The following is a 72,089-nucleotide window of genomic DNA, read 5'->3' on the forward strand; positions in this document are numbered from 1 at the left end:
CTGCCTGCAGAGAGTACGAACATCATATTTCAGTGCAGTTATTGAATTACTCATAAAGATGCCTATATTTCATTTGCAATCTGTCGTTGGCGATATTATTGCTAACTGCTCGCGTACGATGCATTCTCCTGAAATAGATAGGCCATACATTTTTTCAGGCTGTAGAGAGCAGCACTAGCATGTATTATAAACCTGAGAGTAACTTATGCATACTATGCCTTAAACAGTTTTTTGACAAGTTTTCACTATGGCATTGATGCATCAAGGCGTTTTGGTTACAGATGGTCTAACGCGAAACGAAATTTCGTTACCTATCTGCCTCTCTGTCTATCGAATATGCAAGAATGATGGAGGCAGAAACCACAATTTAGATTTTCCTTTTCGCGGTAGGCCCCGTGTGCGTTAGTAAGGCCCTCTACGCAGAGTTTTGCGTAATATTCCCTATTTTATGCCTATTATTACTGTAACTACTGAAATAATACAATAATACTCTTCGTATGTTTTATTGTTCTTAAATTAATGATTAAGACGTGGAACGCATAATTTCATCAGGGGGAAGGGGAAGCCTATGTGCCACTCTTTCGCACAAAGAAAGATCGCGCAGTGATAGAGACGCGAATAGATGAACTAATGAAGTGGTTCGCGGTTATAGCCCTTACTGTATTGTAGTATCCTAAGTGTCAGGATGTCAGGACCATGATAGCTATTTATAACGATATAAATAGCTATCATGGTCCTGACATCCTGACGCTTACTCCCAGTTTTAGTACCTTTTTTGTATTATTTGGTACATGACATCAAAAAAATTTACCTCGCTAAAAATCGAGAAATATTGAAAATAATGTGGTCAAAAAAGTTACAGTTAGAATAAACTTTGTATGTGCACAGTGGTGCAGCCACTCAATGTGAACCGGGCCTTCAATATAGTTCAACAGTTAATATTTTTGGCTAAAACAGTTATGTATTTTAGAGAAGTGGAAATCTTGAGCGTTTCGGGGGTTTGAAGACACGAGGGTTAAACAATTTTTTCTAACGACTGAAACACAACATTTTTCTAGTACATATGGTACTACTTTACCGCACTAGGGCGTTAATTAGCACTTTACGCGCCTATGTCGAAAATTTAAATTGCCATATGTACTGTAAAACGTTGTATATGTGCGAATAGATAATTGGCAACTCGTTTCGATTTAAAACACTCCTATCGATCGTGTTTTAATTTACTGCCACTGGTTGTGAATAATTGAACTCGTTATGAATTAATGTATAATTACCACACCAACGCCAAAAAATATTTGAACTTCAAAATCATCACAAGTCGTCGTCGTCGTTAATTTTACATTCCTAGGTGATAAAATATTTCAAAATTTGAATGATTAAATTACTTTGCATTTCTTGTGAATAAAATGTAAGTAACTTTCCCATCCGTTTTTAAAGAATAACGGCAATACATGCGAAAGACCGACTATGACTGTTAACCACCGAATCCCAGCGCTCAAAATGTATTCCACTGATGTCATGCTTAAAACAATCCAACATTTTGAGAATAATATGGTTAGTTATAATTTTTTACCCCTCTCATTTCTTGAAAATATAAGTAATTATGTTGAAACTCAGTAAGAGTTGCTGGAGAGATGCTATCTAGCAACCCTTACTGGACTCGTACTCCCTAACTATAGAGCTATTTTTTAATAAGTAAAAAGAAATGCAAAAAAGCAGTTACTTCTTTTACAGTCAAAATATCCATTAACTTTATAACTTTTTAATATTTTGTGTTCTACGTTGTATCGATATATGTGTACCCGAAGTCGATAAATGAGAACTCTCTATGACAGTTCAAGAATGCCACAATAATTCCGGTCTCTGTTAATAATAGTTTGCCACCTTATTGACGTGCATTTTTATATATCAAACAAAAAATAAATAAAAAATATTGAATGTGGATACATTCATCCTCCTTAGACGTGGCTGCTACAGTCTTCACGATTTTATTTGCCGTGTGATCATCGCTTTCCAGTTGCAGCTTGGTGCCATCGAGGAATGTCCATAAGTATATGAAAAAAGAAAAATGTTTATAATACCATTCATTGTATCACAATATCGACTAAGTACTACTAGAGGGCACCTTTAACCTTATTTTGGCAATGTTAAATATCCTTACAATTGTCTATTAATGATAGTTTTCAGTAAGTAGCTCATAATTGGGTAGTTTTTCCACTTGTATCCCCCTGCAAAGAAACTTGTTTGCAGGCCCGCCTGGTCAGTTATCTGTGTAGCTTACTGTTAGGGTATATACCTATAGCTTGAACCTTTAAAAAAATTAAAACATTTATAACAGGAGATACGATAAATACACCAATTATTTTACACTATTGAAAACTGCAACTAATTCGTTCGATACGTTTTGGAGATATTTGGGTACATTCATTGGTAAGTTCAAACATGCCTCCCATTACCCTACACCCTAAATTCATCCAACGAAATAAAATGTTCCGTAGGGTATACATGGTGGCCTATTTAGATCGTTCAGTATGGGAAAGTTTGAAACTATAACACATACGAAGATCTGTTCCTAGGAATCATGCCACACCTGCTTTGTATCTACTGTTTTATTTTTGAAGATTCTATACCTATGTTATAATTATCACCTACTAAATTTTTGAAATTAACAAAACTAAAGCTATTTTAGTCTAACAAGCATATTGTTATACTTTCTCTTTCACATATGTAAACTATTGAATGAAAAACAATAGCCTATAGGTAAGCCCATATAATATACCTAAGCCCTAACTCGTAAAATACTTGTCAAGGAGAAGTTATATTCTAATCTTCATGAACACGTTCCATTTCACCAAATAGCACTGTTTAAATGCAAATATAAAAAGATACTATATGTAAAATATTTGAAGAGTTTCATCCATTATTCCTGGGATCCATTATCAGAAATAGATCTTGACTAAAATGAAGCTTAAAAAATAACTTGCAGAACAATCGTAACGAAGAAGATATCGCCAAACGTGAAATACGCGTAGTTGAGGTGTTCCGTCTGGTCTACATCAGCAGTTCCACTTAATTAAATGTCACTCACTTTTTTAATATAAATGCTTGATTTGTTGATACAACAACAAATATATACAGGATGTTTATTTAGTCACCTGCAAATAATTTACGAGGTGAATAATAGGTCATACATTCCTTTGTACATCTCTACAAATCTTATGATATGAGCTCTGTTCATGGGTTCTGCTCGTTTGCCTCCTATATTTAAAAAAAAAATACTTCTACTTAACATAACGCCATTCCTTTGTACATCTCTATAAATCTTCTGATACGAGCTCTGTTCATGGGCTCTGATCTTATGCCTCCTATATTTAAAAAAATACTTCTACTTAACATAGCGCCATTTCTATATACAAATCTACAAATCTTAAGATACGACCTCTGTTCATGGGCTCTGCTCGTTTGTCTCCTGTATTTAAAAAAAATACTTCTACTTAACATAATGCCATTCCTTTGTACATCTCTACAAATCTTATGATATGAGCTCTGTTCATGGGTTCTGCTCGTTTGCCTCCTATATTAAAAAAAATACTTCTACTTAACATAACGCCATTCCTTTGTACATCTCTATAAATCTTCTGATACGAGCTCTGTTCGTGGGCTCTGCTCGTTTGCCTCCTATATAAAAAAAAATTCTACTTAACATAGTGCCATTTCTTTGTACATATCTACTTATCCTATGATACAACCTCTGTTTATGGGCTCTGCTCATTTGCCTCCTATATTTAAAAAAATACTTCTACTTAATATAGCGCCATTTCTATGTACATATCTACAAATCTTATGATACGACCTCTGTTCATGGGCTCTGCTCGTTTGCCTCCTGTATTTAAAAAAATACTTCTACTTAACATAACGCCATTCCTTTGTACATCTCTACAAATCTTATGATATGAGCTCTGTTCATGGGTTCTGCTCGTTTGCCTCCTATATTAAAAAAATACTTCTACTTAACATAACGCCATTCCTTTGTACATCTCTATAAATCTTCTGATACGAGCTCTGTTCGTGGGCTCTGCTCGTTTGCCTCCTATATTAAAAAAAATAAATTCTACTTAACATAGTGCCATTTCTTTGTACATATCTACTTATCCTATGATACAACCTCTGTTCATGGGCTCTGCTCATTTGCCTCCTATATTTAAAAAAATACTTCTACTTAACATAGCGCCATTTCTATGTACATATCTACAAATCTTATGATACGACCTCTGTTCATGGGCTCTGCTCGTTTGCCTCCTGTATTTAAAAAAATACTTCTACTTAACATAACGCCATTCCTTTGTACATATCTACAAATCTTATGATACGACCTCTGTTCATGGGCTCTGCTCGTTTGCCTCCTGTATTTAAAAAAATACTTCGACTTAACATAGCGCCATTTGTATGTACATATCTACAAATCTTATGATACGAACTCTGTTCGTGGGCACTGCTCGTTTGCCTCATATATAAAAAAAAAATCTACTTAACATAGTGCCATTTCTTTGTACATATCTACTTATCCTATGATACAACCTCTGTTCATGGGCTCTGCTCATTTGCCTCCTATATTTAAAAAAATACTTCTACTTAACATAGCGCCATTTCTATGTACATATCTACAAATCTTATGATACGACCTCTGTTCATGGGCTCTGCTCGTTTGCCTCCTGTATTTAAAAAAATACTTCTACTTAACATAGCGCCATTTGTATGTACATATCTACAAATCTTATGATACGACCTCTGTTCATGGGCTCTGCTCGTTTGCCTCCTGTATTTAAAAAAATACTTCTACTTAACATAACGCCATTCCTTTGTACATCTCTACAAATCTTATGATATGAGCTCTGTTCATGGGTTCTGCTCGTTTGCCTCCTATATTTAAAAAAATACTTCTACTTAACATAACGCCATTCCTTTGTACATCTCTATAAATCTTCTGATACGAGCTCTGTTCGTGGGCACTGCTCGTTTGCCTCATATATAAAAAAAAAAACTACTTAACATAGTCCCATTTCTTTGTACATATCTACTTATCCTATGATACAACCTCTGTTCATGGGCTCTGCTCATTTACCTCCTATATTTAAAAAAATACTTCTACTTAACATAGCGCCATTTGTATGTACATATCTACAAATCTTATGATACGAACTCTGTTCATGAGTTCTGCTCGTTTAGCTCCTACTTAAAAAAAATCGATTCTACTTAACATAGCGCTGTTTCTTTGTACATATCTACCAATTCTATGATAAGAGTATGAACTCTGTTCATGGGCTCTGCACGTTTGCCTACTATATAAAAAAAATCTAAATATCATACCGCTGTTTCTTTGTACATATATATCTACTTATCCTATGATAGGTACGACCTCTGTTCATGGGCTTTCCTCATTTGCCTCCTATATTTAAATAATACCGGACAAATGCGAACCGGACTCGCCCATCTAGGGTACCGTAGTTTTTAGTATTTGTTGTTATTGCGGCAACAGTAATACATCATCTGTGAAAATATCAACTAACTATCATGGTTTACGAGATACAGCCTGGTGACAGACGGATAGACGTACTGACAGCGGAGTCTTAGTAATAGGCTCCCGTTTTACCCTTTGGGTACTGAACCCTAAAAAGGAACTTTTACTTATCATAGCGCTCTTTTTGGATATACTGTATCGTAATATTGAATTTACTGCTCTTCTGACCTATTTCGGTACCTTTTATGTACTTAGTACTTACCTACATACATATTAAGGTTATACAACTATTATTTCTAGAATTAAAAAATCAATACAAACAAACCTACGTAATATACACGTATTTTAAAAACATAATCCTCGAAACTCGAAAGCTCCTCTTTTTGTAAATGCAATGCAAACAAAACGCATTAAACATAATCATGACGTCACGATCAAGTATCATTTAATAAGGGGCGTTTCGTGCGTAGATAACGATTGTCAGATTTGACTCTCATTTCTAACTTTTGTATTGCTTCAATGTTATGGGTCCCATAAAGACATGTTTCTTTTATAAAAACTTATTATCTAGCCTAGCCTTTTGGCAGTATTTTCTCGAGCTTTACGCAGTTGATTGAGGAAGCTGCCATACAAGACAAAAGCATTTTCAAAGCGACTTTCTCTTAGAACACCCCATCTATCCGTCTATCTATCATAATTTATTTCAGGCAACTAGCGGCCCATAGATAAATACCTTAAGATTAGCATACACATTATAAAAATATATTTTAAAACTAAATACTACAAATCACATTATTTTACTGCGGCATGAAACTATTTATCATTTGAGACTGTCTACCCATTGTTTTTGTATATGACAGCTACACATCCTTTCAGCAATGGCTTTTAGGAACTGCAAACTAATAATCTATGGCCCGCTGATTTTACCAGTGCAATCAGTCAACTTCGGGCAGCTTGTGGCATGCAGTTGGGGAGTAACGATCTCACGTACCCGAGTGTTCCTAGGGAGTTCTGTCATTCGAAGGAGGGTGGGTGGTACAGGATTATCTGCTTCTGGGTTGCCTTGGCCGGCCGGCCAGAGTGGAGTCGTTAGAGCTATAAGTTCCAAGGGTGGAAGTGCAAGACGCGAGTTGGCACAGTGGCTGTTACAGCCACTGGGTTGAAAGCGGTGCACGCCTCTCGATACCCCTGAGCCGCTCACACCAGTGTTACTCTTGAGCCATCCCAGATGTCGCTTTTTGTGTCGTCTGCCGGAAATAAAATTGTATACCGTTTTATTAGGCAGGCGTCTGGTTTTTTATCCCCTAACTCAGTATTTAGCCCATCGCTTTCACACAATAACCTTGTTTATTTTAGATTCCAACAACTCTCAATAGTCCTTACACCCTGTCGGGCCTGCCTCTGCGTGCGTCCTATGACATGAGCAAGGGCAGCATCAGCTCGGTGTACATCTTACATTTCATGAACGTGTCAAAAGGGCCTCTACGTTAGGTTAGGGCTCAGCGCACGCTTCTCAAAGGTCCGGAATACCATTGTTCCGTGATGGGAAAGACATACAAATTAAAATAATAATAATCGTTAATGCAATGCAGTGCTCTATTTGTCAAAGAAAATAAAATTGTTTCACACTCACAAAACTATCATTCTTATTTTTGCTTATTTTTTCATACATTAAGTATCTTTCTGTAAATAAGATCACTATTTTCTCTCTTGTCAGATTTATTTTACTATTTGAATAACATGACAGCGTCAAATGTCGTAAAAAGTATACAAGTAAAAAGGTTTAAGAAAAGAGTCCGCAACATATTATTTATTAGACCTATTAGCAAAGAATATCCTATTAGTACGGTCGCGGAAATTGATTCTTTAGCAACTTGCGGTTCAAGTAAATTTGGCTGAACATACTTATGGTAAGAGCTGTCCATTGTAACGTGACACGTTAACTGCTAAAGAATCAATTTCCTCGACTGTACTTACAAGCTAAGCCTAAAGTGCCATGGCAATTAATGCAAGCTTACGAATAAATACAAAAACCGGATAAGGGCGAGTCGGACTCGCCCAACGTGATTCCGTACTTTTTAGTATTTGTTTTTTTATATACTACGTTGGTGGCAAACAAGCATACGGCCCACCTGATGGTAAGCAGTCTCCATAGCCTATGTACGCCTGCAACTCCAGAGGAATTATATGCGCGTTGCCGAGCCTAACAACCCTCCTTCCCCTCGTTGAGCTCTGGCAACCTTACTCACCGGCAGGAACACAATACTATGTTGTTATAGTGGCAACAGAAATACGTCATCTTTGAAAATTTCAACTGTCTATCACGGTTCATGAGATACAGCCTGGTGACAGACGAACGGACGGACGGACGGACAGACAGCGGAGTCTTAGTAATAGGGTCCCGTTTGGGTACGGAACCCTAAAGATGAAAACTGCTGCCATGTTACTATACATTTAAGAAACACAGGAAATCTGGAATTGACATATTGAAAAAATTATATTGTTATCTTCTTCTGCACGACTTTTTAGTATGAGGAAGCTACTTAGGTACGTAAGGCTACCCCCGATTCATTTGTTATGAGGGGACCCTCGGCCTTAGAGCACGTATAGCACAAGGGCTACGCCCGACTTTCTCAATATGAGGCCGCCGCTGTAGCCCGACGTCAGAGCGTTCATATCATTTCGGGCTAGCATGACGGGCTACGCAAGACTCCTTTGCCATCTCACTTACTTAAAAAAAAATCTTAAATTTAATACTCTTTTACTTGAATAACCTTTTCACTTTTAGTTACATGTATGGCGTGCCTAAAAATTATATTTTTATACATTTGAACTTCTAAACTAAGTAGTAGCTTACCATCAGGCGGGCCACCAACGTAGTATAAAAAATACCTACTTTCCACTTTTCTCTTTTAGTTATCTTATAGTTTTTGAGTAAAATAGCTGTGACATACGGACAGACAGATAGACAGACAGATGGACATGACGAAACTGTAAGGGTTTTTGCCATTTTGGCTACGGAACCATAAAATGCACACTGTAAATTTCAACTACCTAACCCACTCGTATTATAGATCAAAAATTCCTTTTTCGCAAGAAGTAAGTAAGCCAGTAAGTAGTTTATTTTTTGTACTTGTTAGACAATTCTATCTTAGTGTACCGAACTTAACAGTTATTTTTTTTACTTTGAGAGCGCACCACCGACATTCTTAGTGGTGTACGCGTATTTCTCTGTAGCTGAATGTTTGTAGATGATTATCTTATATCGATACTTTAAAATGTTGTGTTATTCCTACAGCCATTTTAAATATCTTCTCTTTTAAACTTAAGTTTTTCATGCATTCCTGAAACGGAACAAGTCTATGATAGGATTGATGGGAGAAAATAATGCAAAAACGCGGCATTAAGCAAAATGATCATTTGTGATTCAGGGTTAATATCTATCGGGTATCACTGAACCCCAACGGATATATTTTTGCAATACAACACAAATGCACACCTCAATAGAAGAAAATAATACTGAAAAACAATAGGCCTGTCTACTCGCTAAGAAGCACTTAGGGCAGCTTGTGATGAGTCAATCTCTAAGTAATCTGCCTAGTTACCTACCTCAAAATGAGACCGCTTTTCCATACAAACGTAGTCCCCATTACGGATAATATTTTTACAGTACATATGTTGCTACTTTACCGCACTAGTGCGAAAATTAGCATATTACGTTACTGTGTCGAACATTTAAAGAGCCATGTACTGTAAAACGTTGTACGATACATGTGCGAATAAGTAATTCGCAACTCGTGTCGATTTAAAACACTCCCTTCGGTCGTGTTTTAATTTATCGCCACTGGTTTCGAATTTCCTATTTTTCGCACTTGTATCGTAATGTACTATTACAAAATTGGATGTAGAACGAAGGGAATATCAATATCCAGAGAGGAAAATGGGGACTATGTTTGTATGGAGAACCGGTCATCCCTTTTCCTTTTAATAGTTTAATATGCTTCGGCACATGATTATTTGAGACAATATAATATACGCATTGTATTTCCATTACCTTAAGCAGAGAACACGGTGGCTTCGAAAGAGTCTCGGGTCATGTGGAAATAAAGCTCTTCACATAATGTTGTGTAATTCTCCTTTTTCCGAAAGTGTCCGCGAAATGTCCAAATGCACAATTGCCCAGAGTATGCAGTATTCTCTTCATCAGCTATTATGGCAGCCAGGACCAATATTTTGATTTTATTATTTATTTCTATATCGAGTTGCTTCCCATCGAACCAATTTTTTCAATATGATTGACATTTGTGACATTTGTCATGAACAGTCCGTTGCTTGGACGGCTCGGTGAGCTCGGACAACCCGGCCCGGCCTGTCTCGCGCTCGGAGACTCAACGATAGTGTCAACGCATAGAGATACTATAATATAGAGATGGTGGCCCGGTCGCCCCGGCCCCGGAACGGTCCGGCGACGGTGGCGCTCCTGAAAGTCCGTGTGACGGCTCGCTCCGGTCCGCCCCGGCCCGGCCCTGGCACTGTGTAGCGTGAGTCATCCTTAAGTCTGTGCCTTTAATGCCTAACCTGTGAAAGAATGACAAAATTGAGAACGAATTTTTGAAATATCACTGAATTTAATAATAATTTCGCTTAAAATTAAACTTTTTCTTCGCAAGTGTGATGAAAATCATTGTGTAACTCGTTTGCAAAATTTCACTCCCCCCCCCCCCCGTTGCACAAATGAATCGGGTATAAAATTAATCAAATTAAATCTTTATAAACATACACAAACAAAATAATTTATTTATATATTGTATTTTAAAAGTAAAACTGACACCTACCAACTTGGTTCCTAAGTTAGTGGCATAAAAAAAAATCTATAACTCCCGAGGGAATTATAGCTTTTTTTTCACAATCCATAAGTCCCCCGGGATCAGTATAGGCCTTTGTCCTTCAGTACACCCTGTATACCTGCATGAAATAAGATCTTTTTCGAGCAAATGTGATTCAAATGTAAATTTTTAATGTGTACAAGACAAATAAGAAACAATTTTGGTAAACTTAACCCCGCTGGGGATGAAAGTTTTTTCGTAAAATAAATTTTATTTTAAGCCAACAATTTGAAACTTCGTGAAAAGATATTTTATTAAAATACAAGAAAAGTAATTACAGCGTTTTTGGAAATTCATCCTCCAAAGTGGTTAAAAGGGAGTTAAAAGATTGTTTTAAAAACAATATTTTTTAATAGAGTTGCTCAAAACGTGCTACTTTACTTAACTATTTAGCGTAAGCAAAAATGGTTTTTGTGAACTAGTGTTTTTTATTTTTGCAACTCTTTTAAATTTATTTCTGACCGTAATCCATACGACCACACCAAAGAGATTGGATGACCAAACACTTTATATATATATTTATTTCACTATTACACGTTTATTATGACCAAAAATATTATTACTACACCATATACATTAAATATTTATTTGTTTTTGTATAAATAAAATGTTATATATTACGATATTTCTCTAAAACATTTTTTTATTACTGGCTGAATGAAACTATCATTGCCACGTTGACTGTGGTGAACAGAAAAAAAGAAAGATTAAAAAGTAAAACCGGCGCCCGCTATTTTCAGTATTTTCACTTCATTTAAAATTTAGTTGTATCAAAATAATTCAACTTAAATTGCAACTGTGAGAGTGTTTTTGTATGAAATGAATTGTTGGGATTATTTTTTGCAATGAAAATCATCGCTGTACGTAGTATATAGTGCTGAATTAACAATATCATTAAAGTCCAAGGGAAAATTTGTTGCTGTAAGGTCTGTAAGTGTAATACTTATGTAACCAATATTTGTTTTATTGCAATTTTTTCGCAAATGCATTAAAAAACGTCGTTTAATGTACGTGAGTAAGTGTCACTATTTACTTGTCCCGTCTCTTTAATTCGCCAATGGCTCATAAAAGAGATGTCGGGAGTCGTAAATAATGACACACTTGCATTTAAATGTACTATATTTTAGTGAGGGACATGAAACTTCGTAAAAATTTACTATATCTGAAAAGCAGAAAAGTGATTCCAGCGGTTTTTTTTTATATTCATTTCCTAAAGCGGTTAAACATGGGTTGAAAGTTTGTATCGAGATCAAATGTTTTTAATACTCAGGACAAAACTTTGTTTACGGAGCACGGAGCACTTATGGGTACACTTCGGTCTAGCAAATCGGTTAAATTTATAGGTCTTTAAGAGGGACTTGGGACTCCGTAGGAAGACATTGTGACAGACGAATAATACGTAGTATCTACATATGAACCCAACTGCTATTTTTTGCTGCACAACGTTCATGAAGAAATAAAAACAACCATTATCAAAATTCACGCGAAAGAAGTCGTGAGCAACAACTTGTAATATATAATTATATATATCATTTCATAGCTGAAACTTTCCCGGCTTTTTATTTCACATTCAAATTGTCTTGCATTTTAATGTAGTGCATTAAAATACCCTTGTTGTTTAAAAAACAGTATCTTAGATGAATATACTTAGTTTGCGAATATCTAATAATACCTAAACGAAACTTTACGTCAAAGGGTATATCTAATAAAATATTATTTCAACAGAATATAAAGGTGTTTCACCTTATAATGAATCATTCGCTTTATACTTAAAATAAAGTAAATTCTCTTTGAGCTGTGGAATGGAACCTTAGAAACGGAAACATGAAACAACAAAGACTTATTTATGTTTGTCGAAATTGTTTTCGATTTTCTGCTTTTAATCGTTTGACCCGTTATATGTCAATCAGTTTAAAATACTTTAATTATTACAGTAATTCGGGAGGTGAGCTGCGAGTGTGAGAGGTGACTTATTACCATGACCAATGACCATAGTAACTCTCTCTTAAAGCATTTTAGGAATTGCAAAAAATTGAGGAGTTGTCTTATACACGTATTCATCTATGTACCTATTCATTAATTACGAATTGCAGTTTCCCGGCCTCATCAATAATAACAATAATGACTGTACAGCTAATCTAACGATCAATAGAAACGTTTATGTATTGCTCTCTATTGATATTAAAATAGCATTTGTACTCGTATACATATAAAAAATTTACTAATAAAAATAAATAAGCGTAGCTATTCTTGAGAGGTTTCTATGCTCCAGAGATCCGCCATTTGACGCGCGTGGGCGATTGGGTGTCTTCCAAAGCCGTGGATATACATATTGTACCCATAGACTACCATCCATGAACTCCGTTTTATATAGCGTATAAGAAGACCGCGTTTAAGAGGCGATGTCATCACGCATTCGTATAGAATAGTGTAGAATAATTTATGTTTTAGTTCAATATTATGAAATAAATAAACCTAAATCGTTGTGTACACAGCGGCGCTAAGAGGCTCGCGTGTCGCGTCTTAATTGTTTGCGAGACACGGTAAACAACATTTTAAGAATATTCACTCCTAAAAAACACTTTTTTCAATATTCATAAAAAAAAAAGAAATAAAAAAAATAACCTTCTTCTTATTATTTAAAGGTTGATACGACACGAAATGCATTTCACGCGCAGCAAAAAGCGCAAGCCATCGGATCGTATCAAAACCAAGCTAGATTATAAAATTTAAATACTGGTCCTGGTTGTAAATGCAAACGCAGCTGAAATTTGTGATCGTGCTCTCGTGCCAGATTAGTAAAGTAACGCCAATGTGTAACAAATGTTATGTATAAATTATGCTCCATCTTGTAAGTAGGTATGTGATCTGCGACTGTACCTCTATCTATAACTGCGTTACAGTGTATCTACTAAATGTTTTAGCTGTAATGAAGCAATTAATCACCTCCGCGCGTTGGTAATACATCAAAGTGCTGTTGTTATCTGCGCACTCAATTAGTTTTTATTTGGAAGGATTGGTACTGCAATAGGTTGTAAGCGTGTGATTAAAGGAATATTTTTTACAGATATTTGGGTATTAGGGTTTGATCTAACATTTTTAACATAAATTAAAAGTAAACTTTCGATTTTCTAGTTGAACACTATCTTATATATAAATAAGACTACTAAATAAGACTGTAAATAAACAAATATCTGTACATTATTATAAGAGTTTTACTTCTTATTAATATATGCATGACCTTTTATAGACACATTAAGTTAGATGGGTGATATTTTTAGAAAAGGTGAAGCTAAAATACTTTTACACGTAGCACATTAAGCAAATGTTTGACATTTTAAGTTCAACGTAGAGGTAACAAACATTTCAGATTTGGTAAGCAATCGCTATACAGTATATACCTACACTTTATACCTTATTCAAAAAGCTTGTATGTTGTAGGTAATAACAATTTCAACATACACCCGAATATAAAATATTGTGTGTGTGAATATAAAAGGTGTTGCCCACGACTTCGTTCGCGTGGATTTTTATATTGGTTCATTTTTGGTACAAGCTTTTATCGCTGACTGTATTTTTCTTTCTACAGGCAACTAATACTCATCGAGACACTTCTAAAAACCCCAAACACAATTAGGTTGCATTTTTTTATCACAGAGTTCCTATGGCCTCCTCCTGTCTCTATCATCACGTCTACTCTATGGTACGATAATATTGCATTGTCACCCGACTTACATATATGTATGCAAATATTCATCTTCATCGGTAACCGGGAAGTGGTTCAAATTTAACTTGCAAGATTTGACCCGTACATACATAGGTACACTGCAAGTTAATAAAAAGCTTGTAAAAACATGTTCTCGATACAAACTTTCAACCTCAAGCTTACACGCTTATGGGAAAATTTGCCTTTTTACGAAGTTTCAAGTTTCTTATTTGAAAAAATATTTTTCAACCCATTGTTAGTGCCCAAAGAGAACGAACTTTCAATAACCCTGAAATTACTTTTCTTATTTTTAATATTGTGTTTTTCTACGTAGTTGCCAGCCCCTGCCTCATAAAAGATTGTGCTCGGCCCCTTTTCAACACTTTAGGAGATGAATTGTCAAAAACGCGGAAGTCAGTTAGCTTGTATTTTAATAAAATATTGTACAAAATTTCAGGTTCCTAGCTTAACATAATAAAATTTGTACCCGGATCGCTTTGTTTGACATAATTATTGAAAGTCATAATGTAATGATAGTCATACAATCATTAGTCATAACTCTGAAACCGTTAACTTTTCAGGAATTTCCTTAGGTTATCCTATAGAAAAGTTAGGTTTGTTTTATGGCAATCCTGAAAAGATACGCGTGTTTGAGAAAAACCTAATTATGGCTAACGAAAATGCTGACAAATAATACATTATGACTTAAAACTTTATGGGAAACAATAGAGACCTAATTGTACCACATACAAAAAATTAACTCTGACGGACGATCAGGTATATTGAACTCGTTGTTAGCCATAGTGAGCGGAGTAGGTGCGAGCAAGATGAAACATTCAATTTTTTTTCGTTTATAATAAAAACAACACCACGCCAAATACTGGTTTTATACCTGCAGTCCTACCACCGGTCGTGCACGAACGTCAGGCCAGACTCAGTAGAAGCGCGCCAACGCACCGCGGCCCTTACGTTTCGTAATCAATAGACGGGTCCACACTGAGCGAGGAAATTTCCTCGCGCGTATGCTCGCTCTGTGTGGACCTGCCTATGTCTCGTGCTAATGACTTCCTGACAAACCCCTTTTTAACCCCCTACGGGATGAGTTATTCAAATCGCTTTTTATTTCTCTTATAAACTATGCAACTTAATGTGCAAAATTTCAACTTCCTAGCTTTTGTAGTTTCAGCGCTGCGTTGATGGTCGTGGGGGAGATATCGCATGGCCGCCGCGTTCCCCGGACTTGACCCTACTACATTATTATTTGAGGGGTAGCCTGAAACAGCGAGTGTACGTAGACGTACCCGAGACAATGGAACAGCTGATAGAGAGGATTGCATTGATTGAATGATTGGATTGGAGGAAGATGTAACGCAATAAGAGAAGACCAGGAGACGAGACTTGCTACGCAGCACCTTGCAGTCCGAGCACCTGCTGTAAAGTTTTTATTGAATTCTAATTCATGAATTTGTCTTGTTTTTTCACTTTAAAGTAACACCCGCCAATATTAAAAAAGTGAACGAATATTCCCATTAAATTCTGATAATTTAAGGGAATTAAAGTAAAAAAGTAAGTAAGTAAGTAAGTAAAAGTGCGCCCGAATTATTATTTGAAAATGACTTGACCCGGACCCTCATTAAACGAGGGTCTTGTATGGACTTGTGTAACTAGTGAAATGCTCTAGTTTGCTCTATGATTATGATGTACCTACATTTTTAGAGAATATTCATTTGAAAATAAATAAAACTAACTAAATTAAATAATACTATTATGAAATGAAATAGTGTGAGACATCAGGCTGTTAAGTCATTTAATAAACTGCAAGCATTTAAATCTATTTCAAAGTATATACTCTACTATCTTAAGGCAAAAATTAAATGCTGTTTGTAAAGAGGTTGCTTTTATAGCTTGGATGAGTTATTTAATACTGATTTAGTTTAGTTACCCCCTTATTCATAAACGTATTCTAAAGCTACGATGCCGCTGATCATCGTTTGTCCCTATCCATCATACCAATACGTCGGAAAGAGACAAATGATGATCAGCAGCATCGTAACTTTAGTATACGTTCATGAATAAGGGGGTTAATGTATAAGTAGTTCATAGATGCCTATTTGATCTCATTATGTATATAGATTTTCTAAACACGATGGCTTTACTTTAATAGTTATACATTTGAAAACAAGCAGAAAGTTTCATAACAACAAATTAATCAAAATTTGAAAACAAGAAGACAGGAACGTAGTTTTAGGATGACTCATGCTAGACTGGACCGGTGCCGGGCCGGAGCTTCCGACCTTCGTTTTCTATGGAAGCACCACGTGATCACCGATCAGCCATCATAGAAAATGACGTGTCGGACGCCTCGGCTCGGGCCCAGCCCGGTCTAGCGTAAGTCATCTTTTATGTAGGTAATCGTTCAACTATAGTCCGTTTTTTTAACATTAGAAAGAAACTAAGCGATTTTGACGTGACTTATTAAAAAACACGTTTGAAAAATAAATATAATATAAATCATTTACGTTATTTTGCTTTCATAAATAATAGTTATTGATTTTTGAAAAAACCTTTTCAATAAAAATACATTTCAAGATTGTTTACCTATTTTCTAGTGCTAAAAATACGAACTATAGCTAGCCTTAAGAGGGGATGAACGCAAAATTATTTTATATTAAGTAAATTGTTGCTCGCTTTAATTCAGGTGGGGTCTATCAGAAAGCTTGTCTCCATTTGTGAAGCTTATGCGGCGGAACATGGGCTGCGGTATAACTCAGGCAAGAGTGAAGTACTTTTCTTTAAGTGTGATAAAGCCAGACCCGCGCGTGTTTTGCCTTTTATGCTGAACGGGTTAGAGCTTAAGGTGGTGACAAAGTTTAACTACTTAGGTCACATAGTCACTGATGAGCTGAATGACGACAATGATATAGAAAAAGAGCACAGGGCACTGGCGGTTAGAGGAAATATGATTGCTCGCAGATTTGCTCGATGCTCCGGACAGGTAAAGATAACGCTTTTTAATGCTTACTGCCAGTCGTTTTATGCCAGCAGTCTGTGGGTGTCATATACTCGGAAGGCCGTCAATGCGTTGCGAGTCCAGTATAATAACATCTTTAGGATGCTGATGCGGTTGCCCCGATTTTGCAGTGCGTCAGGAATGTTTGCTGAAGCGCGCACGGATGGTTTTGAAGCAATCATTCGTAAAAAAGTTGACTCATTGCTCTATCGCGCCCGTAGCAGCTGCAACGGCATCCTAAAGGTGTTAACCTGTAAATTTGACTGCCCTATTTACAATAAATGGAGGACAATAATGCTTGGGCTCTAATAATTATTGATAAGTAATCTTATGTAATGCTAATTGTGTAATCTTAATATATATATAAAATGCTAATGTGCGTAAGTAAAGACACGGTTTTCTCTATCACCACTATTTCCAATCAACTTCCTGTTGGGGTGGTAAATACCCCTTGGTCTCCCGGTGGGAGTAAGGGAGTTTGGTCGCGGTGGGTGGAAGTGGGTGGTTGTGGGTGGCTAAAATGTGAAAAAATATATATCTGTCCTTTTCTAACTCATGGGAACTTTTGGAAAGTTCTAAAAATTTCTGGAATTTCTGGAATAATCTAGAAAACTCCAGAATGTGTACAACTGTAACAATCGATCTAGAATGTTCCAGAAAGTTCTAGAAATTTCTGGAATGATCTAGAAAGTTCCAAAATTGTGTGCGACTGCTAAAATCGACCTAGAATGTTCCAGAAAGGTTTAAAAATTTCTAGAATGATCTAGAAAGTTCCCAAATTGTGTGTGACTGTAACAATCGATCTAGAATGTTCCAGAAAGTTCTAAAAATTTCTAGAATGATCTAAAAAGTTCCAAAATTGTGTGTGACTGCTAAAATCGATCTAGAATGTTCCAGAAAGTTCTAAAAATTTCTAGAATGATCTAGAAAGTTCCCAAATTGTGTGTGACTGCTAAAATCGATCTAGAATGTTCCAAAAAGTTCTAAAAATTTCTAGAATGATCTAAAAAGTTCCAAAATTATGTGTGACTGCTAAAATCGATCTAGAATGTTCCAGAAAGTTCTAAAAATTTCTAGAATGATCTAAAAAGTTCCAAAATTGTGTGTGACTGCTAAAATCGATCTAGAATGTTCCAGAAAGTTCTAAAAATTTCTGGAATGATCTAAAAAGTTCCAAAATTGTGTGTGACTGCTAGAATCGATCTAGAATGTTCCAGAAAGTTCTAAAAATTTCTGGAATGATCTAGAAAGTTCTAGAAATGTTTGGAAAGATCTAGAAAGATTCAAAATTGTTTGCAAGTGTAAAAATCGATATGGAATGCTCTAGATAGTTCTAGAAATGACTAGAATAATCTAGAAGCTTCTAGAAAGTTCCGAAATGTGTGCAACTATTGAAATTAATCCTGACGATCCAGATCGTAATTAAGTACCTCGGAATGTTCTAGAGTTTTCTCATACTAGAAATTTCGATTTCCAACGGTATATAAACCGAAAATCAGTGACTTTTTGTCAGTTGAACCGTGTTTACAGTCGCGAAAAGATCAATTGAAGCCAAGAGTGAACAGTGATTACATAAATTGAAGTGATTTGAACAAATGAAAAAGTAAAAACTATTTGACTATTCTAGAGTGTTCTGATACTAGAAATTTCGATTTCCAACGGTATATAAACCGAAAATCAGTGACTTTTTGTCAGTTGAACCGTGTTTACAGTCGCGAAAAGATCAATTGAAGCCAAGAGTGAACAGTGATAACATAAATTGAAGTGATTTGAACAAATGAAAAAGTAAAAACTATTTGACTATTCTAGAGTGTTCTGATACTAGAAATTTCGATTTCCAACGGTATATAAACCGAAAATCAGTGACTTTTTGTCAGTTGAACCGTGTTTACAGTCGCGAAAAGATCAATTGAAGCCAAGAGTGAACAGTGATTACATAAATTGAAGTGATTTGAACAAATGAAAAAGTAAAAACTATTTGACTATTCTAGAGTGTTCTGATACTAGAAATTTCGATTTTCAACGGTATATAAACCGAAAGTGAGTAACTTTTCGTTAGTTTTATCATTGTAACAACCAAGATATTCGTTTTGATTAATTTTATTACTTTTTTTATATTTACAATGCCAAGGCGAAAAAAAGTATTTACAAAACCCAAAGTGGTTTCAAAAAGAAGAAAAATAGCACGTCAAAATGAAACAGAAGAACAAAAAGAAAAACGTGTTTTAAACATTCGTAAAGGAGTAAAAAGAATTAGAGAAAATTTAACCGAAGAGGAAAGAGCAGTATTAATGAAGAAACCAGATGTCGAGTAAGATCACTCAGAAATCGTCAATCTGCTGATCAACGTGAACTGGAAAATACCAAAAAAAAAGAAAGAATGGCTACTTTACGCCAACGACGAGCTGCTTCATGTAAAGTTGGAAGTTTAGAACTTCAGGCTTTCCATTATGATTGCAAAAAACAATACAGTGAACATCCAAATATTGTCATCGGAAAAATGGATACGATATGCGAGTATTGTCATGCCCGGAAATTTAAAGGCGAAACTGCTGGTATATGCTGCTCGAGTGGTAAAGTCAATTTACCAGCACTAGATGTACCACCACCTCAATTACTCGCATATATGACTGGAGAAACACCAGATTCCAATCATTTTCTACAAAATATACGTCGATACAACTGTTGTTTTCAAATGACTTCATTTGGAGCTTCATTAATATGTCAGGAAGAAAATTTCAGCCCGGTTTTTAAGGTTCAAGGCCAAATTTATCACCGATTAGGCTCTCTTTTGCCGATGTCTAATGAATCTCCAAAATTTCTTCAAATATACTTTGTTGGTAACGATGAACTTGAAACAGACCAACGTTGCTCTAACTTTCAGGGACTGCAACGAGATATTATTCAAAAATTACAACGTCTACTTCATAATCATAATCAACTAATCAATGTGTTCAAGACTTCTCTAGACCAAATGGCTGCAGATAATTATAAGATCGTCATTCGAGCAGATAAAAGACCAGCCGGTCAACACGAACGAAGGTTTAATGCACCTCAAACGAACGAAGTTGCCGTAGTCATTGTTGATAACGAATGTAGTCGTCGTGATATTATTATTCAACGTCGAAGTAATAAATTGCAACGTATTGCTGAAACACATCGTAGTTATGATGCGCTACAATATCCGCTAATTTTTTGGCAAGGTGAGGATGGTTATCATTTCAATATTCAACAAATCAATCCAGCTACAGGTGTCGAAACTAACAAAAAAGTATCAGCTATGCAATTCTATGCTTATCGAATTATGACTAGAAATGGTGAATATAACCATATTTTAAACTGTCGGCAGCTATTTCAGCAGTTTATTGTAGACATGTATGCTAAAATTGAAACGGAAAGATTAGATTTTATTCGCCATAATCAACGAAAGTTGCGTTCGGATGAATACATCCATTTGAAAGATGCAATGATAAATGATGGAAACGTCGATAACATGGGAAAATTGGTCATCTTGCCATCGACATTCACTGGAAGTCCACGTCACATGCATGAATATGCTCAAGATGCAATAACTTATGTTAGGAAACACGGCAGACCAGATTTATTTATAACATTCACATGTAATTCTTCATGGATGGAAATCAAAGAAGAATTACAATATGGTCAGACGGCCAGCGATCGACATGATATTGTTGCCCGAGTTTTCCGTCAAAAACAAATTAAATTTATAGACGCCATTGTGAAAAATCAAATATTTGGTGTTGTTATCTGCTGGATGTTTTCAATTGAATGGCAGAAACGAGGATTGCCACATTCACACAACTTAATTTGGCTCCAAAATAAAATTCAACCGAATCAAATAGATGATATCATCAAAGCTGAATTTCCAAACCCGGAAGAAGATTCTGATCTTTATAGTATAATCGTAAAAAACATGGTTCATGGCCCGTGTGGTGAGCTAAATAGAAATTCTCCGTGTATGAAAGATGGAAAATGTACGAAACGTTATCCAAAGCCATTTTTGAACGAAACAGTTACAGGCGAAGACGGATATCCTAAATATAGACGTCGATCACCAGAACAAGGCGGATTTACAGCTAAAATTAAAATACGAGGTAATGCAGAAATTCAAGTTAATAATCAATGGGTAGTACCATATAATCCACTTTTATCTAAAATGTTCAATGCCCATATCAATGTTGAATACTGCAGTTCTGTTAAATCTATAAAATATGTATGCAAATATATTAACAAAGGCAGTGATATGGCTGTTTTTACGTTAACCAATGAAAACCAGCATGATGAAATAGTACAGTATCAAATGGGTCGTTACATTAATACCAACGAAGCAATTTGGCGAATTTTAAGTTTTCCAATACACGATCGAGATCCACCGGTTCAACATTTATCCGTCCACCTAGAAAATGGACAACGTGTGTTTTTTACAACAGAAACAGCACAAAAAGTTGCGACGGAACCACCAACTCGAACAACTTTAACAGCATTTTTTGAATTATGCCAGAAAGACCAATTTGCTAAGACTTTACTTTACTCAGAAGTACCCAGCTATTATACATGGGATACAACAAGTAAACAATTTAATCCTCGAAAACGTGGAATGCAAGTAGAAGGACATGATGGAGTGTTCAAGAGTAACACAATAGGACGAGTCTACACAGTGCATCCAAAAAACGCTGAATGTTTCTATCTACGCTTATTACTTCACACTATTCGTGGTCCAACGTGTTTTGAAGACCTAAAAACTGTCAATGGTTACATTTGTGAGACATATCGTGAAGCATGTCAAAGATTGGGTCTACTAGAAAACGATAATCATTGGGAGTTAGCTATGAATGAAGCAGCCCAAACGGCAACAGCAAGTCAAATTCGTGAGCTATTTGCAATCATATTAACTACATGTAATCCTTCTAATCCAAATCGACTATGGCTTAAATATCGAGAATATATGAGCGATGACATCTTGGCTGATTTACGACAGCAAAATCCGGACTTAGAAATTAATTTTAATGAAGAAATTTTTAACAAAGCTTTGATATTGATAGAAGATAAATGTTTAGCAATTTCTAACCAAACGTTAATACAACTAGGTGTTCAATCTCCTAAACGAAATCATTTGGATGTTATGAACAGTGAATTTTTAAGAGAAACAAATTATAATATCGACGAATTGAGGCTTTACATCCAACACAACAAACCCTTATTAATTGAGAGTCAAAAACAAGCTTACGACATAATAATGGATTATTATAAAAATCAGCGAAGTGGTATAATATTTTTAGACGCACCTGGTGGCACCGGGAAAACATTTTTGATAAATTTAATTCTAGCTGAAATCCGTGCAAATAAAGAAATCGTTCTCGCCCTAGCATCATCTGGAATAGCGGCAACACTTATGGATGGTGGACGAACGGCACATTCTGGTTTAAAATTACCATTAGATGTAGCTAACTACGAATTCCCGGTATGTGACATCACAAAATCATCGGCACGTGGACAAATATTAAAACAGTGCAAAGCCATTATATGGGATGAAAGCACAATGGCTCATAGAAAATCCCTAGAAGCACTAAACAGAACACTTCAAGATTTACGCGACAACACGAATATAATGGGAGGTGTATTGTTAATACTATCAGGCGATTTCCGTCAAACGCTACCTGTCATTCCGAAATCAACGCCGGCAGATGAAATTAACGCTTGCCTGAAGAAGTCGTTCATATGGGAACAGGTAAAAATAATTAAATTAACAACAAATATGAGACCACAGATTTCAGGAGATGAAAAGGCCCAAGAATTTGCTGAAAAACTTTTACAAATAGGAGAGGGCACTTATCCAATAGACGAAAATACTGGCCAAATCACACTAACTAATGAGTTATGTAATGCTGTTGAAACACCGGAACAACTTATAAATGAAGTGTATCCAAGTATTGCTGAAAATTATACTAATTCAGAATGGTTACGGGAGCGCATTATTCTAGCCACGAAAAACGACATTGTCAATAGCATCAACAACATCATCCAGGAAATGATTCCGGGAGAAGAGAAAATCTACAACTCAATCGATACAATGACTGATGAACAAGAAAGCGTAAATTTTCCTTCTGAATTTTTGAATTCACTAAATGTTCCAGGAATGCCATTGCACTGCCTTAAATTGAAAGTTGGTTCACCAATTATTCTATTACGAAATCTGAACTCGCCAAAATTGTGTAATGGTACGAGACTCTGTATTAAACAGCTACAAAATAACATCATCGAAGCCAGTATAATGACTGGTAAAGAAAAAGGACAAATAGTATTTATACCACGAATACCTTTAATATCAAATGGATTGCCCTTTACGTTTAAACGTTTACAATTCCCGGTGAAGTTGGCTTACAGTATGACCATCAACAAAGCACAGGGCCAAACATTCAAATACTGTGGCGTTGACTTAAAGGAACCATGCTTTGCACATGGTCAATTATACGTTGCATGCTCACGAGCAGGATCACCTCGAAATTTGTTCATCTACAGCCCGGGCAATAAAACAATAAATGTAGTCTATAAGCAAGTATTATAGAAAAATTAAACAAAATGTAAATGTATAATATAACGTGTAATATGTTAATGTATTTATCATATATGTAGTATGTAGAATATCATATGTAAATAATTGTGTGAATAAAACATAAATTTTCCATTTACTAAGGTGTTTTTTATTCTAACTTATGATTATTTCAATTAGTTAATTAATTAAATATACTTTCTATACACCGCATATTTAATGGTCGACTAAGTCTTTCAATATCTAAGATAGAAATCTATATTATCTACGTTAAAAAATGCATCCTCAAATATTTTTTATACCATTAAACATGCGATTTATTTTAACCCGAGCAACGCCGGGTTTTGCAGCTAGTTTAATTCTAATTTTCATTATTTTTATTGTTATTTAATGTTCATTGTATAATTTAATTTTACTTGTTTTTATTTTAAATGTATGTAACAATTTTATGGGCTCTTGGCCTAAACGTTTTTATTATTATTATTATTTAATTGAGATAAAATGTCACTAAAATATCACATGGAAACTAGTTTTTATTTAATGTTATGTGTTATGTCAAGTCAGCTCGATAGAAAAAAAAAACACAAAATACGTCTAATTTTCATTACAAGTTGTACACCATTACATTTTATTTAGTCCTGAGTCATGGGTGTTTTCTATGTATTTAAGTAATAAAGTAAAAATAATTAATTTAAGTATTCAATCTTTTTAATTTAAGATTAGTAGTTAGTTTGTAAAAATGCATTTTTTTTAATGAAATAAACAGATTTTTTTTTATTAATTTATATATTACATTTATCGTTGTTTGAGTACCCGCAACACAAGCCTTCTTGAGCTTACTGTGGGGCTTAGTCAATTTGAGTAAGAATGTCGAATAATATATTTATTTATTTATATTTATTTACACCCCTTATTAAATATTTGTTGGCACAGTACATGTATTATATTTTGTAATGAAAAATACCGAAGGGGTTCGTAACAGGGCACCACACTGTAATACAGTGTAATACTTAAGTGCAACTTGCAAATTATGTGTCCTGGCTAAGAAGGGGATTATGTAATGATTTACGAGCGTACCTGCGTACAAATTAATTTATTTACTTATTTTCATGCATACCTAACTACGTGAGTTCATTCTTATGGCAGGTGTTGCGGCCCTAAAAGGTGAAAAAATTTAACTATATCAAATGTTATCATTAATTGTCTTAAATATTTGTAAGAGTGACTTTTATTTCATTTTATTGTTTGTCTATCTACTTATATTTTGAATTCAAATAGTGAGTCACGAAAAATGAGTATTTTATTGTAAAAAAAGCAACTGAATATGGAAATGAATCTGCAGGGGAACACCCACATTTGAGCCATAATGAAAAATGTCGCTTGACATAATTCCGCACAATGGGTTAGTCAGCGTTTCCCTGCCCACGCATTGCTGGAACGTTGCCGAAACTATACACCAAAATTATGCGAAACATTGTTTGATCGACTCCGATTTCGTGTCGTCATCACTACAGTACATAAAAAACTAGTACCTATCATCGAAAAACATTTTCGATATAAACTTTGTGCGCCGACTTGATTTTTCTTTAAACACTCATCAAGTTGCCCGATTCTAATGAGCCCAAAGCCAATTGGGTTGCGTTGTTTTATTTTAGAATGTCTGTAGTAGGTAAGTAATATTGTGCATCATACAGTTAAAAATACACAGAAGATGAATTACAGTGAAAGGCTAAGTAACAACAGGCGGTCTTATCGCTAAGAAGCGATCTCTTCCAGACAACCTATAGCTACTGCCTTTATGATCATATCAGCTTGATGGTACTTATCACTTTGTAATGTCACAAAATCACCTACATACACCTAGATGTCCTACTTGCATAAGTATGATAAATTCCAGCGTAATCGGAAACCACGAAACGGGATCTCACATTCAAGTATTGGTGCCGGTAAGAGCAGAACAGAGTTTCTAATTAAATTAATCTCCCAAGCATAGGTGCATCGTATTATAACTAAGTTGAAGTATCAAACAATAAAAGCCAATACACAAGGAAAATGCCGTGGAAACCCTCACCCTTCGAATACTGATAGCTAATGCATGCCGACCGTCAAAGTTGTAATAGCTTCGATAAAGTTACAATACATTTACAAGCAATTCGCGGGCTGAATGTGAATCAAATATGAATATAAACTCCCAGGATTTGAGCAAATTGCTAATACATTTTTTTGTTACACAAAACTAAAGTATTTTGAATCTCATGGAATTATTTTTTTGTACAATCATAAAATATATATAATAGTAGGTACCTACATTCTAAAGTCGAAGAGTTCTTTATGCCCAAAAGTGGCTTATGTTACCTACACACACAACGTTTTGTGTCACAGCTGGGAAATAGAAATGAAAATACATGTCAATCACAATAAAATGGACAGATTTGGTGTTGTGTTGTAGCTATTTTCTTACTTTTTGACGTGAAGAGTGAAAAAATTATGTAACTTATTTCTTGTACGTATAGTCATAATTGGGATTAGTTTCAAAACATTTCAAACAGCTAACTCAAATTCTAAAGCTACTCATAATTGAATTATATGACTTGAATTATTGTCCTATGCCCCCTAGATGGGGCAGAGGGCGTCCACAGTGTGCCTTAATTTAATTACATAAGCACAAATAAATGAATTGAATTAAATAAGAATGATTAAATAAAGACTTATTAATAGCTTGATTTACAAACCAATCGAAATAATAACCTTGTGTCAACTATATGACTCGGTGTAGTGCATACTTAACTAAAAATATTGGATACTCCTGTAGGGCTAAGATGATCGGCTTTTTATCATTTGTCACCATAACTGTCACTTTCTAACAAGTATGTAAGTGCGAAAGTGACGCATGCCATGACAAGTGATAATAATGCGACCATGATACCGCGGCTGGTATACTTATACTTATTGCGTGCAAGTCTCATAAAAATTAATTATTCAAAACCCGTTAATTTAAAATTTAAAGACCCGTAATTTTGGTCTAAGAACATATTATTATATTAGGTTATAATAATTCATTAAATGTAAATTTAAACATAAACTCAATTACGGAGAGCCAAATTATGTAAAAGGAAGAATCAGAGAGAGCTCTTTTATCTTAAAAGTAGACTTAATTTAAAAACCGCGTCCCGTTTTAATTCACATCTGAGAGAGTTCATACGCGATGAAGTTGGTGGAAATGTGCTTGATATGGGGAATGTAATTCTGTAATCTCCTGTTTAAATTGTGTCACCTGCGGCGTGCCTGCCGCTAATCAACCTCAGAAACGGCAAACGAACTTTAATAATTTGATGTTAATTTGACAATATTCACAGCATACACGATGAAATGTAATCGGTGATTAGGAACCAATTTTTCTACTTTAGTCATTGATGGTGATCTTTAACTAAGGGACCAACCCCGATATCGCGAAAAAAAATTGACTCTCTCATAGAAAATATCAACATCGGACTAGCTGAAATGTACCGCCAATTTTTGGTGATTTCGGGGTTGGTTACATAGTTAAATGTAATCGCCATCGATGACGGTATAATAATTTATTAACTATGTTGGGTACGGTGATAGTTGTACGTGATTGATTGATTGATCGGTGATTTATAACCTTAACATGCAAAATTATATTGAGGTGACAGCTGTCACTATACCCAAGCTAAGTGAAAAATACTAGTAAGCTGGACAGCGAGTACTGACAAATTCATATTTAAAGGGATTTTTTTAAGTTTAAGTTCGGGTTCGGGGTCATAACGGTGTTATGCAAAATTGCTTACAAGTTCGCTTGACGTTTGTGTCATTTTCAATAAAAAGGTACCAAATTGCTGGTTACTGTTTTGAGATATTGCAGATTTTATAAAACAATGCAAAATTGATGAATTTTGTTTAAGTTAAATACTCGTATCAGTATCAAGTCTTGTCGTGTAGGCCGCTATATATATATATATATATATTTGATATTATACAATAAAGTTTAAGAAATAAATATTGAGATGGATGTTGTATCCTGCTGTATCACGTTATTACGTGGTAAACGCCATCGTTGGTAACGCGTTTGAAGCGCAAACGGCATACCCTTACAACACGTGTCTATGAGCTATAAATTGTATCCAGGACATAATATATATATATGTATATTATAAATCTATATATGTCATATTACTCATTACTCATATTACTCGTATTACACACACCACTTGCGGACATACTAAATGTAACACGAAAATTGAAAATATGAAAAAACTTTCTATTTCATTATAAACTGAATAGACTAACATAATATTGATAAAAATGCTTTTAATTAGGGAGAGAAATATTTATTCCGTAGCCTTCTCACTGCAAGTAATAATATATGGTATTCTTACATTTTTTAAAGAGAGACATGGTTTTTTCGACTTAATGCCTCTAAATGTCATCTACCAGTCAACCAAAGGGCCAAACAGAGCCTTTCTAAGTTGGATGCAGTGAGAGACTTACCTGCAGGTTGTGGTAGAACCAGAGTGAGCCAGTGACGGAGATGGCGAACCAGAGGAATAACGTGAACACAGAGATGCTGCTCAGATGCAGAGCATTGAGCACGGTTGAGAGCACCACGGCCAACGCGTGGCACAGCACGATCGGCAGCGCGCACCGGTCGATGATGTCCCACGGCACCTCCTGTAATATCAAATACGTTTATGACCATGAAAATAACTTAATAAGGCTCCGACTACTAAAACATTTCTAAGGACCCGAATACCGCATTATAGCAAGGTTGAAAACGCTTATGCTGGCGTATGGCCAGTGGCCAGTGTGTATACACTAGACCATGCCTGCGCAGTTTTATCAACTGCACCGGTAAACGGAGCGTGTGTAGCATTCGACTACGCAGTTTTCTATACAGTGACACCTGTGCAGTTGAACTGTACAGGCAAAACTGCGCAGGCATGCCCTACCCTAGTGTGTATGGCCAGCTTTAGGGCAACTGACGCGTGACGTAAGGCTTTCTCTGCTCAGAGTTAAGCAAATTAGCTCCAAAACTTATTGTTTCATGTCTGGTCACCTTTTGTCTTTAGAAAAGTATTTTAATTGGTTACTTTTTTGTTGACAACACATAGTTTTACTATGTTCTACGAGTATGTATGTAGATAAAAACAATTCCGTTACTTAGACATGTACGGAAAAACAACGCACAGAATTAAAAGTATTAGTAGTAGTACGCAAAGAATTAAATAATTAAAAGTAGGATCTTGAAGTTTAGAATACACATTCTTCAAATAATATAAATCTCGGCTAAGAAATAATTATTTGGAATTCAACCCCGAAGTATAACAATAAACGAATGTACAATATTCTAATAAATACTTAGTTTAAGAATTAAATCTAATATTTGCATGCTGTTTGTAAACGGTTGAATAAACAGAACCTTTATGTATATATGTAACAACTGTTATCTGACCCTACGAGTGTTCACGTAAATAAATAATTTCTGATTTATGGAGGCAATCAAAGTGGCATTGCAAGTTTAGAACGACCTTCTCGCGGATAAAGTGCGTGCAGATGCTAGTAGATTTTACAAGTTCCATTAAACTTGCAATGCGTATGTGAGTATGTACAGTCAAGGTAAAAGATATCTTTATATTATTACATTTAAATAAGTTTACACACAGCGTGACAAAACACGCTTACAACGCACATGGCAGTTTTATCTTTACGATAAAGTTATATTTGCAATCTTTCTTCTATAGAAAAGTTATCGTACATTGTGATAAATATCTGGGACACGGCAGTGCCCCCGCCTAGTCGAGCAAAAGAGCGGCACGGCCGTACCATCCTTCTCGAAGCATTTCAGGACATTTTCGACCCCCTATAAATTCGTTGTGGATAATACTAGAAGCCTGAATTACCTATCAGTAACCAAGCAGGCATTGTATAAACAAAGTATATTTCAAATCTCATTCAATTTGAACCAGTAGTTTGAGAATTATATTTAGTCAAAGTTTCTTAATTTTTTCAGTCACTGACTGACCGATCATCAAAACTCTAAGGCACTTCTAGCAGACATAGAAGCTTCAAACTTAGAATACAATTAGTGTTTAGTGTATAAATCAAGGAAAAACTCAATTATTTTGCAATTTCGGTCCAGTTTTCTAGAACACAAACTGCATATATAACCTTGTAATCCCATATAAATGAATAGGATTACAAAGCTACATTTGCAGTGAATGAATCAGTGTACCTGTATACCTTTATGTATAATATAATGGAATTCAAGAAGTACAGTACAGAAGGTACCGGAAAAGAAAAAAACGTAGGGCTATCTACAAAAATTAATGTTGTTTCAGGTTGTTTCACAAAAGCTGGCAGTGGCACGAATGGAACGAATGAGAGAATGAAAATATCTATGTATGTGAGAAATTAACCAACAAAATGGCGGCTCTGATTTCATACCTACTGATACAGTCATGTGTCACTCATACAATCAACGTTTCGTTCATTCCATTCATGCAAGCTTTTGTGAAACAGCCTGTATGTTGAGGTCAAATATTGCAAACTAAATTAGACCTGCTTACCGTGATTCGATTGACCGGAAACTTGACATACATAATATGTAAGTTGGGTGAAAATGCAATATTATGGTACCATCTAGCTGATCTGATGATGGACAGGAGACAGGGAGGTGGCCATAGGAACTCTGTGATAAGACGACGCAACCTAATTTTATTTTATTTGACTTTTTAAGATTAAAATTGTCTCGATGAGTATTAGTTGCCTGTTCAAATAGTTAAAAATAGTCAGGGATAAAAGCTTGTACCAAAAATTAAATCTGTGGCAAAAAAACTAGCGCACTAAACTAGAGCAGGTAGAAGTTTTGTGTATAAAATTCTACTCGCTCTAATTTCTTTGTATTACAATTTTTAGGAACAAAAACTAGTTACTTGAATGTCAAATTTCATGTTATTTCCAAATGTCGTTTCAGAATAAGAGCGTAACTTCGATTGTATTGCGGAGGCTAGGTTTGTGTGACTCTTAAGCCGTACTCCCATCAGTAGTTAATGTATTTTTCTACTCGTCGACTGTAATAGTTGAATTACGATTTCGTATACCTAACTATAATAGCGTACTTTTGCATGTATGAGCTCCCAACTCAACTATACGATTCATTTCGATACGCTGTAGTCAACTATAAAAAACTTGACCAATCACGTGCCGCCGCGCTCCCATATAAAATACTAAAGGGGCGCGCGCAAGAGGATTCGCGGGGTTATGTCTTTTGTACCACATTTTTTTCTATGAATTATTTAGGTTTTATAGTAAAAAAAAAGTTTTATTTTAGGTGACTCTTAGAAAAAATATGGTATACAATAGTGATATAATCAAGCTTTTAAATCTCGTACAAACCTCTATATTATGTCACGATTCCCACGATTTTTATAAAATACTATATTTTTCTACCAATAAGTGTCTTTTAATCACCAAATACAATTAAATACTTATGCGATATTAGTTAGGAACCTATAGATCGTGCAATTCACAACGAGGCACGTTGACTCGTAATGCCATGTTATTAAAGGTTAGATTTGACAAATCTGCACGTCATCGTGGCCGACACCAAATATACAACTGAATCACTCCTTCCTGGGCTCGAGCAATATTAAATTTTCAAAGCAGGAAAATTTAATATTGCGCACAGTATTAATAAGATTATAAGACAAATAAATTAAAAATAACTTTTTCTGGATGTCTTTGAAGGTCAATTATTTCTAGAGTCCTGTTTTTATTTCCACGAAATATTTAGACGTACTGAGCTGAGAACTTTCTCTTAGAAATGAAACATTAGAATACAAATCTATTTTTGTCATACGATTTGTGGGACTTAGTCATTTTTTGCTAATAAATATAAGCTATTCGCTTATAAAATATGGCTTACTTCATCTCATGTCCTTTGTACTTCTATCAGTTTTAAATTAGCCCAAAGGCCTAAGCTATACGTGAAATACTTTTTTGTCGAGGATTTCCTTTGGTCAACTTCTGAATGCAGCATCAGATCACGACATATATGTATACGGTGCTCCATGAAGAAGATCCTCGAAAACAGGACCGAAACATGTCGAGAGTTTTTTCAACCTAATAGTCATGTAAGTTACCCAGGTACTAGGTACGGAAGTTAGCAAATTTTAGCTCAATCAGACACTTGAAATGGTTCATAAGATTCGCATTAAATAAATATAGGTATAAACAGTACACAAATAAACGGATTGAAGCCTAGTAAACGCGTATAAAAATCACTCCTACTCATAAAAACATGGGAACAAAGTCTTCGAGAAATAGAAACGCAATCCTACCACTTCTAAAACAGTACATACCTACTACTCCCACTCAACGAAATTATGCGACTTTCATTTGATTAAAAGTTCTTTGGAGCTTTACCTACTATAGCCCCTTTAATCTTCAATAGATAATAACGAATGCAAAGATATTCAGAAAATAACAGTTTTTTTATATACTTAAAGGTGGCGACTGACTTGTAACATTTCGGTGTAATGTAACGTGATACAACCCGAGCATTACAACAGTCAGTGCAGCGAGCCGAGCCGCTCGACGCGAGCACCGCGTGCTCCACTCGGCTGTCGGTTTTTACGCGAATCCCTTTGAGTGTTACAAAGGTGGCGACTGACTTGTAACGATCGCCGTGAACGATACATTACAAGCAAATGTTACAAGTCAGTCGCCACCTTTAGAACTAATTCAACGAAAGCTCATTTACATAAAACTATATTCACTAATGCCGAACGGATTGCGAATCAAAAAAGCCTTTGAGAAAAGTATTTAATCAGAGATTTTAATACGTATGTAATGTATGTATGCAATAATAGTTTCAAACAAGTAAATATAAATAGTGTATATAAAACCCACAACACAACGCTTATTTAGCTTAATGCGGGACTTGGTAAATTTGTGTAATAATGTCATTTATTTTTGTATATATTTTAATTTTATACGGAATTTCTTAAACTGGAACTGACTTTTCGAGTGCAATAACATTTTAGATTTCTCAAAAATAATTATTTGGAAAAGGACCATGATAAGCACGACCACGTTGTTCTTAGTCTTCGTTTTGAACAGTGAAACAGAACGATACGTTTTTAACAGGTTTCTAGAAAGGTTAAGATCACTATTTTATCAATACGATTTGCTATTTGTGCGTTTCTTTAAAAAAAAATGCCACTTTCTTTAATTGTGTATTTTTTTAATAAATGTTACGTTTTTTCTACTCAGAATCCCTAGCTCTTCGATTTTAATGAGATAAAAAATGCCGCAGTGTTATTTTCCTACTGTGTTACCATTTCCCCATATTCTTTTTATGGTGGTAACAAATAAGAAAGTTTGAAAAATGTATGGAAATTTAGGGACAACTTTTTCTCCTATAAGGATGTAAAGGGCTCGCGATCCTGACTAGAAATAACACAAAAGTGGCAAAAAAAGAAACGCACGTTAATTAGTTTCAAGTCGGTGAACATCGAGAGGAAACCGGACTTAACTCAATAAGGCCTAGTTTCCACAGTGAGTTAATGGGTCAGATGCTAGTTGCTTTCATCATAAACTAGTACGAGTACCTGCGCTATTTGATTTAATTGGGTTGCTAAGCGAAACCCAGTTTCTTTATTTAGGTTCAGGAAAGTGCTAAAATAAGCACACAGACGTACCTTAGCTTAGTGCCAGTGTCCGGATAATTTTCTAGCTCAACTTCTTTTGTCTTTCCACTCTTCCCAAGTAAATTCACAAACAAATTACTAACTACATAGCCTTGCGCTGAAGGTCACTGACACTTCCTACTTTGCGAGTGCTTTAATTACTTCCAAACTTCGTGTGGCACTTCGGCATGGGACAAGTTCGTGAGATTGGACGATTGTGTCGATGAAGTTACTGCGCGGCAAATCTTGCTGAATAAACTCGAATAAACTTCACTCGAGTCGAGGGAAGCGTTTATCACGTCATAATTACCATACTTAGGCACATTCGACATTAACGCAAAGGCACTGAATTATGCTTTAGGCTTCTTTTTTATACGACTTCAAACTTGAAGAGGCAAGTTGATAAACATTGTATGTAAAATTTGAGCTCCGGGGAGGGAAGCTGCCCCACTCTGCTTCTACCTGCCTACGCCCGCTAAATACTGCCTACTTTAGCTTTCGTTGTAACTGTCGTCGGATGCAATTTAACTCAGAAAATCAACTCTATTTGAGGTGTGCTGGCATCTTCCTACTTCTACGTACCTGGGATTGAGACTGAGAGCCTTTGATGAGTGAGCCACGGCGCACCGAGGGCCGGCGGTGCATAGACGGCGCCGTGAGCGACGCGCGCCTCGTCACGTCACCCGCCACCATGCTGCTGGCTCTACCACGTCACTCTGCAAATAAAGAGGAAAATATAATAAATATACATTACTTCTTCATGGTGTCAACAGCCTTTTTTAAGGATCATAATTTCAATAGGACTACGTTAAAGAAATATATAGAGCGCTCAAATAGATTGATGCTAAATGGTAAAAAGAAGTGACGTCACGGGATTGCAACAGGCCTACTAACGGTATGGAATTAACATAAACATGCATGTGTTTTTGTCTATATTTATAGAAGAGAGATATTAGGTAGAAAAAATATTTTACAAGCACTTAACTGTAGGGGCAAGTTTTTTTTTTGTTTTAATATCCATTTGTAATGTGTGACATTCGAGCTAGATTTGTCAGTATAAGTATACCTATTAAAAAGATGAACAGTTGTGTCAAGATCCTAAGAAATTAGGGCGTTGTTATTTCTGACCGATATTTACCCGCCCTTCACCTAAATATTGCGTCTCATGTACCTAATGGTTATTATGGTTTAATGTGCCCTGCGTATTAGTACAATATTCATAATAAATTTTCTTGACAGCTTAAATATTCTTTCATTTTAGTTTGTATAAAATGCTTTTAAATATATTATGTCAACTACTCTACTTTGTATATTTCTGAGTAACCACTCTGCTATATATAAAAACACTCTGCGCATCGTGTTTTTATTGACTTTCGTTGACAATTGGCCCAAACCTCCCTTACTGCACAATGATCTATTACATTATTCCACAATTCCGCTCGTCTCTGGAGAGACGTCTGCGATGGATATAGGAATGCGACGTTGCTTTGTTGTAGTTTCAAATAAAGCTCTGCAGTTATTAAGCGGTTTTTTGATCTTGCAAAGAAACTTCATTGCTTGATAAAGCTTTATATTCAAGTGAACGATATTTATTTCGGCTGGAGTTTCCTTTATTATGTACAGATTTATTTTTAGGTGAATCCGAAAGAAAATATAATGGTCTTCAAAAAGGCTATAAGAAAGATGGTTAATTTATATTTCATTTTCAAGAATGTAGTAAGAGAACAAAGAATGAGGTAAATATTAGTACCTCCGTTATTTTATCGAGTGAGTAAATAAATCTTGAGAACAAAACATTTTATATTGAATAAATATAGTAGCTAACTAGAATGAATATAAGACAGGATAATTAATTAAAAATATATTGTTGGGATAATGTTAAGAGTACTGTCTGTTAGCATGAAACAAATAAAATAAAAACATATCTATTTATCACTGAAAAATCACTCTTTCTCACTCTCAGCGTAGCGTTGCATCCTCAGCTACTCTGCTTCGGAGCTCAGCATTCTACCGAAGTATTTTTTAGATATTTGTGTGCATAATTTTTTGCCTTTTTTCAGTTTTTATATCGAAAACGGTACGTCCGACGGAAATCTTGTACTAATTATTATGAAAATTGATACCTGAGGATCCGAAAGATACTTTAATATGAATTCGTCGTCAAAGTTGTAAAATATGGCAGCCATTTAGAATTTCTTTATTTTTGGTATGATCATAATAAAATCCGAAAACATTGTAGTGACATTGTAATTAATGGTGAGTTCCTTCTACATCGAATGGTTTGGCAATCCAAGGGAACATTTATCTCCTAAGACTCTCAAAATTTATGTACACCTCCTGGGATTTCGCAAACTCGGATTACACGCATTTAAGACCAAGTGAAGGCATTAAAACGATTTCCAGCTTGCTGGGAATTGATTCTTCAAAACGGTTTTTATGGATCTAATTTGATTAACCTATTAGGTAATATATCCTTTGAAATGATCACAAACAAGTCGTTTGTATTAGAGCCGATCTTAGTTAGACATTCATAAGTAGGCTTAAGCATTGTGATAAGGCTAAACTGAAAAATAAAAGGTTTTTATTTTCATTTTACCGAGGTCAACAATGAACATTTCCAGAACATATTAGTCGTCATAGAAAAATAAATATTATCTCGCTCTCCCTGCGGGTTGCAATGCGCTGCCTTTTGAAGGCCGCAGTGTAATCTCCTTAATATCAAGACCAGGCTGTTTGCAATCGATTACTGAGCAAGGGAGAGCTATTGCCTTGGGCCAATAAGCTCCCACCATAAAATGTATTCGTGACGGTATGTTTTTTTTGGTTTGTGTTCATTTACACGCAGATTTTTTTAAAAATAACGCAGCTATTTCTTACGATAAACATTTTGACGTATGTGCGTAAGGTATGCACGAGTTCCATAATGAGTAATACCTGGGCGACCGAGCTTTGCTCGGTTATAACTATTTATTGTAATATGGTGGTGTATAGGTGATAATCTTAACTACATTTTTTTACTAAATTAAACTTGTCTAAAACAATAAAAATTAAAAAATTATATATAAACTTGAACATAAAAAAACCAAAAGTTAGTCACCGGGCGAGATTCGAACCCGTAACACTCGTTTAGCGGTCCGCGTCTTAACCCGCTGGACCAGACGGACAGTGGCCGACAACACGAAATTAGTCACCATATTCTGCGTCGAAAGAAAAACGCATGAAAACTCGAAAACACGCGTTTTCCCAAACATAAGACTAATCTAGATAGATTGTATACTCCCAAAAACCCCCATATACCAAATTTCAGCGAAATCGTTAGAGCCGTTTCCGAGATCACAGAAATATATATACATATACACCGTGTTTTTTTTGATTTGCGTTAATTTCGAGGGTGCATTCCTGAGCTTAAATTAAGTAACTTTCTCAAAGATACCGATATTCTAACTAACTCCATTTCGGAGATAATCAATCATAAATTTTTATACTATAAGGCCCTTACGAGCGTGTACACTTGCTTTAGGACCTGTTTACTTATTAGTTAGTGTTTAGTGCGAGTTCATACATTTGCTACTAAACGTACGTACTATCTCGGACGATCGATGTTAGAAATGACATTGATATGTCACAGTTTTCAATTGTTTGGTTGAGTTAAATGTAATGCCCGTGTTACAACAACGCTATATGCAACATTTAGTTACTTTTTATAAAAATAAAAATAGTAAAAAAAAACAAAAAAAAATATTTTTATTGAAAATTAACTATGCCATTTAGTTTCCTTAAACGTACTTACCGAAACCCCGGAGTTAACGCAATTCAATAAAAACACGGTGTATATATACAAGAATTGCTCGTTTAAAGGTATAAGATAAGTATATTTTTCAAAAGACTCAAGAATCAAAACTAAAGTTCAAGATCAAGTTCATATCAAATCTACTTACATTGGGTCGGATAAGGTGGATGCTAGCCTGCTCTTGTTAACAATAAGAATAATAAATAATAAAGCTCAGTAATTCACGACCTCGCGTTACATTGAGTGAGATTTAAGACAATTGTATGAATTTTTAACCCGACTTCGGCAAAGAAAGTAACAGTAATTAATTGTAGCAGTTATAATATGTGGCTGTGGATATGTTTGTATCCTTTTGTGTGTTCTACCGGAGCGTCGGCTACTACATTATCAAATTTTGATGAGAGATGTGACAATTAGTTCATTTTGTGGGCTGAGTGATAAGCATACAGATGTCTTCACGACGTTTTCCTTGACAGAATAGCAATTAGTAATAAATATATGCCAACAAAATCCATTTCATGCCAAAAATACCTGACATCATTTTGGAAAAGAGTTGATACTCTTCAAACTACTGTATCGATTTCTATGAAACATTGCTAAGAATCACCGCAGGAAAACCCGCCATTATGCATCGAAATCGGCGCATCCGTTGGAGAGCTACGATGCCACAGACAGAGAGACAGGCAGAAATAACACAGACAGACAGACAGATAGACAGACAGATATTGGCGTTGAACATATAACACTCCTCTTTTTGCGTCGGGGGTTAATGACATTTCGTAAGTGGATAGATTCGAACCAAGCTATTAACTAGAGAAACCTTGCAATGATAAAGTGTCAACATAAACGTCAATATTCTATGAAAATATGACGATTATACTGGCACTTCCTCACTTTGCCACCTCATAGATAGAATTAGCTTAGACAGACTTATAATTCTGAGAAGTTCATTAATAAGCGCCACAGTTCGAACCCCCTAGCTCCGATATAGAAGCCGTGCTCTTTACCGCTCGGCTAAGAATGCATGTATTCTACACATGACTATTTACTAATCCTGACTCATTTTTAGAACGTAAACAACTTTACCCTTAAAGACAAATTTGATGAACGATATACCCGCAGAAATAACAACATCCTAAAGCACTGTCAAAGTAAATATTCCAACAACGTGATATGCATATTTACACAGAAGCACGATTTTAACTAAATCCCGTATAAAAATTCACGAGTTTATGAATAATGATGAGAGTCGCATATCGACAGGTAAAACTTTGAAAGAGGTAACCTACATCAAGCTATAATAATGAAATCAAGTTATACCCTATTTTAAACGAAAATTATAACAATGGTATTTGGTAACCGAGCGTTGCGTATGCAAACCACCACACCTGTATAAACCACTAATATGAAGTAGTTTGGTAATTCAGTGCTCATGAAACCGGCCAAGAATATGTCGCGGGGTGTGTATTGCCTAATATAATTATACAAAAAAAAAACTATTATACATTAAATTTGTTATAATGCCATGTTATATTGCTATGATGTAATTTTTATTATACGTTTCTGTTGTTATATTGTTATTTCCTCTAAATTGTCCTTGATACATTGTAATATAGTTTTTAAGTTGTATATATACATGTTTTATAATGACTTTTGTTATATGATATTTTTGTATAACATAATAATCCATACAATTTTATCAAGTATAAATACATATATTTTATAACATCTATTGTAATATTTCATTTAATGATAACGAAAAGTTCTATCTGCACAATTTTTTAACGAGTAGGACCTGATGTTCATTTTCTTCATGTTTTCAGTTCAAACCTTACCTAATCCACTTTTTTCTTGGTATTTTATTCTACGGGGATCAAAGTTCTAACCTAACCTTACCCTCCTTTTGCTAGGTAGTTATTCGTTTGTGCGGAGTCGCAGTTCCAACCTAACCTAACCCATTTATGTCATGCAACTAATTATGCCACACAAATAATTGTGTGATATCACTTGTTAGAACAAATAATATGCTTTAGAGTATGTAATAATTATGGCAACTTGGTCTTTGACTAAAGCTCAGAAGTCCAAACTCGGAGTTTGCCAACGAGCTATGGAGCGTAGCATATTAGGTGTCAAATTGGTGGATCGAGTCGGGAACACCACGCTGCGCTCCAAGACACAAATCATCGATGTAGCTCGGAAAGCAGCCAAGCTAAAATGGGATTGGGCTGGTCACGTCTGCCGAATGCCGATTGAGTTGTGGGGCAAAGTCACTACAGAGTGGGAGCCCGAAAACTCGAATCGGGGATCTGGCAGACCTCACCGGCGATGGCGGGATGAACTGGACTCCTTCTTGAAGGAGTGGCCAGACATAGCACTCCACAGAGATCAGTGGAGAGATTGGGGGGAGGCCTTTGCCCAGCAGTGGGACACGACAGGCTCCAAATAATAATAATAATAATATTAGATGAAGTGTAAAAATACATGATGACCATTATACCAATTATAACATAATCTATGCCGTTAATTAGGTATTACGGTAAGTATTATGCCATTTATTACGTTATTCGAAATAACGATATATCAAACTATAATATATGAACATTAATTATATAAAATGGAGTGCACCCTATGTCAGGCCATGCTCAGTGTAGGTTTTTGTATGGTCAAAAAATACTTTTTGCAAAAACTCCAAAACAGCTGGACCGATCAGATTTGCTATAGATTTCCTTGAAAGTCTATACTAGGTTTTACTTTCACGATTTCTTGGACCCATGGTTCAAAAGATATGAAAGACCTGTCCAACGACACCCAACACTATAGGGTTGAAGTGACAAAAAATAATACATCCCCACTTTTCGTGTAGTGGCTTGGCTCCCATAAAAAAATATTTTTATTTTAGTTTTAAGTTTACGACTTTGTCGACGTTACTGATTTATACATCTACATATAAACAAATATGACAAATTTTGCTAAAATTATTTTCCATTTCTGCACTTTATGTAGCTGTATTGTTTGCTAATACTTTGCGGCAAATGTTTCAGTACCACTGTTTTTTTATACGTATTTACTTATTTTTACTTAATTAAGATAATATAAACGGCTTTTAAGAAAAAACATTTTTTTTTATATTTTTTAGAATTGATTTACACTATCTATAAAATAATCTTGGCCGCCTAAATCGTGCGTATCGACTTTAGTGCACCATCTTAAACCCTAGAGAGTCTCAAAAGCTACCTAATTAATGCACTACATAATGGTGTTAAGTGTAACAAAAAACACGGCACAAATATAAATAACCTTTCACCTGACGATATGACGTAATTTATTATTGTAGTGGATCCCTGGGCGGCCGGTGCGGCTCGCAAATAGAAAGTGCACAGTCGCGATGTAAATGTCGCGCGGTGACCGCCCGGACGCGGTTATTTCTGGAATACACGCTGCGACCGACCTAAAAATTCTATCATTAACCGTTTATGAATTGATTGATGTTCTTTTAAAAATATATAGTCAAACCAAGCTAACTTTGCAGTGATTCTGACAGCACAGACTGTTCAAGTGTTATTTTAAAAGTCAAACTTCTATGAAATTATGACGTTTAAAATAACACTTGGATAGTCTGTACTGTCAAAATAGTTGCCGAGTTAGCTTGGTCTGACTCTAATTGCACTATTTCTCAATTGTAATCATGGTCGTATTTTAGTACAAACGCACACGCACCCACAACGAATTTCAACTTTATTTATGCACTTTACCTACGAGTACGGATTTGTTTTAATTTTATTTATTTACACGTAATCGGGTATCCGTTACGAACCAATAATACATTTTTCACCACACCAGCTCGTAATGGCTCTTTATTAAAAAAAAGCAAAGTGTAACATGGTAAACCTGCATGGTGAAGCCTCCGCGCATTGGCCGGTGATAAAAAGAAATATGCCCTTTTCGCTCGTATTTTCTTTTCTCTGGCGAATTGCTTTCTTTGGAATTTTGTTGATTGATTTGATTTATTTAATGTGACTGCTTATGGATTGTTTTAAAAGTTAATATATATGTGGGCTGCATCTAAAGAAGCCGTTACTTCTTCTCTTAGTCTTGAGAATCACCTGATTTGATTGCCGCTGAAGTTTTTTCTCTGTGGTTGCCTTGGTGAGACGTACAACATTCGAAGCCATATTCGTTCGATTCCGAGTTACCTCAAGATCTACGGACGTCAAGGCCAGTGACTATCCTTTACTTACATACGGCTCACGTACTGACTAAGTTTTATTTATTTTTATTATTACATTATTTTTACCTCTTAAGCTAAAAACACCCTAGTTTTCATTTACCGCTTTAGTTCGCCGGCTACAAAAATTGCACTTTGTTCAAATGAGTGGCAAAGATTTTTAGTTGTTTCCTCTTGTAAATAAGTAAACACTTTATTGTACGAGTAAAAAGAAATATTGATTACATCAGATATTTGTATCACAGCTAGTGTTTTCCTCACGTTGGTGTGTTAAAAATATAGTGTTTTACTTTGTGGCCAAGTTTGTTTAACTCTAGTGCCTTGAAACTCTCGCTTAAATTCGCTAAAATTCTTCGACATTAAATTTTTTGGAATCTTGTGCTTACCCGGATATCAATAATAGATTAACTTGAGGGTGTAAGCAACAACTTTACCCCCTTCTACAAAATTAAATAACTATGTAGTATTAATTGTTTATACGTAACTATGGACGTTACTAACAAATCCTTATTCACCTTTCATGTTGATGCGACGGCGGTAGCGGCATATTTTGAATATTTAATAGTACATTATTGCAGAGGCCGGGAAAAGGCAATTCGTGGATGAGATTAGATTTTGTCGAACGATGCAAAGCCGACAAAGAAGACGAATGCCCGAAAAGCTACTCTTGTCGAAGCTTATAATATAGTGCTTTGCTCCAAACAAGCGAAGAAATACGTAAAATCAATTATTTAAGCATTCAGCATCGCCCGAATTTAACCTTTCTTTTTACATCAAAAACAATTTCCCTCCTCAATTTTTATAACTTTAAGGCACAACTCATACTGCCATGTTTATTCAAGATAAAAATAATAATTGGACGTAGTTTAGAAAACAAAAATACAACGGGTTGCACTCCGGGAGTGCCGCCGGCAGAAGTGAAAACTTGAATATTATAGTTGTGGTTTTTTTTTGGAATGGTTAGGGAATAATTTTGCATGAATTGCTTTAATTATCAGTATAAAAGTACTATCATTTATGTGATAAAATACAATATTCATTTATCGCTATCGTACACAAACATGACAATTTATATTACATTAAAAATTTTACACTTCAGAACTATTACAATTATTTAACATTAAAAAGTTTACTTCTCAGAAAAATCAACTTCCATCCATATCAGAGGGCCTACCGCGAAACACGTTCGTCGTGTTGCCTCCCTGTTACACTTACGTATGAATTTACAGGTGCGACAGAGAGACAACACGTCGAACGTGGTTCGCGGTAGGCCCTCAGGTCACGCGCCCGTCTTACGAATTTTCAATCTGACGAATCTGTACGTCACGTGACTTGTCGCGAGATTAACATTTTTTCCCCATCACAAACAGTGCACAGCGCCGCTAAAGAAGTTTTCACTTCAAAAAATTCTATCCACAAAATAACCAAAACATGAGTTAAATATATCAGAGAGGTCTTTAAGGTGTGTATGTGTGTACTTATTTTCAATCAGGCAAAAGACGCCCAGTTTACACTGTGTTTTCCTATTTTAATCACCATGGGATACCATCCCACTTGTATGACTGGTTAAAAGATATATGAATCCATAACACTTGAAACCGTATAGTAGTATTCGATCAATAACGGAACACCGTGTGAATCATATTTTATTTTATTTTTATATTATTTATTTACACTTTTTGGCCTTAATATTATCAACGAAATGGATGCAATCCACTTTAATCCTTTAAAGGTAGATCATTGATCTCCCTATCTCACTTTGTCATAGGTATAGCTTGAAACGGAGTGCGTATAATACTTTACTTTGTAGTGTGGACTTTAATAAATACGGCGGCTTTAATAAATATTCTGTTAGCATTGATTTTTCTCAGTTAATATGTACCTACATGATTGTTAGGGTTCCGTACCCAAAGGGTAAAACGACCCTATTACTAAGATTCAGCTGTCCGTACGTCCGTCCGTCCGTCCGTCCGTCTGTCACCTGGCTGTATGTCATGAACCGTGATAGCTAGACAGTTGAAATTTTCACAAATGATGTATTTCTGTTGCCACTATAACGACAAATACTAAAAAGTACGGAACCCTCGGTGGGCGAGTCCGGTTTTATTTTTAAAGTTAAAAAACAGTAAGTAGTGGATTTTCTGAACTTCTCATCCACTAAAACAGTACAATCATGTTTTCTTAATGCAGTGAAACTTGTTTAACTGGGACCTGGATAAAGTGGGAAACCTCTATAGTTGGAACTTATGGTGCCGCCCCGACCCTTTAGTACTGAAACCTCTGCTAGTGAGATAAAACAAACCGCTTTACTGAGACTAAATTGTTTTTTTTTTTTTGTTTTGTTCTGGATTATTATAGGAATTTACCTCTGTATATGAGATAACGTATGACCTCTACGACTTCTTTAGCTTGGACTTTATTGCCGATCATTTTCCGTACTTTTACTAACTCTTAGTTTATCCACAAATTCCGCATTCGGTTAAATGTGTCTAAACGATTCCACATTTTATTTAGTTCATTTAAGTTGTTAACACTATCGAAACGAAAGCTAAAATTTTGGATCAGTAACACGAAACAAAGAAAGTTCTAAGACGCAATGAAGTCCGTATCAAGTTTAATTCAACAAAATCTATCGTAGGCGTTTTCTATCATCGACTGGTATCTTGGCTAGGTCCCTTGGCTAGGTGATCTCAATAAAATCAGTGTACATTATTAACAGATTTAGAAAAAGTAGGTTGTCATGTCAACTTATTTATTTATTGATATAATCTTGATTGCACAATAAGTCACTCTACCAGTCAACCAACTTCACTTTATGTTTTAATTTTTTTGTGAAGGCGAGATGCACTCAAGCCAATTTGATTTTCTATCGATCGGACATTGTATAGGTAGTCATATACATCATTTATAATCTATTATCATCGGACAAAAGCTGTATAATTCACTCCCGATTACATTAAGGGACTAGATGTTACTCAATTAAAAAAAATGCATGATACTCAATTGATGAGCTTATGTGTATAACATTAACCAAAGATCATTGACCCAACACCGTGTGAAACGATTATATTTAACGAGCCTATATCCTTAGTGTCTCACTTTTGGGCAAAGGCCTCCCTCCTAGACTTCCAATCTTCCCGATTAACTGCAGCATCCGTCTAGTTGCTGAGAAATGCGTCCAGGTCGTCCCGCCATCTCCTCTTAGGCCGACCATGCCAGCGTTTACGTTGTGGCACCCACTCCGTGGCTAGTTTAGCCCACCTCTGTGGGTGCATACGTCGTACATGGCCTGCCCAGTCCCACTTCAGCCTGGCAGCCTTAACCCCAACGTCATCAACGTCATCGTCGATGCCTGTTTTGGTGCGCAACGTAGTGTTTCGGATCCGGTCAATCCTTTTCACCCCAAGCATGTTGCGCTCCATGGCCCTTTGGCAAACCCTCTTCAAACCTTTTTAGAAAATTATTATTGTTTTTCATTATTGATTTCTTTAATTAAATCTATAATTATTACTTGTAGCTTTGTATTTTATTTTACTTGTAAAATGTACTTCTATTTTACTAATAAAAATCTGTATTCTGTATTTCAATTATGTTATGATTTATACATAGGTGAATCAATTTTTTTTGTTTTGTTATCCTGTCCTGTTGTCCAAGGGACAACGGTGGCACAGTTTGTTTGAAGAGACGTTGTATGCCGTTCTATTAACATGCTTAGTAGGGGGTCCATTATGGACATTGGTTATAACTACCACAAAAACGCAAGTTTAATACATTTAAGTACCATAAAATCAGTACTTCAATGAACTTTTGTCTCCTGGACAACTAATCGTAACCATGGCAACGAGTGACGCTAAAAAGTTGTTTCTCCCAAATACGAAAGTTGAATTGGATTTACCTCTATTCCAATAACATCAATGGAAGTCGGTTGTGTTATGTTTTTATTTCAGTTATTGTTTGTCTTTAAATGATTTGAAGGTATTGTTCCGATTATTGCCCGGGCTGAAACAAATCCAATAAGAGTAATGGAAGGTGGTGGTGATATATTTTTAATTCTGTTGTTGTTATGTCTATAAATAATGTGCAGGTAATATTTTATTATTTCCTGGGCCGAATAAATTCCAATAAGGTCAATGGAATGTGGTGGTGATTTATTTATAAATTACTGCTGTGGCGTTGATGCCGCCGGTGTATAGATCGTGTCATTCACGAAGACGCGTGCGTTTACACATATTGTCATGATATTAAAGGTTAGATTGATCTGATCTATATTTGTCAATTTCCTTGATAAAATGAGTGACGGATTGGACGTCATGAGCGCGGCAGTAATGCGGCGGCTGAGAACTGGAAGTATGCAGATATCCATGAGCCTACGTTTCATAAGAAGATTAAATTATATAATAATTTACAAACACGAATTTATACAGACGCAGCAAAGAGATTGCTGATATTATTAAACGTTCATTTGATTAGATTAAACAAGGAACGTTAATTAATTCCATTATTTTCTGTTTTCTTCCCTATTCGAAGAAATATTAACGGTATCTAATAACGTGATCAGTTTTAGCATCTTATAATTAACGATGTTTAAAATAAATACTATGTACTTACATCTGGGAACTTATTATTTGTCTTTATTTAGTACGAATTGATTAAGCATTTAGTATGATTTAGTAGTACAGAATACACACACATACACACAAGTATGTATGACAAGTCCACTATTATCCATCTTTAAATTGTGTAATAAAGTCTAAACAAATAAGATGATTCACACGCTCTCCAACACAATCGCCTTCTTAGAACAGAAAATCCATATTATGGTTAGACCAACAAATACATAACAGCCGGTCAACAAATAATAATTTAAAAGCTTCACAAGCAAGTTCAAACTACATATAAAAGATACAATTTGTACTTATCTGTAATCTCCTTTTAGAACCCTTAATTTTTTGAATAGGAATAAATAGGCTTCGGAAAATTGTTCGTGCCAAATAAGTTTTTTTTTAAAGATTTAATAAAAATTAAATGATAGCGGACTGTTGACTATCCCTACTTGTCACACTGCGAGGTATTGCATTCTTAAGTCAGTATTATTATTTTGTTTTAAAATTAAGTCCCCTTGTACTTACTTTCTGACCCCTTAGTTTTACCCCTTAAGTGTTACTAATAAAATGTGTCTAGATTACGTAAAATTGAATTGAATATACTTTACTCCTATTGAACGTATTAGTATTAGCAGTTTCAAACGGAAGAATAAATAAATGAATATCGCAAAAATAGTAGGTACCATTTGGAATAGAAGTCCCTCAGGTTTTCCTTCAAGGTTAAATGAAAGAGAGCGATGCATTGGATCGCCAATCTCATCCTAAGTAGGACGACCGACCGCATAATGCGCGTTTGGAGTTCGGCACACCCACACGAACCCACTCCACTGGACATTCGGGGATATAACACTATTTGTTCCCAGAGACATCAATACAAATGAAATAAACTCGGATATTCGTGTACTCACAACAAATACAAAAGGGTTTTTTCCTGAAACAGAACCTGATTGACTGAAAGTATTATTTTGTTCAAAATGTTTTAATGTAACTTACATTTAAATAACTCCGGGTTTTATATCCTACAAGCAGTTAAACTATGTAGTAAACAGCCAAGAACGCTTATCCTCAGATAGTTGGTAATGGGGTGAGTTAGGGATATTTCTGTGTGTGTGTATTTATTCAACCTTGGTTTGAAACTGGGTCGACATGTGTGAATTCATTCATTATTATCCGATATTTGTTAACTTTTAGTTTGGTACTCTAAGAAAATATTGGTTAAAATTATTAGTGTCTTATATTCAAACGTTTTTTCTGAAATTCGACTTAATTATATAATTCTGCTTAACGACGTCAGTTAAATGAGTGTTTGAATGTTTCGTTAGGGTTTACTTACATTGTATTGCGTGGTGGGGCAGAATTGGTCTCCTTAATACATCAACATAAGAAATCAGACTCATTATTTTCAGTCTTTAAGTACATTTATTTTTTTATCTCCGTGATAACTGAAAAGTATTTTTATGCTTTAAGAAGGTAAGTAATAGGTTTAGCGTGAGCTACTGAACATGAACTGACTTGCTATTTTTAAAGCTTAACAAACATTTGCTTCAGGCGATACTTGTCTAATATGTGAGCTCTGATCTGATAATGTTTGAAATGTCTTGTTCCTGGAGGACACTTGCTTGAAACTTATATTGTGGTCATTGTGACATGAATATCAAAATGATGTTAGTCGCTTGTTCCTACATGTACGGACGAGCGAAATGCTCGCGCGACTGACATAATTTACGAATCATTTTGATGTCACAATGTAAGTTTGAATTAGCCTCCTGGAGAGAGTGGGGCGTCAGGGGATCAGGAGCCACCTGCATCTACAAATCTAATATTATACTCGCAATGTCTTAGTCTTACTTATATAGCAAAGTACGCACGATGAACTGAGAATAATAATCAAAATAATCATGCTGACCTTTTAAAATTTCGAATAAGATCCTAGTATGGTGATTATCTAATCCCTGAATGCCCAGCAGCAGGAGCGCGTCTGGTTGACATGATAATGAACATATTAAAGAGGGATCTCAAAGCTAGAATTATACTAAGATAAAGATAAAGATAAAAAAATATGTTTATTGCACAAGAAAGGACACAGAAAAAGTATACAGCGGTTGTTTTTAAGAGTTGGTGCATAACTAGATTGACAACAGAGTTTCCAGAAGTCCCCGCACTAGGCTAGGCCTGTATCGCGTGAGACCAGAAGTACATATATTTAAATGTCATGCAAGTCAACGAAAAACGAAAATTTATTTTTATATACTGCTTTACTTGATGCGAATTTTTGGTATGTGGCAGGAATAAGATCCCTGTGGGTAATTGTGATTTATCCCAGGGTGTTTCGTGGCCTTGTCAGAGGCTCCCACGCTGGCTGTAACGAGCTCCTCAGTAGTTATATTATTACAGTGAAATCCTTCTCACTGACTATATATACTATTTTAAACCTTTGAACTATTAGGTAAGTTAATACATTCAAACAATCTTATCTCAGTGTGAAAGCATTCAAGCAAAAAATAATCAATAAATAAATAAAAATAAAACAAAAAATCATGATCTAAAAATAAACTCGAATTCCTACGACACTGTTCGCTTTTGATAAGTAAATCCTTTTAGGCCTTGTTCATTAACTACCTACTCCAAATGTTAAATGTGTCGCAAATACAATTTAAGATTTAAGATTTCGACCTATATCTATTAACTATATCGTATCTAATATTTATTTCAATATATTTAAAGCTTTCTTGTTAAGAGGATACTAAATACTGCTTCTCCATACAATCTTAGTTCCCATATTTCTCAATGGATATTGACATTATCGATTTTTTTTAATCGAAAAAATCGAACTAACAGGCATATACCTACATAATTTACGTTTGTATGGAGGAGCGGTCGTCCACATGCCTCTTAAGTAATGTGTTCAAAAAAAAATGAAAAGCTTTTATTTTGGACATTAATCCATAATAAATTTAATACTAAATTACAGTACGATATTATAATAATTACACACACATTCGCTTTTAAATTTATGTTTCATTTTAGTCAACTATATTTGTATTTGGCTTCTCCGTATACTAAACGGTCATAAATCTATCACAAATATCGGGACAAGGACGAAATTTTACCAAGATTATAACATGCCCATGTACCTAGCTATCTTTGGTTAAAAAGATAATTTGAACTCTTAAGACGACATAAGTATGTTATGTATGTTGTAAGTTCATAGTTTCCTGCTACCCAAAGGTTGTCTAGAAGAGATCGCTTCATAGCGATAAGACCGCCTGTTGTTACCTAACTTTTACGCGTTTTTTCATTTCCTGTCTATTTTTAAATGTAAATGTAATGGTGCACAATAAAGAATATTTACTTACTTACTTACCTAGAAATATATCAAGTTGTTACATGACATCTCTATAAAAGTTCCTATTTACGTATAGTGCTACTAACAAAAAGTTATCCTGTAGGTTACTAAAACTATGGAATGTCTGTTATATCTATTATATAATACAATAAATATCGGGAGTGGTTGAAAAAAAATACCGACTTGACAAAGCGGGTTATAAAGCCAGCACTTTAGAAAATGATGCTTTCCTAGAACAAATGCACGAGCTACTTTAAAAAAACTACCAAAATAATTATACCCGTACCATATTATCATCACATCATATTTAAAGTGTTCTCTCGATCCCGTTATCAGATCATGACTTGAAGACGAATGGAACCAACTCGAAACCAAACACTTTAAAAAACAAAAATAAATAAATTTAGAAATATTTCTAATAGTGTCCGAGTAATCGGTGAACTTACATAAAAGCTTTCGATGAATTGAGAACAAAAAAAAACAAACAAACTTCTCCTTTTTTGTAGGTAAAAAGACGCAATTGAACCGAATATCTCTGGGAAACTAGGCGTTCCGTTCCATTGTGTGTCTGTGCCTTATGTATGTTATGTAGAAAAAGCAATATATATAATGTTGCTTGTTGAATAATCTGATTTTTTTTATTTGATTGTAAGCCTAAAAAGAAACTCATTTCGCAACGAATATATCAAACAATAAACTTTGAGACCTAAGAAACATTTATTTATATTAAAATCCTTGGAACTGTACAAAACAAACACAACGTAATGCTCGTTTACCGAATCGTACCTACAGTATAAATGTTTTTTCACTCGTAATCAACCTTGGATTAAGCGACGGTAATTTCTACGGATAGGTACCGTAGAGTAATAAGGTTTTCCTGGTCGAGGCAACCGTAACGTATGGATCGATACCAATTTTATCGACGTACGTAAATAAACGTGTTTGATAGGTTTCCGTTCCGATTTACATTATGTGCTTCACATGTCTTGTCGGTTATTCGAGAGTTATTTCACGGAGGTATGATTAAATATGAACTTAAATGGATTTTTCAGTTTTCAGATTGAAAAGAGAACAGGGAAGGTGAAGTGACAAAATTTCGGAGCCACCAAAGTGCTCAAAAAGATCTAAACATGCATTGTAACGCTTTGCAATTAGAAGCCGTTATACAATGCAATACAAATACTCTTTATTGCGGCTATGATATTTTGTTGACGTTTTATACTTAAAATTTGACCTACTTTTTTTTCTACCAGTTCAGTGCGCTAATCTTTTTATTCTTAGAATATAGGTATACATACATTAATATTTTTTAATGTATTTAGTTTGGGAAAATATGAGGTCAGTGACGTTACGTTACCGAGGTATTAGAAACTCTTTGGCCTAAGTATTTGTAATTAAGGTAGGCAATTAGCTTTTATAATCGCTACTTGAATATTATTTCAAAGTTGAAACAAATCGATTCCATAAACCTTTACAAGATTGAGATATCAGACTCAAAGTAAATTAATTTCATTATTCCAAATTTAATAGCCTCCAGGGTTTCAAATAGTTCAATACAACGGTGTTATAGTAAACAGTGAGAAATATTTGGGATACGATTATTCACTATCCGTTATTTGGCATCTACAATATTTATAACCGCACTTACGTATGAAGAGTGGGTAAACTATGCATTCCAAATATTCCAATACACTGCACTATTAAAATATTTACCTGCTCACATAATATACATCACAATAATAAATTAATAGATAAAATGACATTTGAATGAGGTGGCGAAAGCGGTATGTATACAAATAAAACTTTTATATTTAAAATACTACTTAGTTTCAAAGATAAAAATACGAGTATGTTTTCATTAAAAACGGTTAAATTTATTCCTACGTACAGAATGAAAAATTTGACAATGGTTTTAATGTGGTTTTTATTTCACACAAAGATCTTTTCATTAACACTAGGAACGTTGCAAATAGGTGATAAAAACTTTTTCTTTAATTCAAATTTTTACTACCAAATTACGATACTAAATCATATTTTATTTTGTTCATTGCCAAAAATGTCACCCCTCCTATCAAAATTTTGTTAAATATTAAATCCACTGTTGAAGGTATGTGTACGTTTGGCCACTTCTATTAACGCCATTTTAGGGTTGTACACGTACATTTTAGTAATGAAGAATTCGTCAACGCGGCGACGGCGTAGGGTGCGCGGGAGTCGTTCGACGTACTCGCGCGTCGAAGCGGGCGCTCACTGTCGGCGCGAGAGGCGGCACGCTCGCGGCTCCAAATATAAACGCCAACGCATTATTATTTATTGCCACATTTTCGCTTAGATTGTAAAATCAGATAGTCAAGAGTGCCAGACTGGAATGTTTTTTTGGCAAAACATCGGGGTTTTGAATCAATGTCATTGGTTTCAAAATATTCATCAGAAGAGAATAGTGTTTTTACATTTAGAAATAGGTGAATTAAAAATAAGTTTTTAACATCTCATATTTGTTTGGAATACGGTTAAATACAAGTACTGCGTGGAAGATCTGCCAAAAGATGCAAGTAATGCTATATCTTATTATTCGACCTACATAATTTATCTGCGAAATAATTAAAAAAATTTAAACAAATAGACATACATGTCACATCATAAGATACAATGGCTAAAAATGTATTTACTGTTCATAACTTTTCTATTATACAATAGTTCTTGTAGTAACGAAACGGCCAAGCCACATATTTTAACTAAGGTGTAAAGTTTGTGAAGTTAGAGCTTGTAGAATTAGTAGCTTGGCCCTACATGAAATCTGATAATTATTAGAGCGAGCCTTATGGTTTCGTCTTAGCAAAATATTACATGAAAATGGTTTAACAATCTTCCTACCCCTAATTTAAATGGTGGGGGATGATTTACTAAAAATCCTGAAATATGTATTTTATTATTTATAACGAGGAATCTATATATCAATTTTCAGACCTCAAAAATCAAAATTTGCGGAACCCTCATACAAATTTTCATCCCCTAGTTTAAGGGGTTGAGGGGTATATATTCCAAGTTTTAGATTTTTTGTTGTTTGTGTACTAACACTAGCTTACACACAAGGGTTTTGATGATCATCAGTGAGTGAGTGAGTCAGTGACGAAATCGGATTTTTCAGATATGAATAAAATCTAAAGTATAAAAGCTGTGCAATTGAAACTTTTTATGTTTAATACTCGCAGGTTCACTATTGACATAATATCCCGAGAACTTAGTTACCTGGGATAATCCAAACCCAAGTTATGAGGGATCAAAAAAACGACGAAGCGCTCCGAGAAACGGTAAGTAGTGCCCTTGCGCTTCGCTTGGCTAGTCTTGGCGGGGCACTACCTTGCCCCCAGATAATAATTATTTAACTTTTCAAGCTGTTCGACTACGGAGTTCTCTGCCTGTAGACAGTAGAAAGTACTTGTATTTATATTTAATTACGAAATTGTGTCATGTATTATTTAATAGTACTTTATGATACAAGTGCGGATAGTATGAAATTCCCAACGAGTAGTGTTAAATTAAAACACGACCGAAACCATTTTTGTTAATTGACACGAGTTAAGAATTACCTACTTATTCGCATGTGTTTCATACAACGTTTTACAGTACACAATATGACTCTTTCGACATCGGCACGGAAAGTGCTTATTCGCGCACTAGTGTCTATTTAAAATATTTAAATAACTCCCTTCGGTCGTGCTTTATTTTGAAGGGAATTTTAAAGGGTCGGCAACACGTATATAACACTTCTGGAGTTGCCGGCGATCATAAGCTACGATTACTGCTTACCATCGGGCGGGCCGTATGCTTGTTTGCCACCGTCGTGGTATTAAAAAAATGTATCACTCCTCATTGCGAATGTCCTTGTTTCCGCACTTGTATCGTACTACTATTATTATAAACTACCACGTAAATTACTAACAACGTAAAATTAACAGTTATGTACATTGCACGAAGCCCAGGTGCTATATTATATAAAAAATCTTAAGTTACAGAGTCTGTATAATTTCTCAAAGTTGATTTCAGTTAATTAATAATAATTAATGAAACTAATTCCTACATAGGTACATATTTTAAATTGCTTTTTATTTATCAACGTTTCGTACTTAATCCTACGAATGTGACCTTCACACACAAACAGGAAGGTTCATTGCAGCCAACCATTTATGATTGGATAAGTTTTTTGTAAAAAAAAGACATTTTTAATACAAGCTTTTAGATATTTTTTTAAATGTATTTATACTGTTTACTTAATGTGTGTGTGTAACTTTCATACTCCTCTAATTTATTCGTGCGCTACCTGTTTTAAAAGTGTTTTGTTTCATATCCTGCTTCCCTAAAGTTGACTGGATCTCTTGGTTACAGCGATAAGACCGCCTGTTGCTTCCTTTATTTATATTGTAAACCTTTTTTTAATTTTGTTTTGTACGTGGTGCAAGAAATAATATTATTTTTTTTTTACTTACTTTTGTTGCTGACTGTACTTTTCATTCAATAGGCAAGGCAACTAATACTCATCGAGACAATTCTAACAAACCCAACCATAATTAGGTTGCGTTGTTTCTCACAGAGTTCCTATTATGTTCCCATGGCCACCTCTCGTGTCAATCGTTAGATCAGCTCACCGGTACAATAATATTGCCTTGTCACCCGGTAAGTGCGCCTAATTTGGCTGGCAATATTTGAATCCAACATCATCATCATCATTTGTTTAAGAGACTCTTGTCGGTGGAGCGCTTTCCATGCATGTCGGTCGGTCCTCTACCTTCTCCTTGACAGCCTGATACGATACGATATTGAATTTTCTTTTACTTGATCCATCTAGTATACTCCCCTTCTCTGTTTTTGCTGCAATACTCATACAAACATTGCAAGTTAATAAAAGCTTATAAAAAAGGAGTTCCTTTGATAAAAAATGCCTTTTTTAATGCAAACCCAAGAATCAAAGTAAATAATTCCATTCTGCGGTACTATTTTATAGACACTTAAGAAAAAAACACACACATCGCTTTTTTATTTTGCACATACAATGGTTGTTTGTCTCACAAACTAAGCGATTTAATGACTAGCAGCTGCATTTACTGACTCGAATAGTTGGTAAATATTGTGATTAAAGACTCAAACTGAACACGAACGATCTCTCCTCGGAATGAAAATAGAGGAATGCAATGGTTCTAAATTTGCACTTTATGCTGCCGAAGCAAAGCTTGCAATTCCCTAAGGTAAGTACTAAGATCGAGGAAATTGAATCTTTAATAATTTGCGGTTCAAGTAAAATTGGTTATACATACATACATCGGTATGCTAAGAGCTGTCCAATGTAAAGTGAACCATAAACTGCTACGGAATCAATTTCCTCGGCCGTACTATAAGCAAATATTGTCCGTATAATATATGTACGAGTAATAAAATACATATTTTTCAATATACAAAGCTATTGAATGACCGTGATTGCATGTTAAAAAAAACAATACAAATGTGTCATTTAAATTTTGTTAAAATCTCGCTTCAAAAGTGCAAACAATAACCGTCTGTTATATGAATGCGAAAAGAACGGGCTCACTGTAAACTTTGTATGGGTGCCAAACCATTGTGGAATTCCTGGCAATGAGAAAGCTGATCCGATGTCCGTAGATGCTGTTGTTTCTGGTGATATTATATATTTCTGTACAAAATGCTGCCATGATGACTGAAAGTAAAAATCAGTAGCAGTTGGCAACTTGGCGTGCCCTTTTTAGGGTTTCGTAGTCACCTAGAAACCCTTATAGTTTCGCCATGTCCGTCTGTCTGTCCGTCCGCTTTGCTTCGTGATCGCTAGTGTTAGAAAGCTGCAGTTTGGCATGGATATATAAATAATGCATGGCGACAGAACGATTAAATAAAAACTACAAACATTTTTTTAGGGTACCTCCCATACAAAATTATATTTTTTGATTTTTTTTGCTTAGACCCAGTAGTGGTATCGTTGGATAGTTCTTTCAAAAGAAATAAAGAAGTAAATGGTAAACTTTTTGCCGGAAATGCCCTTCCAACATAATTTAAAATCCAGTTACCAAGTACTATAATATATTGTCATTAAATGCGGCTAAATTGCAAGAAATATACAAATTAATTTCAATGTATAAGTTTAGTCATTTTCTGCTGCAAAGTAGTCGGCAGCTACGTTGTCGTAATTAGAATGTAAGTAGGTATCTTATACTTCCGGCCCTATTCGAAGAATAATTAAGACACGTTTAAGAACTTGGAAAGATCTTTAAAAGATCGATAACTAAACGAAATGTCAAAATTGAGGTTTGATCCCAATAAGATCTATCTACGATAATTCTAACGTCAAATCGAGCTGCTTCTGTCAATAATACGACATACAAACGATATCTAAATGAGAACCTTATCTAAACCAAGCCGCGTAGCCAACGTTACAATCGTTCACACTCCGTGGCGTATCGTAGCTATCTCTCTCTATCACTCTTCCATATTAGTGCGACTGTGACAGTTGCGTTTCGTTCGCCACAGAGCATGAACGATATGCACGTTGGCTTCGCGGCCAGAACTTATCGTTATCGTATCTCATTCTTCGAATCTGGCCGAGTGAATGCGTTAAGCATTATATACCTGCTAGATATGCTACGAAAGTTGGCTCTGAAATCTTTACGGATCAGATTTACTTGCTACATGCTACTGCGTAGCACGTTTACAGTTACACGTGCCTACCTACACACAGTCAAGCCATTTAGGGATATTGGACATTTCATTCCGTTAGTATTGACAACCAAATTAGCTGGCTCAAAAGTCCCGCGCCTGCATCGCGAAAAAGTTTTATAACATAAATTCCCCGTTTCGATAAACACAAATCAAAGGAAAGATATTTAATCTTGAAAAATTATATAATAATAATAATTATTATTGTATTGTTGTGGTGTGAGCTCAACGAGGGTGGGAGGGGGTTAGGGTCGGCAACGCGCATGTAACTCCTCTGGAGTTGCAGGCGTACATAGGCTACGGATACTACTTACCATCAGGCAGGCCGTATGCTTGTTTGCCACCGACGTAGTATAAAAAAAAATAACTCTATGTGACAAATACAATAAATTAACTCACATCTAAGGTTGAAATACACCGTTTCGTGAACTAATGATTTCCTTTGGCAGGATTGGATTAGTCCTTAGGACCCAAGGATGGATTATTAGTGGGGCAGGAGGGGGAGCTCTTAACTTTATCTTGATATCTATATCATTTAAAGTACAAGCCAAGTTTGGTAACTTTTTCGTATATGTTAACGGCACCAATCATGGAACATTTAAGAGACAATTTGGAGTGTTTTTTATATTTCACCGACACCCGTAAAATTTCTACCGCTTTACGCTTTAAAAGTTGAATGTCCAATTCGTTCTTTTTGTTTTCTATGGATTTAATGAAAGCTACTGTAATTGGTTTCAATATTATCAATCAATTAAAACTGTGCTGGTCATACTAGAAATCTCAATTTTTGACAGAAAAAATACCGAACTACTTAAATACTGTAAAACCAATCTTAGAAATGTACGAAAAAGGCTCGTATTTCAGGGCAATAGAGGTGTACAACAAATTGCCCAACACAATAAGAAACATAGAACAATGAATCCCTTTCATATCAAAAAGAAAATAATTTATATCAATAAGAAAGAATTTATGGGAGATAATTTTACATAATAAGAAATATTAATTATAAGTAGTACTTAGTAGGTATATATAACATAAATATAAAAACAAACTAAAATAATAATTATAATATATTATACTTATATGTATTTAAAAATAATGTTCATAAATGGGTACTACTATATTAAATAACTTTAGTCTTAGCTAGCTATAAGAATACTTGCAATAAGGGTATTGCAACTTTTGCGCATACTTTTGGCGCGTTGTTTCATCCGCTACTATTGATGCTGACTGTACATACTTATTACATTTAAATTATAGAAACACATACACATTTCAGTCAGCATCAATAGTAGCGGATGAAACAACGCGCCAAAAGTATCTGATATTCCGGATAACTTTTCCAAATATAGATAAATCTTTAAAATGTACGTTCACAAGTATATCCGTACCGTCTTAATTTCCACATATAGGACCATCACATTTTGTTAAGCTGTTAGAGAATATTTTTGATGCTGACTGTACCATGGCTCGCAATAAATGATTCTGATTCTTCTGATTTCAAACTTAATGCTTACTTACTTACTTACTTACTTTTATATTTCGTGGAGACTATACATCTCTGTAATACTCGTATAACATTCTTGACTTGGTACATACTAATTATGTATTCTGTAGCATTCGTTTATGAGACTGCTAGCTTAACAGTCCAGACGCGATTTATTTATTTAGCATAAATTTTATTTGAGACTACACTTCCAAATCTTATTAGTATTAGTAGTTTGACATTAGGGACCTTTTACATCTCCAGATTTGATGTATTTTTAACTATAAAGCCTATACATCTCTATTGTATTGTAGTAATTATTTATTTAAAGATTATTATAATGTAATGTTTACCCAGGTATTGGCTGTTGTATTTATAAATGTTGTTATGTATTTTTCATGTCACTATATGAGTTATATTATATTGTATTATATTGTATTGTATTTTATTGTATTGACTTGTAAAAGAGCCCTTGAGGCCCAGCGAACGAAAAAAACATAGAAGACTAATCTCAAACAAAATATCAGCGTAAAAGTGGCCCCACTATTAAAACACGCAGTACTCATGACGGACCAATTGCAACTCGTCGATGTTGACGTCTTGTTTTCAACGACGAAACTGCGTTTGACCATGATTAGTCAATTTAAACCACCCAAACTACGATTGGTGTATTATAAAATAAGGCGCTGTGATTGGCTGTAGCATTGACACTTGAAAATACATGACAATGGAAACCAACTCCACGTAGACGGTTTCATGCGATATAGAACGTTTTAAATGCTATATTTTGTATGATAATTTGTTATTTTATTTTAAAGAGTAAATATATATAGGCTTATTATTTGTTCGTTTGTCGCGCGTGTTTAAAGGGAATTAAGCCTCCGAACCAATTAATACATTGTATCGTTCATGCAGAAATTCGTATTGAACACGTCGTCGTAGGAACAGTTTGTATGGGAATGGGAAAATATCATTATTGTTTTTACTATTTTCTTTGTGGGGCCTACTCCACATCAAAGTACGCAAACAAAACAGAGTCACAAAACCTTTTTCGGGTGGACCCACTCACGACAGCCGACAACATGGCGGCGCGCGGGCTGGCAACCGTTGCTAGACCGTCGGTAACGCGTGCGCCGCGCCGCCCGGCGCCCGCGTTTGTCATCAGTGTTACTTACGTCACGGAATCGATCGCTCGCACATCGTCAACGCCAGTTAAATCCTATCCGCGTACTTGACTAGTAGCTTATCGTGATACTAACCTATGGATTCACGGACTAATATAAATGGTATGGTGCATGAACCTAACTAGTGTTTCGGTGAACTGTATGTGCCTGTGCTAACCGCTTGTGTTTAATACTAACTTAAATAATAATAACTTTTTAACTGTATTTCGAACATTACATATTGTTTATTAAGTGCGTGCATTATTATTTACGATCCACGTAGGTTTAACACCCACATTCTTTCCATATTTTTTCACCATTCAAACCGTCCCTGGACCTAGAAATATTGCAATACCAAAATTAGCCAAATCGGTCCAGCCTTCCGCGAATTTAACGAAAAGTTATAAATAGCAGCGAGATCTTTACTTTACTTAGTGAAAATGTACCTACACATAAAAAAGCGCCACCTACAACGACGATTCGTATTTACTATCACGAATTTAAATTGTCAAAATAACAACCTGAACAAATTTAAAATGAAAGTTTCTTAATATCAACGATTGTTTAAAATGCATAACATCATCCCCATATAAAGCCTGTTGTGATCAACAGAAATCAAAATAATATGATCCTAGCTAAACTATACGTGAAAAGTAATCCCATATTGTTTCCAGTGTTTGTTGGAACGACTAGCACATCATTTATCCGCACAATAAGGCATATTTCTTTTATTAAAGATATAATTTTAATACTTCTTACTACGACTGTGACAACGGGCCGCCATTTGCGAACTAAATAGCTCCGCGGCACAAAGTTGACGCCCCGCCCGCTTCGGCACAATATGTGTGGGGTCATTTTGCAGAGCTAGTTCGTCATCTATGTTTATTATCAATCGCTGTTGAGGCCTACTTGGAGAATAAATTTTTGAATTTTGGCTGCAGTCCTACAAGACCATGAATATAGTACATACTTGTAACCCAATCAGCGCTAATCATGATACGTTGTCGTATTGCCTCTACGAAGCACTTCGGCTACATATCGGGAAATCCATATCGGCTTCGACGTAGCGCTAAGACCGTATTTCAGCACTTTCAGCAGTGAATGTGATAATATCGACTCGATTCGAAGAATGAAATACGATAACGATAAGTTATGGTTTAGATAAGCTCTCTTTTAGATATCGTTTGTACGTCGTGTAATTGACAGAAGCAGCTCGGTTCGGGTAACCCACGTCACTTTGACGTTAGAAATATCGTAGATAGATCTTATAGGGATCACAGCAGAATCGAAATAAACGTCAATTTTGACATGTCGTTCTGTTATCGATCTTTCCAAGATCTTAAACGTGTCTTAATCATTCTTCGCATCGGGCCGTATAGCTAAATATTGTCATATCACTATAATTAATACATTTTAGATCTGCAGCAAGGCTACCTACTGTAGTAGCTATACCTACATTTACATTTACACTACGAGATCCAAATCTTTATTTAATCAAAACCAAGCATTAATAAAATAATGACAAATTTATATCCGCAACGCAGGCTTCGTCAGGAGGGTACAACTATAAATCAGCATCAGGCGTCGTCATTGCACACAAACAATAAAGCTATCCGCAACAGGCTTCGTAATTTTTAATAAACAGTCATTTTATTTAAAAAGGACCACCCTGAATCGCATCCGATCCAAAAGTTCCCATTACGCTCCCATTAGCAGCCTTTCCACGCTGTATAGCCAATGAAATCCCCTGCACCAGATAAGACCCGGAGCGTGGATCACAGCCCCTATCCCTAAGTCGGCGATCAAGTTCTTTTACAAAAGCCTTAGCCTCTGTTTCCCAGGGTCCCGCAGTCTCCACTGCAATTGGCACAAAATCGTACATTGGTTCCAGGGCACTGTACTTAGCGTGCTTGAGTTTGGCCGCATATTCAGCAGCTGCCCCAGCAGATCTAAGCGTTAAGCGGCTAAGGTGGGACGGTGCGAACGCGCTGACACACGTGGCGTCCCACAAGAGGCACCGACCCGTTTGCCATGGAACCAGTGTGAGTTCGTCCGGCCTTTTGCCATCAGTGCGAAACAATCCTGGAGGTTACAAGACACACAGAATGTTGGCTGACACCAGAGCCCGGCGAATCGCATCATTGATTGTGTGATGTCTAGAAAAACGCCCTGCGCATCTTTAACAACTTAGTCCATGGTGGCCATCCTCCTCGACCATGACGCCACAGATACACTGGTGCGGCTCGCAGACTTTACAACCCAAACGCAAGGCAACCGCTATCCTCAGAGAATCATTATCGAGCAGGGTGCCTAGCTGAGGGGAAGGTAATGCCTGGAGCCATGCTCCCGACTCGGGCCTAGTTGCGGCCTTGAGACGCGCTAAGTTCAACCCAGCCGTGCTGCCCACCAAACCACCACCACCACTACTGCATCATATAAATAGTCAATGTATCTTTAGCATATCCAGACTGTTTACTTGTCTTCTGCCATCCGTTATATCATTTAGTTATGACTGGTGTTTTGTGATCACAAGCACCACATAACAAGTAATTTATAGTCTACCTACTTACTGAAATTAACTAGTACGAGTAGGTGATTTACAGTTTACTAAAACGAAGGTGACAGGCAAGAGTTATATGTCCAACCCAAGAATCTTTTAAAATATTCTACAAGTTTAGGTAGGGAAGACTTTAAAAACGTTTCTTGGAAACGAAACCATTCGCTAACGCTGAGGTAAAATTGCCCCGCCCTTAGAACAAAGACCATACAAACGTATTCGACCAAATTGCCTCTTTCCTCTCTATTCCCGGAAGTATTCTTAGAAAATGGAACCTATCTTCGGTTTATGACTTATATACTCACGAAACCTGTAGGTACCTAAATTTGTTTACATGATATAGGAGGTAAACGAGCAACCATACAAACATATTCGACCAAATTGCCTCTTTCCTCTCTATTCCCTGAAGTATTCTTAGAAAATGGAACCTATCTTCGGTTTATGACTTATATACCCACGAAACCTGTAGGTACCTAAATTTGTTTACATGATATAGGAGGTAAACGAGCAAACGAATTGCCTGATGGTAAATGATTACCGTCGCCCATGGGGTGTCCATGGGCGACGGTAAACCAGTTTTGACACTGATTTAAAATATCAGTGTGTCGAAACACTCGCAACTAACTACACACATTTGACTTAAGAGCCAATCAACGTGCTCACTGGCGCCACTGCTAAATAATAATGATTATTTAAATTTAACGATAGATATTTCAAACAGGGGGCCGTTACGTACTGTTTTTTGTATTTAAGTACCTTTTTAGAAAGAAAGAAAGAAAGAAAATAAAGGACAATGGGCACTTTTGTATGGGGAGTGTCCCATGGATGTATACTGTTGAGACATATGTCGTTTTAAAGCTCTTAATCGTAGTATTTTTTTATTGTATGGCACCAACCTTGGACCACTTGCAGGGACCGAGCTATATAAAAAAAGAAGTTGCGCATATAAGCAGTTATATTTCCTTATACGCGGGATATAAAAAGTTTTAGCGTATTTTATTCGAAAGAATATAAAAAATGCTTTATGTTTTTTGTATCAACACCAATGATAAAGTATTTAAAGGGACACAATGTACAGTTTAAAAAAATCGTCATTCTAAAAATTACTTGATACACAGCGAAATAAGAGTGTATACAAATGCCATGTATATCATGTGAAAAGTATTTTTATAAGCTATTTTTCGTATAATATAACTGGGGTCAAATCGTTGCAGGGACCAAAATAAAACCATTTAATGAGTTAATTAATTGTAGTTAATTACGCCTTAACTTTTCTACTCAACGCCAGATGTCGCTCTAAAGCAAAATTCTACTTGACGTAAAACATTTATACATAGCGGTAATCTCGTCAGTCTTACTCCATCATTTTAAAAAGTATAGACTAGTTTATGGATTTCTAAAGTTATGTCAAGATGACTCTGAATGTAATATTGTCAACAATAATTGTCAAAACACGCAATTTAAAATATTCAACATTGTAATTACAAAATAGTATATTTCTAATACGCTATAATTTTCTCCAATCGAAAGGCACTCCATTCCATTGATCTCAAGAGTATGCTCCTTGATGATCTTCACTATTCATGGGGTAGGTAAGATAAAAGTATTATTTTTTCTCGTATAGCTGCTATATAGCGTTCGACTCCATGGAAAATAAAGGCTCCAAATTATATAAAAAATATAGCATATATACAAAGTGCAATTTAGATAGTATTCCAGAAAAAAATGCGCCAATGTAAATGCTGAAAAGTTTCCTATCGTATTGTCGAACAAATTCATATCTACTTCTGATCTACGCGACCTTAGAAGTTTGGATTGTCCTACCTAATCATTTTACATTTTATTGTTTTCAGAACAAGAATTATTTTACTTCCCACTGTCTATGTAAGGGGACTTAGAGCGGATTCATACTTTACTATACGTGTCGTGTCGAATGATAGTCCCTATGTCAGTTTCTCCAATTCTATTTTGCGTAGGATAAGTTAAAAAAATAATTAAAAATATGTGTTACCGTATTTTTATTCGTGAAATGTTACCTATATTTCTAAGTTAATGATTGTACTATACTTCCAAAAATATGTCTGACAAACATTTTACATGAAAGCCATTTTTCCATGTAAAAATGAACTGTTATTGGGCCCATCTTCTGAATTTATGATAATTTATTCATATTTTAATGTACTCGGGTAATATTGCAGACATTATATCAGCACCAAATAAATGCTGTGAACCAGATATAATAATATATTAAGTGGCGAATAACGTTTCCAAATCGCATTTTCTTTTGACATATTTTTCTTTTTTTTTTGCTCTTTTTTTCACGACCGGTTTGGCCTAGTAAGTCGATGATCCTGGGTTTGAATCCCAGTAAGAGCATTTATTTGTGTGATGAGCACAGATATTTGTTCCTGAGTCATGGATGTTTTCTATGTATTTAAGTATTTGTATATTATATATTATTATGTCGTTGTATGAGTACCCACAAAACAAGCCTTCTCGGCTTGCCGTGGGACTCAGTCAATTTGTGTAAGAATGTCCCTATAATATTTATTTATTGTTATTATTATTGTATGTCCGGTAACAGAACTCCCCAGGAGCACTCGGGTGTGTAAGGTTGCTACTCCCCAACTTATTATAATTGTTATTACTTTCAGCATTTTTAAGTTGTTCATCGGACACTGAGGCCATTGAAGTTTCAAGCTGGCGGCATCAAAATGGAGTACCTAGGTACTGTTTCAAATAAATGGGTGGTAAGTAAGTACATTTGGTGAAGTGGAACTGCTGATGTTGATCAGAAACGGAACTCTTCCACGCGCGTGATTTGTCTTCTTTGTTAAGTTTGTAGCGAGTAAGTTTCAAGTACCAAGGTTTTTAGGAACCTTTGTGTCAAGGTAAAGGTCTGACGATGGGTTCCATGAGGAAGCGAGGGAACACCTCAAATCTTATAGGCATATAGTCATTTTGGATTTTCATCAATACCTTAAGCTTTTTCATTCCCACTAGTGGCATTTAATGAAGTGGAACTACTGATGTTGACCAAAACGGAACTATTGAACGCGCGAGATTTTTCTTCTTTGTTTTTTTTTTATGATATAAGAGGCAAACGAGCAGACGTCACACCTGATGGTAAGCGATTACCGCCGCCCATGGACACCTGCTAAACCATAGGGGTTGTAAGTTTGGTGCTGGCCTTTAAGATTGGAATACGCTGTTTTCTTAAAGTTTTAAATGTCGTATTGGTCCGGAAATACCGCAGGCGACAGATCATTTCATAGTTTAGCTGTATGAGGCAGGTAGTTTCTAGAGAAATGCACAGTTGAGGACTGCCAACCATCTAAGTGGTGAAAATAAAAATGTTGTAGCGTAGAGCGCTGACGAAAAGAGGCGGCAAGGATTAATCCGAGCAATTCGATGGAACACTCGCCGTAATAGATTTGTCCTGATAAGTTTGTAGAAAGTAAGGTTGTTAAGAAACATCTGTGTCTAGATCCAGGTCTGATAGATACCTCAAACCTTATAGAAATACATATAGTTTTTTTTGGATTTACATCAATAACTTTGGGCGTTTTATTAAAAAAAAGCTACATTTAATCAAGTGGAACTGCTGATGTGTTCCAGAACGGAACTTTTCAACGCACACGTTTTGTATTCTTTATTAAGCTTGTAGTGAGTAAGGTTCTTAAGGTGTACTTAATACATCAATGTCCAGTTCTGATGATGGGTTTCATGAAGAATCGAGGGAATTCCTAAAATCTTTTAGGCATACATGTAATAATTTCTGGGATTTTATTTACATATCAAGCATTATTATTAAAAAAGTGTCATTTGACTAAAAGTAACAGCTAATGTTGACCAGAATGGAACTCGCCAACTCGCGCGCGATTTGTTTTATTAGTTAAGTTTGTAGCAAGTAAGTTTTAAGTATTAAGGTTTTTAGGAACATTTGTGTCAAGGTAAAGGTCTGATGATGGGTCCCATGAAGAATCGAGGGAATTTCTTAAATGCTATAGGCATATATGTAGTACTTATTGGATTTTCATCAACATATTATCAACTTTTATTCACAAAAGTGACATTTGATGATGTGGAACTACTGATGTTGACCAGAACGGAACTCCAACGCGTGCAATTTTTCTTCGTTAAGTTTGTACCAAGTAAGGTTCTTAAGAAACATTTTTGTCAAAGTACAGTTCTGATGATGGGTTTCATGAAGAATCGAGGGAATTCCTAAAATCTTATAGGCATACATGTAATAATTTCTGGGATTTTATTTACATATCAAGCATTTTTATTAAAAAATTGTCATTTGACTAAGTGTAACAGCTGATGTTGACCAGAATGGAACTCGCCAAGTCGCGCGCGATTTGTTTTATTAGTTAAGTTTGTAGCAAGTAAGTTTTAAGTACTAAGGTTTTTAGGAACATTCGTGTCAAGGTAAAGGTCTGATGATGGGTCCCATGAAGAATCGAGAGAATTTCTTAAAAGTTATAGGTATATATATAGTACTTATTGGATTTTCATCAACATATTATCAAGTTTTATTCACAAAAGTGACATTTGATGATGTGGAACTACTGATGTTGACCAAAACGGAACTCCAACGCGCGCAATTTTTCTTCGTTGTTAAGTTTGTAGCGAGTAAGGTTCTCAAGAAACATTTTTGTCGAAGTACAGTTCTGATGATGTGTTTCATGAGAAAGCGACGGAACTCCTCATTCTCCTCAATTTTTATAGGTATATAGTAATTTTGGATTTTCATCAATATCTTTAGCTTTTTTTATTCACATTAGTGGCATTTGATGAAGTGGAACTAGTGATGTTGACTAAAACGGAACTCTTCAACGCGTGAGATTTTATTCTTTTTTTGTTTGTTGTGATATAAGAGGCAAACTAGTAGACGAATCAACTGATGGTAAGCAATTACCGCTGGCCATGGACATCTGTTACACCATAGGGATTGTAAGTGCGGTGCCGGCATTTAAGATAGGAATACGCTCTTTCCTTAAAGTTTTAAAGATCGTATTGGGCCGGAAATACCGCATGCGACAGATCATTTCATAGTTTAGCTGTATGAGGCAGGAAGTTTCTAGAGAAATGCACAGTTGAGGATTGCCAACCATCTAAGTGGTGAAGATATAAATGATGTAGCGTAAAGCGGTGACGGAAAGAGGCGGCAGAGATTAATCCGAACAATTCCTCGGAACTTTTAAGTTTGTAGAAAGTAAGGTTCTTAAGAAATATCTGTACTAGACACCAGTGTCTAGTGTCTAGGTCTGATGATGGACACCTCAAACCTTATAGAAATACATATAGTTTTTTTTTCATCAATATCTCTAGGTGTTTTATTTAAAAAAAGTTATATTTGATCAAGTGAAACTGCTGATGTTGTCCAGAACGGAACTTTTCAACGCACGCGTTTTGTATTCTTTATTAAGCTTGTAGCGAGTAACGTTCTTAAGGTGTATTTATATCAATGTTCAGTTCTGATGATGGGTCTCATAAATAATCGAGGGAATTCCTGACATCTTATAATTTCTGGATTCTTATTTACATATCAAGCATTTTTATTAAAATGTGACATTTGACGAAATGCAACAGCTGATGCTGGCCAAAATGGAACTCGCCAATTCGCGCGCGATATGTTTTATTTGTTTATTTTGTAGCAAGTAAAGTTCTTGAAGACATTTGTGTCATAAGGTCTAGTTCTGAGGATGGGTTCCATGAGAAATCGAAGAAATTCCTCAAATCTTATAGGCATACAATACATACAGTAATGTTTGGATTCTCGTCAACATATCAAGCATTTTTATTTAAACAAGTTAGTGATATTGACCAGAACGGAACTCTTCAACGCGCGCGATTCTTATTCTTTGTTAAGTTTGTAGCAAGCTAGGTTCTTAGGAAACATTTGTGTCAAGGTCCAGTTCTGATGATGGATTCAATGAGGAATTGAGGATTTTAAATCGATTTGAATTCACAATTAGGAGGAATTGAGGATTTTCGTCAACATATCAAGTTTTTTTTATTTGAACAAGTGACATTTGATGAAGTGAAACTGCTGATATTACTGAAACTATGCTGATACTGCTGAAATGGAACTCTTCAACGACAAGTATTTTACCTTAGGCGTTTTTTTTATTTTATTTCGTTTATAGCATGTAAGGCTTTTAAGGAACATTTGTGTCAAGGTCCAGTTCTGATGATAGGTTCTACGAGAAACTGAAGGAGCTTCTCATATTGTATAGGATAGGCATACATATAGTCATTTTAGGATTTTCATCAATATTACACGCATTTTTACTCAATAAAGTGACATTTGTTGAAGTAGAATTGCTGATGAAGAACGGAACACCTCAACGACTTCCAGATTCTTTATTTTTATTACTCTTCTTTCTTTTTCATTATTCTTAGAACAGGTATTTCTACGAAGTGAACCGAACTGCTACTATTAAAAGTAGGTAGGTAGGTAGGTTAAATAGGTTAAGACTGTAAGGATTATTATGTATAAGTAGTTTATTTTAATTAAACATAGGTAAGTAATTCTATTTAAGTATAAGTATCTTTAAAAAAACATCAATCGACTCTTATCTGTCACTAGTTCCAGTTTCAGAGTATAAAATCCGGGTACACATGCAGCCACGGCTAGCTGGGTAGCCAGACAGTTCGAATACGGACAAGTTATTGTGAATAAAAAATCTTATCGTCTTGCAAAAGTTAATGTCATAAATGTATAGGTTTCGAATACATGAATATAAAGTGAAAATGCTGGTAAAAGTATTAGTTTTTATCATTAACCATTTTATATCCCAACAAAACTGTTACCCTTACAAAAATAAAATGCTTTCATTACCTAATGTAGGTTACGTTAGGTAATAAATAAATAAATATGTAGGGACAATCTTACACAGATTGGCCCCAAACTAATCAAAGCTTGTACTATGGGTACTAGGCGACGTTAAACATACTTATTTAGATAAACATATATTTACGTATATACATAGAAAACACGCAAGCCTTAGGAACAAATACGCGATTCAAACTCGGGACCATCGGCTTCATAGGCAGGGTCACTACCCACTAGGCCAAACCGGTCGGCAAAAGGTAAAGATAATTAGGTAAAGACAATGAATAATTAAACTTATTATAAATTGACACCAATATCCATCAAATAGTATAACTAGGTATGCTAAGAGCGGGCTTCAGGCCATTACGTCGCACCTTTAGAATTAAATTAATTTGACTCAAAAAGTACGACTACTTTATATATGTAGTTTGGTAGAACAGTAAGAACTCACTATATGTGTCTCTTTTTCATGCGGTGAAATCCCCCCCACCCGGAAAGGATAGCGACGCCCATTTTATCGACTCTCGAGTCGACTCCAATCTGATACTAATAGTAAGTAAGTACTTACTTAGTAAGCAAATTGTAGTAGTTATCCCTTCTTAGTAAAAGGAAGTATTGTAAAGATACTACTTTTTAACCGACTTCAAAAACTTTTTTTTTTGTATATATGTTAAGTAAGATCTTCGTCATTTCTGAACCAATGTTGAAAATTAGTTATCGTTTGAAAGTGGGTGTATAGTTCCAAGATGGTCCTATTTTTGACAAAACCACGAGGAATTAAGGGAACTCCCCAAATCTTATAGGCGTTTTTTAGTTTCATCAACAGACCAGGCATTGCCATTCAAAAAAGTGCTATTTGAAGAAGTGGAACTTCTGATCAGGACCAGAAAAGAACTCTTTAACGATGCGTATTTCACGCTAGACGATTTGTCTTCTTTGTTATGTTTGTAAAGAAGCTACTTGCTTAACGAGGTTTAAGGAATATTTGTGTAAAGGTCTAGCTTACATCATGGGTTCCATGAGGAATTGAGGCAACCTCTCAATTCTTGATGGAACGTAAAACTGTTTATTGACATAATTGTCGATAGGTATCCCATCTGCTCTAATTTACCCCACTTGAAAAAAAAGGTACTTACATGAAAAAAAAAACTTCTCTTAAAAATAGGAAACCGACTTCAAACATAGGTATTAGAAAACATTACAAAAACTGTTATTGTATTTTCAGAAACCATACGGAAATAATGAGGATGCATCGACATAAGAAGAATCGAACATGGGCAAGATAAAGTTCAAGAAAAAAGCAAATATAATGTGTACTTGTGTGTAGTCAAAGAAAGTTGAAAAATAAAGCATAATTAATGGCCATAGAATACAGAACCGATACACGAACATTAAGACTATTAAAAATAGACATATAGGTTGATCGTACTACTCGTACTAATGTATATCTTTTGTTCAATTATATTATTGCATTAAAGTTAGATTCTCTAGATATATATTATTCATAGGTTCTGTATTCTATACGAATTGTTTCAGTGTAATTATTGTACTAAATACCGTTGACCGCCTGTCAACAGTATTTATTTCTACATTACTATCACAGAAGATTTTAGGCCCTACCGTACAGTTTTTGAATTAGTATTTACTATGGACAAATATAGCGAAATGTGAGTTTTTACCTAAAATATCAATCTTTTGTGAACGTGGTGTAGAGTATATACCGCCTAAGACTGAAGTAGCTACGCGGGTTACGTTTTAAAAATAGAATCGTGTTCATGGTCGGCCCATGGTAAAAATAATTAGGTACCCGTAGACCCGCTGGTGAACACTGTTTATGATAACACTAAATAAACCCCGTGGACCCACCAGGAGAACATATTGGAGAGACTAGAGATAATACACCGCTTTAAGGGCGGTCGCACTCGGCATTGACATCTGGCGTCTAGATGGCGGGTGGACCTCAGCGAATTTCAAAGAAATATTTATAAACATCCAATGACGTTCGGCTCGGACACCAGATCTTCAATCTCCTGATTCCTGTGGAGTCTCCAGGTTCCATCCTCTCCACGTGTGAGTCCTAGGATTTTTCGCGCTGCCAGACTCCGATGACTCGGGCACGTAGTCCAGATGGGTGAGGATCGTGCAGCCTGGAGGGCGTACTCTGAAGTTCCAAATGGCCGAAGACCGTCTAGACGTCCTAGGTAGGTCCCGCTGGAGAGACGAAATGCAAAAAGACCTTAGCGAACTCGGCGCCGTCGACTAGATGGAAACGGTTTTGGACAGAGAAGCATGGCGGTCTTTGGTGTCGGAGGCCAAGATCCACTTCGGGTCGCTGCGCCATAGCAGTAAGTATTTATAAACATACTGTACCTTATGTGTACCTAACCCAAAACGAGATATTTAAGAAAAAGTCCACCCGCCATTCTGACGTCAGGATTGCGGTTGGACCTATGAAATCTTGCATTATACCGCACTAAAAGTATGCAGTTATATGGTACAGTCGCCATCAGATATATCGGAGTGGCCGAGGTGCTCAAAGATCTCTAAACACGCACTCTAACCTCTTGACAGTAGAGGCATGTTCAGATATTCGTGGGTACCTTGGCCGCTCCGATATATATGATGGTGACTGTACCTTCAGTGTACCTCTGTAAATAGAAATAGAAACCGGTGTACCTCTCCCCAAAACAAGCTAGGCTAAGCTCATGCACAATATAACTGCATACTTTTAGTGCGGTATAATGCAAGATTTCATAGGTCCACCCGCCATCCTGACGTCAGGTTAGCGGGTGGACCGTTTTGTAAAATATCTCGTTTTGGGGAAAGGTACACTGGTTTCTATTAAAGGTACACTGAGGTACACAGAAGGTACAATATGTTTATAAATATTTCTTTGAAATTCGCTGAGGTCCACCGCCATCCTGACGCTTACCATATATCTAAGGACCGACCTTAGGGGCAATAACGATAGTGCTAGTTCAGTTGTGTCATTCACAAATTCGAGCCAATCGTGCTGTCTAACGCAACTAGATGCGATCAATCGCGTGCGTAATGCGAACTCATCAACCAATCACGTTGTGGTACTTGTGGCGTTAGACTGCACGATTGGCTCAAACTCGTGTGCGTAACACCGCTGTACTGGCCCCATTCTTATTGCCCGTAAGGCCCGTCCTCAGATATATTGTGTCAATGACTGAATGATTTTAAAAAATCACATCGCTTCTGCTACCAAGTTGTTGAGCATAACGTTTTCCTATCCATAGGTTCCATCTGTCCAGTAGGATCCACCATCTCGATTCACCAGATTGAAGAGATTGTTACTTAACTGATGGATCGAGATAATGAAACCTACTGAATAGAGCGGGTCGATTGGATATAACAAAGTACGCTTATATGAAACGCTACTCCGGTGTGCGAGTGAGACAGTCAGGCCAATTTGAACTTGCATTTGACAGAAAACTGTCTCCATCAAACGCTACCAGTTCCATTGCCGGCCTCTTTGCTGCCTTCTATAGTGGTTCAATCGTACCTTGCATAAGCAAGGTACGATTGAACCATAAAATAAAATAAAAAGTAAAATAAAATTATTCATAAAATAAAAAGGGGCGTGCACACCGATATTAGAGTAATATTGGAATCATATCAGTTAGTTGCGGGCGTCTCGCTCGCACAAATACATGCGTATAAGTGCGAAATGAACGCACGAATGACAGCTAACTGGTATCATTCCAATATTATTCTAAAATTGGTTTAATGTCAGTTGCACTTTCGAATTGGCCTACATAGCGATTTCCTTAGCCTGTACACCGGATCGGCGTGTGGGCCGGCATCTAGCTAATGTAAAGCCACCTCATTAGGTGCTTTTAGCCTTTTGAACGGCAAGAACACCTAAAGATGTGGTGAGAGAAAGCCGCGCGTCCCTCATGCACTGCACTAGCTTTACAGCTTGCATTGCG

At 35.6% G+C, this 72,089-nt stretch overlaps 2 protein-coding genes across 2 annotated transcripts; one reads left to right on the forward strand and one right to left on the reverse strand.

Annotated features, from left to right (window-relative positions):
- The first annotated feature begins 22,680 nt into the window (after positions 1-22,680).
- LOC133534173 (uncharacterized) lies at positions 22,681-23,302 on the forward strand. The gene is made up of 2 exons (XM_061873255.1): positions 22,681-23,232; positions 23,276-23,302. The coding sequence occupies exons 1-2, from the start codon at positions 22,681-22,683 to the stop codon at positions 23,300-23,302; spliced, it is 579 nt and encodes a 192-aa protein (XP_061729239.1).
- A 4,856-nt stretch (positions 23,303-28,158) lies between these two features.
- Positions 28,159-51,892, reverse strand: LOC133534175 (uncharacterized). Its single transcript, XM_061873257.1, has 3 exons — positions 51,525-51,892; positions 33,981-34,114; positions 28,159-28,380 (listed from the first exon to the last, which is right to left on the reverse strand). Exons 2-3 carry the CDS (start codon positions 34,089-34,091, stop codon positions 28,174-28,176), a joined length of 318 nt encoding a protein of 105 aa, XP_061729241.1. The 5' UTR covers positions 34,092-34,114; positions 51,525-51,892; the 3' UTR covers positions 28,159-28,173.
- Between the last annotated feature and the right edge of the window lie 20,197 nt (positions 51,893-72,089).

Source organism: Cydia pomonella, unplaced genomic scaffold (genome assembly GCF_033807575.1).
Source record: "Cydia pomonella isolate Wapato2018A unplaced genomic scaffold, ilCydPomo1 PGA_scaffold_65, whole genome shotgun sequence".
Lineage (NCBI taxonomy): Eukaryota > Metazoa > Arthropoda > Insecta > Lepidoptera > Tortricidae > Cydia > Cydia pomonella.

What these genes read in the sequence shown, in the direction of transcription:
- LOC133534173 (XM_061873255.1), top strand. Translation starts at nt 22,681, where the DNA reads ATGGCTCATAGAAAATCCCTAGAAGCACTAAACAGAACACTTCAAGAT. An exon ending in TGACTGATGAACAAGAAAGC is followed by an intron (nt 23,233 to 23,275) that starts GTAAATTTTCCT and finishes TAAATGTTCCAG; the next exon opens with GAATGCCATTGCACTGCCTT.
- LOC133534175 (XM_061873257.1), bottom strand. Translation starts at nt 34,091, where the DNA reads ATGGTGGCGGGTGACGTGACGAGGCGCGCGTCGCTCACGGCGCCGTCT. An exon ending in GCTCTCAGTCTCAATCCCAG is followed by an intron (nt 28,381 to 33,980) that starts GTACGTAGAAGT and finishes TTGATATTACAG; the next exon opens with GAGGTGCCGTGGGACATCAT.